The 57,500-nt window shown below is 42.8% G+C and overlaps 3 protein-coding genes across 4 annotated transcripts in view; all 3 read right to left on the bottom strand.

Moving 5' to 3' along the window:
• LOC139643303 (calpain-5-like) overlaps positions 1–12,105 on the bottom strand; it is a 47,785-nt gene extending 35,680 nt beyond the window's left edge. Inside the window, exon 1 of the mRNA XM_071518416.1 lies at positions 11,924–12,105. The gene's annotated coding sequence lies outside the window, so the exon portion shown is untranslated. The remainder of the gene's footprint in view (positions 1–11,923) is intronic.
• Positions 12,106–20,478: 8,373 nt separating this feature from the next.
• On the bottom strand, positions 20,479–29,411 carry LOC139643306 (DCN1-like protein 5). Of its 2 annotated transcripts, XM_071518419.1 has the most exons (10): positions 29,342–29,411; positions 27,588–27,643; positions 27,323–27,365; positions 27,084–27,192; positions 24,813–24,984; positions 23,906–23,997; positions 23,371–23,479; positions 22,436–22,540; positions 21,637–21,739; positions 20,489–21,158 (listed from the first exon to the last, which is right to left on the bottom strand). In XM_071518419.1, the coding sequence occupies exons 4-10, from the start codon at positions 27,152–27,154 to the stop codon at positions 21,103–21,105; spliced, it is 708 nt and encodes a 235-aa protein (XP_071374520.1). In that variant the 5' UTR covers positions 27,155–27,192; positions 27,323–27,365; positions 27,588–27,643; positions 29,342–29,411; the 3' UTR covers positions 20,489–21,102. The 2 variants fall into 2 exon arrangements, with proteins under 2 accessions (XP_071374521.1, XP_071374520.1); XM_071518420.1 differs by lacking the exons at positions 27,323–27,365; positions 27,588–27,643; positions 29,342–29,411 and having other exon boundaries at positions 20,479–21,158; positions 24,813–24,978; positions 27,084–27,169.
• A 9,300-nt stretch (positions 29,412–38,711) lies between these two features.
• LOC139643305 (cullin-5) lies at positions 38,712–57,362 on the bottom strand. Its single transcript, XM_071518418.1, has 19 exons — positions 57,339–57,362; positions 56,014–56,123; positions 52,190–52,289; positions 51,426–51,602; positions 50,380–50,521; positions 49,187–49,332; positions 48,229–48,309; positions 47,323–47,416; positions 46,070–46,200; positions 45,075–45,182; positions 44,074–44,138; positions 43,769–43,901; positions 43,010–43,141; positions 42,568–42,691; positions 41,661–41,836; positions 40,819–40,980; positions 40,010–40,128; positions 39,388–39,511; positions 38,712–38,906 (listed from the first exon to the last, which is right to left on the bottom strand). The coding sequence occupies exons 1-19, from the start codon at positions 57,360–57,362 to the stop codon at positions 38,712–38,714; spliced, it is 2,343 nt and encodes a 780-aa protein (XP_071374519.1).
• Between the last annotated feature and the right edge of the window lie 138 nt (positions 57,363–57,500).

Genomic DNA, 57,500 nt, shown 5'->3' with positions numbered 1-57,500 from the left:
TGACTGAATGGCAAACAATGGAAGGAATTCTTCAACTTTTTTCAATGACAAACTGACTCTATTTAGTCACTGCTTGGGGGCCAGTTTCATTAAAACACTGTTATATCTGTCAGTGTAGCAAACACTGTGCTAGCAGAAACAGACTACTTAGTGCTGCTCAATTATGGCTAAAATGAATATTATTTTGCTATAAATTGTGATCATAATTATTCATCACCATTATTTGTCTCAATGACTTTAGGAGCAAAATTAATTGACTGCACTTTTCATCTTACATCAACATTTTGACTATTTTCAATTGCAATGGACCTTCAAAATGAAATGACTATTGCCAATATTGAATATTAACACTAGAAAGGCCAATAGATTTTGGGGGTCCCAGAAAAGGCCAACAAGCTGTCAACCAAAGAGGGTAAATAAAGTTGTAAATACTATTTCCTTGCTCAATTTTGAAAATCAAACAACACTGGTTTGTACAGATAATGGGTCTAGAAAAAGTAATGGTAAAGTAAAAGTAAAAAGTAAAGTAAAATCCAAAACAACCATCATGGTGGCTTGGCCTTTCTAGTGTTAACTGTAGAAACTATTATCATGATGTGTGATTATACACGCTTGATTGTACTAGCCTTACTACTACACAAAGAGAGAGAGAGAGAGCACAAGACAGAACCATAGAAGAGAACAAGAGGGAGAGAGCGAGAAAGGGTGAATGAGTGAGAGAAACAGAGTGAGAGAGAGAGCGAGAGAGCGAGAAAGGGTGAATGAGTGAGAGAAACAGAGTGAGAGAGAGAACGAGAGAGAGAGAGGGGGAGAGAGAGAAGAGAGAGAGAGAGAGAGAGAGAGTATCTGAATACAAAGCGATGAGACAGTAAATTTGCACAGACATAAACCACTTGTCAAAAAATAACATGGCCGACCCTTAGGAGGATCTGAGAGCGCAGATTGGTTAGAATCAAAACTGAGCTGAACTTCATTTCCTGCAGACAACCAGTATGACTAGAGAATGACTCATCATCAGATGGGGTAATAGGCGGTGTGCCTGCGTGAGTGTGTGTATGTGTGTGTGTGTGTGTGTGTGCATTTGTCGCATTCCTTAACTCCTCATCTATTATATTAACTAGTGTATTTGTCAGTACATGTTCTTACTAGCCATTCTGCATGTGTCACATTCCCAAATAAACTTCATATGTTCCATATCCATTTTTTTTTTTTTAAATGACACCCACCCCCATATTGACTTCTGGCATTAAAGTTGAGCACATTATGGGTTAGTATGGAAGTTAGGAGTCAGCGCTCATATAAAATAGTTCATTTTTTGAGGACAGTATCATCTATGTTTTTAAAATATTGCCTGATGAATTTCAAGCAGCAAAATTGATACTGTTTTAGAATGAAGCCCTACATATCTTACTCTATCCTCCATCAGCTCTGCAGACTTGTAAGTTATAAGTTGTAATAAGTTAGGCAAGAACTTCACTTTTGGTGTGTGTGTTAGGGTAGGGGCATTAGGGCATTAGGGAGCATTTTTATAGCACTGTGAGGGAGAAGAATCTGCTCCCTCAACTGTCAGGTGAACGGCCCTCATACATTTACTGAGCACACTTTATGTTTGTACAGTATATGTAGTTTAATAATTATTATGGTTTGACTTGTTATTCTTTAAGTGTTTCTCTACTGGAAGGGGCCCATTTCAGTTGAGCCATCCACTTTATTTTGTCATATAGGTTCATGGACTGTTTTCTGTGTATGGTTGTGGTTTGTTTCTAACCCTATTCTCCTTTGAGGTACACTCCCTGGTTGAGGCCTAGATGAGTGGCAGTGTAATCACCCTAGCGCGCAATGTGGGAATGCTGCTGCTGATTAACCTCATTGGACTATATCAAGTGGACTGAATTGGGGAGGGGGGTTGGAATGGGTTTTCTTTATGTAGTTTCTTTCTTTTGTTCTTCCTATGTAGGCAGTAGTGTATTTACCGCCTGTGATTAGATGTTGGACACAATATTGATGATAATGTTTATTAGGCCACTACCTGTGAAATGACTGTTAAGATGTTAACTGAAAACTCCCCTGCAGCTAAAGGTAATGGAAAAGTCCGGAGAGTATTTAAGCCTAGCATTTGGATAAGGGCAGTCGCTTGGCTGGGGGTAGGGGAACCCCTAACATCTTGGTTTGTCCATTCTCTTCTTGTGTATTTTTCTCAATTGTCTGGATTATTCTTGTTGTATGGAACTGTTGCCTGTTCACTTAAAAAAATCTTCAGTAAATCAAAGCGCTTTGAAACCTGAACATTGCTCCATGCTGTTTTCTTCTGCACTTCATCACTTTGTGGAAAGCAGATGCCATCCTAGGCAGTGGGTTTCACCCAGCAACCCAACAACGTGGTGTCAGAAGTGGGATTCGGCGCCGGCATTCTGCGAGGGTGGAGTAGTTTGCAACGTGGAGGACAGCAGGCATGGGGCCGAAGGTACAGTCCAGACATGCCAGGATCGTAGAGGAGCCTCAGGGGGAGGAACAGGAAGACGGGGATGTAGGAGGGTTTCCTACGCCCGGGCCGCTCCATGAGGTATCCCAGGGGCCAGAGGACATGGCCTCCGTCACCACCATGCTACAACAGTGCCTGAAGTTCCAGATGGAGATGAGTGAACGATGGGACAAAGAGTCTGTTAAACAGGACATGCGCTGGCGTCAGATGCAAGTGCAGCTGAACAACATAAGAGAGGACTTTGAACAGCAACCAAGACAGGAACCCCACCCCGAGTCACCACCAGTACCTCCACCTCAGGAGAACTCTGCTCTCCAGTCCCCTGCCCGGAGTGAGCTCACCGGGAGGGGTTGGTCCCAGTCGGCAGTGCCCAGGCTGGAGGAAAATGACGATATTGAGCAGTACCTGACTACCTTTGAGCGGCTGGCGACGGCATACCAGTGGCCAGAGGAGGAGTGGGCAGTGAGGTTGGTGCCATATCTCACTGGTAAGGCCCGCAGTGCATATGTGTCCATGGCTGCTGGTGATGCCCTGATTTACAGGAGAGTGAAAGAAGCGATTCTTACCAAGTTTGAAATCAACGAGGAGGTCTATCGTCAGAGGTTTCGAGAACCAGACATCCGGCAGGGTGAAACACCCCGCGAGCTGTACAATAGACTGAGTGACCTGTATCAAAAATGGGTCCGACCAGGAGAGAAGACAAGAGAGCAGATTGGAGAAGTTCTCATCCTGGAGCAATTCTACCGGTGCCTGTCTACAGAGGTCCGAGTCTGGGTGAAAGAGCATGACCCAGGGACAGCCCAGCAAGCAGCCCAGCTGGTGGAGACTTTTCTCGCTGCTAGGCGAGGACCAAGGACTTTCCGCCATGAAGCCCAGCTAAAGTCTTCGGCATCAAGGGGTAAGCCTGGGGGCTCCAGCACGGGGGGTGGTCCTAGTCTGGGGGTCAGTGATGCTGGTTCAGCACAGGTCAAGGCAGTAGAGAAAGGGGCAACTCCCAGTCAGTCTAGGTCAAAGCCTACATGTTACTATTGCGGCCAGGAGGGCCACATTAAGCCCGTTTGTCCCGCCAGGAAGGCAAAGGCAGCCTATCTTTGTACCCTACCGAGGCCCAGTCATAGGCTAAAGAATGTAGTGGGCAAGCAGCAGGTTACCTCAGTGAGAGTCAATGGCATACCTGCGCAGGCTCTCTTAGACACTGGCAGCCATCAGACTTTGATTCATCCATCTGTTTTGCAGGGGGGTTTGCAGTTGGGAGGCCCCGGACTTAGCATTTCTTGTGTCCATGGTGACCAGCATGCCTATCCTAGAGCAGAAGTGTACATAGAGGTTGAAGGACATACCTTTCTGGTGTCAGTGGGGGTGGTAGGTAGCCTAGCACATCAGGTGATCTTAGGTCATGATATCCCCATTCTACTGGATTTGGTTCAGTCATGTGCGCCGGTCAATGTGGTCACCAGATCTAAGGGGATGGCTCAGGTGCAGGTTGAAGCAGAGGATGAAGCTAAGGGGCAGTGTGAGCCAGAAAACCCGGCAGTGAGGCAGATAGGCCAGTGTACAGAGTGGGTAATGCAGGAGGATATGTCAGCATTTCCTTTCTTTGGGGAAGAGTTGTCTTTTGATTGCCCAGCTAAGGTCCGGAAAAGCAGACGGAAGAGAAGGCAGGAGAAGATGACAGGGACAGTCAGAGTTATGCCAGAGGGGTCACCAGAACCAGAAAGGGGTCTGTCTATTGAACTACCAGGTGATTTAGCACAGCTGCAGATGCAGGATGACACTTTGCAGGGGGTGAGAGAGAAGGCACTGTCAGGGACAGAGGGGCCTTACTTCCTTAAAGATGGGTTAGTGTACCACAGATGTGAAGAGGGTGAGGCAGACCAGTTAGTGGTTCCCCAGGGTCTCAGGGAGCAGGTCTTGGAATTAGGCCACAGTGTTCCTTGGGCAGGACATCTAGGAGCCAAGAAAACCCATGACAGGATTGTGAGCAGGTTTTATTGGCCAGGATTGCTTACACAGGTGCAGGATTACTGCCAGGCATGCCCAGTTTGCCAGCTCTCAGGAAATAAAAACATCCCCAAGTTTCCCCTTCAGCCACTTCCCATCATAGATGTACCTTTCAGCCGCATCGCAATGGATATTGTGGGTCCTCTTGAGAGGACACAGGCAGGAAATAGGTTCATTTTGGTAATCTGTGACTATGCCACTCGCTACCCTGAGGCTTTTCCCTTGAAGGACATAAGTGCTAGGCAGGTAGCATATGCCCTTTTGCAACTGTTCTCCAGGGTGGGAATTCCCTCAGAAATATTGACAGATCAGGGTACTAATTTCATGTCGAACACCCTCAGGCAAGTGTACAGGTTACTGGGAATTAAGGGTATTCGGACCACCCCCTATCACCCACAGACAGATGGCCTTGTGGAGAGATATAATCGAACTCTCAAGAGCATGCTCAAAAAGTACATCTCGGCAAATGGCAAAGATTGGGACAGATGGCTCCCTTACCTCCTGTTTGCCTACCGTGAAGTCCCCCAGGCATCAACAGGATTTACACCCTTTGAGCTTCTCTATGGCAGGCAGGTGAGAGGACCACTGGATGTCCTCCGAGAGACCTGGGAAGGACCACAGGAGAAGAAGGCGACCAGTGTGCTCTCTTATGTGCTTCAGATGAGACAGAGGATGGAGCAGGCCACCAACCTAGTCCACAGACACATGGAGAAGGTCCAGAGGAGCCACAAAACCTGGTATGACCGGTCAGCCCGGGAGAGATCCTTTGAGCCAGGTCAAAAAGTGCTGTTGTTGCTACCATCTACCGAGAACAAGTTGCTGGCGAAATGGCAGGGCCCATATACAGTCCTCAAGAAGATGGGGTCCACCACCTACCTGATAGAGATGCCGGAGAGGAGGAATCCAAAGCAGGCATTTCATATCAACCTGCTCAAACCCTGGAAGACCAGAGAGCCCCTAATCAGTCAACAACTGTTTGTCCGAGCGGTGGAAGAAGAGGAGGATGTTGTGGGTGAGTTCATGCCTAATGACCAATCGAATGTCACTCTTGATCTTTCTCACCTTTCTCCAGTCCAGAAGGAACAGTTGGAGGCCATTATCCCACCGGACCTGTTCGTGGACAGACCTGGAGCCACCACTCTGGTACAGCATGACATTCGGCTGAAAGACCACACCCCTGTTCGGCAACGGATGTACAGGATCCCAGAACGGATGGTGCCGGTACTGCAGGAGGAGATCCAGGTGATGATCAACCTGGGAGTCATCGAACCCTCGACGAGCGAATGGAGCAGCCCTATTGTCCTTGTGATTAAGAAGGATGGTAGTATCCGCTTTTGTATTGACTTTCGCAAAGTGAATGGCCAGTCAGAATTCGATGCCTACCCTATGGCCCGTCTGGAAGACCTGATTGAGAGAGTAGGTCCAGCCCAGTACATCAGTACACTCGACTTGTGTAAAGGCTACTGGCAGGTGCCTTTGACAGAAGCTGCAAAGCCCCTCACCGCCTTCCGTACACCACAGGGACTTTGGCAGTTCACAAAGATGCCTTTTGGCCTGCAGGGAGCTCCAGCAACCTTCCAAAGGCTGATGAACCAAGTCCTGGAGGGCACGGATGGCTATGCTGCAGCTTATTTAGATGACATTGTTATCTACAGCGAATCATGGCAGGATCACCTAACTCATCTCAGGGAGGTTTTGCAGCGCATCAGGCAAGCCGGTCTCACAATCAACCCAAAGAAATGTGCCCTGGCAAAGAAGGAAGCCCAGTACCTTGGATATGTACTGGGAAATGGGGTCATTAGGCCACAGCAAAACAAAGTGCAGGCTATCAGAGCCTGGAAGCAGCCCACCACAAGAACACAGGTCAAGTCCTTTCTGGGGCTTGCCGGATGGTATCGACGGTTTGTCCGCAACTTTTCAGCCAGAGCAGCCCCTTTGTCTGACCTCACAAAGTCTCAGACAAAGTTTGTATGGGGTGAAGAACAGGAGAAGGCATTCCAGGATCTGAGGGATGCCCTTTGCCATGAGCCTGTCCTGAGAAGTCCCAACTTCAACTTGCCCTTCACTGTTCAGACTGATGCCTCTGGTCGGGGTATTGGTGGAGTCCTCTTGCAGGGAGAAGGGGAAGACCAGAAGCCGGTGGCTTACATCAGTCGAAAACTGTTCCCAAGGGAAACCCGCTACTCAGCAGTGGAGCTAGAGTGTCTCGCCATTAAGTGGTCCATTGACTGCTTCAAATACTACTTACTTGGACGAGATTTCATCTTGGAGACTGATCACCGGGGTCTTCAATGGTTTTCCACCATGAAAGACACCAACTCAAGAGTCACTCGCTGGTTCCTGTCCCTGCAGCCATATCGCTTCACCATAAAATACCTGCCAGGGAAAAAGAATGTGGTTGCTGACTTCCTGTCTCGCATCCCTGATGGCGAGCCATTCTAAGGGGGAAGGAAATGTGAGGGAGAAGAATCTGCTCCCTCAACTGTCAGGTGAACGGCCCTCATACATTTACTGAGCACACTTTATGTTTGTACAGTATATGTAGTTTAATAATTATTATGGTTTGACTTGTTATTCTTTAAGTGTTTCTCTACTGGAAGGGGCCCATTTCAGTTGAGCCATCCACTTTATTTTGTCATATAGGTTCATGGACTGTTTTCTGTGTATGGTTGTGGTTTGTTTCTAACCCTATTCTCCTTTGAGGTACACTCCCTGGTTGAGGCCTAGATGAGTGGCAGTGTAATCACCCTAGCGCGCAATGTGGGAATGCTGCTGCTGATTAACCTCATTGGACTATATCAAGTGGACTGAATTGGGGAGGGGGGTTGGAATGGGTTTTCTTTATGTAGTTTCTTTCTTTTGTTCTTCCTATGTAGGCAGTAGTGTATTTACCGCCTGTGATTAGATGTTGGACACAATATTGATGATAATGTTTATTAGGCCACTACCTGTGAAATGACTGTTAAGATGTTAACTGAAAACTCCCCTGCAGCTAAAGGTAATGGAAAAGTCCGGAGAGTATTTAAGCCTAGCATTTGGATAAGGGCAGTCGCTTGGCTGGGGGTAGGGGAACCCCTAACATCTTGGTTTGTCCATTCTCTTCTTGTGTATTTTTCTCAATTGTCTGGATTATTCTTGTTGTATGGAACTGTTGCCTGTTCACTTAAAAAAATCTTCAGTAAATCAAAGCGCTTTGAAACCTGAACATTGCTCCATGCTGTTTTCTTCTGCACTTCATCACTTTGTGGAAAGCAGATGCCATCCTAGGCAGTGGGTTTCACCCAGCAACCCAACAAGCACCCACTATGTTTTTCGTCCTCCTAATCTACAGTAGAGGGAGTTCCTCGTCGCTAACCTCAGATGACCTCTCAGTGTTATTCTGGTGCTGGGTCTGTGTGACAACAGGAGAGTCACAGCATAAACTCTGGGGGAAGGAAAAGTCCCAGGGAAATAAATAGAACATAACCAACCAGTAAATGACAGTTTTCTTCCTCAATATTCCTTGTGTTAGAGCCTGACAAAGCACTGTTGGTAAATGCAGGAAAGATGAAAAAAGCCAGTTTGCGGTGTTGTGAGTGTCAGCTGTAGGTTCATGGGACAAGGATCATACTGTATATCATGTGATGGTGAACTCAGAGGAAAGCAAAGGTCCCAGGAGGCTGGAGTGGGACACTGCCTACCGAAGCAAGCAGACCCTTGTGTACTGGCAATTTACTTCATTCACATTCCCAATGTTCAGTTCTAACTAATCACAGACAGTTGGTGGATGCAGGAAAGGACTTTCTCCTTGCGTCTGTAAGCTGAAGCTACATGATACTGCAAGGGTAAACTTCAAGGGGGAAGGAAGGGTCCCAGGAAAGTGGAATGGAACCAAGCCAAGTTCTGATTTAAGGTGCGACGTGTAGTATTTTTAAACATCAATATATCATTGTCTAATTAATTGTGTTACCTTGGTATAATTACTGTAAACAAATGAGACCATGGTGGAGACGATTGGTAGCCTCTATCTCATTGTTAATGCTAGAGTTTCTCAAAATTAAGACCACAATTGCCCATAAACCCCGTTGTTTCACCTCCCCCTCCCTGGCATTTTTGCATCTGCCTCTGACTCCTTCTGCCATTGAAAGAAACTCTGAAAGCTTCAGCTCCCGTTTGCTCTGGAAGGACAGCACCCTCTTCCTGTTTTGTGACATAAAGCAATCGGGCAGATTCCTCGCCAAACCCGACCCGGTGACACACAATGTAAAATGCAGTGTGGACGCCGTGAGAGGCTACCAGTCTTCTGGGTGATGGTCTCGTTTGCTTATGATAATTACACTAACTTCTCAAAATGTATGTGGTGATGATCCATTGATGTTCAAACGTTACATGTAGCGCATAATAACTGACGACAAACCAGCAGTTTACTCTCTCAAGATCCCCTGTGTTAAATTCTGAGAGAGCGCTGATGTCTGGATGCACGAAGCAGCAACTAATGCCCAAGAGAAGTGAGTTTGCAGTGAGGCGTGTGTAAGCTGTGGGTCTATGGGACCACGGGGTAGCGTGAGGGTAAACTCCAGGGGGAGGAGGAAAGGTCCCAAGAGACTAGAATGGAACACAGCCTACGGAGGCAGAAAGACCCTTGATATTGCATGAGAGTGTGGTGTGGACATAAGCATAAGTTAGACTCTAGGGGGCAAGGAAGGATCCCAAGAGGGTGGAATGAAATGGGTCCACTAGGCGGAAAGACCCTTGATTACTCAACATTCCCTGTGTTAAATTCGGACAAATTGAGCATGGGTAGCAGATGAAGGAAAAGAGCAATGTCTATGAAATAAAAAGTGGAGTTTGTCATAGGGTGTGTAAGGTAAGCTCTAAGGGGAAGGAGGAGTCCCAGTGGTGGAAAGGAACATTGCCTATACCGGACTGGCAGACCCTGAAGCCACCTGTTCAAGTCAGTCAACAACTGCAGCTTTAACTCCTCTTTCTCTGTCTGCAGCATGACCAAACTTACTGCCAAGCCTTAATTTGTACCAAGCTCTGTTACGGTTTTTTTCCCCACACAAACATACTGGCACTCCTTAAATGTCCCACACAATTCACTTCTCATGAATTTTATTTGCAAATGCACTGTCTCAGGATAACAATATAATCGCTTCAGTCTGTTTTTTTCAAATAAGCGGAGCTTCAGTACCCATGTCAATAGTCCAAGTCAATTCCAAGACCAGGTCCAGTCTAGTTCGAGTCAAGACCAGGTCCTAAGGGCGTCGAGACAAAGTCAAAAACCGAGACCAGAGCAAATCAAGTTCTATTCAAGACCAAGACTAGGCAATTAACAGAGTACATGTCTTTCCAAATATAAAAATAATGCTTAAGGAGTTTCTTAAGGATCAGTAGAGATGTAGATCTGTCTGCCGAGGGTCTGTGCTACATCCTTCTATCATCCAACTAAATAAGGCATAGGATTTTGACTCATCAATGCATATTACATGCTATACACATGTTTAACCGCTTACGTTGTCTGTAGTGCTGGGGGGAAAATAAACAAAGGTGCACCAGGTGGGGAAAAAGTATATTTGATCATTTTTAGATAGGCGAGGAAAAGTCAAGTCAAAATCCAATCACCCATTTTGAATTTATGTCACATCCAGGGTGGGAAACTCTACCCACTAGATTGGCATATAACCTCTATAAAACTAGCATTACTTCAACACATTAAGTGAGGACTTCAGATAGATCTAACAGTTATCAAATAAGCTAGCAATCTCAGCAACAACAACTACAACTGCTTGAAGTTAGCAGGGAGTTTCGCTAGTTTACAGCTTAAAATGTGAACCTCCAGATTCTTGAGATCCATTTGTTTCTAATATGATTTTCAGGGGGGAATCTGCAAAATGATAAATGGTTTTCTGATTCCCAACGTTAGTATAATGTGCATATTGGTACACAACAGTAGGAGTAGCTGGGCTGTACTTGCTCTTCTGCGTAGTATTTCCCACGTCCAACGTAAGTTCAAAATTCAAAGTACAAAGGGCTGAGACAAATTATGAGTCAAAATATGTACGAGACCGAGAAAAGTCCAAGATGTCTGGAAGTCTGGAGACCAGCCCTAAGCAGACACTTAAACCACTGGTTAAAACAACACCAGTAGACTTGTTCTACTGGAATCAACTGAAATCTAACCAGGGACTAAAATCAAATGTTGGAGGTGGAGTTCTACTTTGACACTTAAATCAATATGAGACTGATCAGTTCTACCTGACTATGAGGTACAGCAGGAAGAGTTATTTGATAAACATCACCAAGCATTGCATTTTTATCCCGCAGGGACGGAAAACAAATTCATGACAAATTAATTATGCAGGATCTTTAAAGACCATCAGTCGGCGTATTACACACAGAGGTTGACTATGGAGCAATACAGTAAGAACAGAAGGGATACCAGCCAAACATGGGTGTGGTTTCTTGTGGGTTTTCCCTGGGCAATAACAGACATGGCACCGCAAATATGAGACAACTGAACAACAGCCCCATTCAATTGTTTAAAAAAAAAATGTTGGCACTGTTACATGATATGTGAAGTGTAATCACTGTGGGCAATTTACTAAACATGTTTGATTTACCTGACTATAGCTTTGCCAAACTCTCTACTTGTCTCAGTTTGGTAAACTAGACGTGTAAACACATTTCATAGAAGCAATTTCAAGCGCTTTTCAGCTGCGTCAAGTCAGCCAGAGACAGTCAAAACAAAACCGGAAATTAGAGAACTCGCCTTCAAAATAAAAGCCAATTTGTCACTTTTGGGTAAAAGAATAAAAGTATTCCCAGAACAGTTGGAAGCGAAGGCGGTATGTGTTTATATAACACTGCAATGGTTTATATTCAGTTTTCAAAAATCATATTAAAGGATGCAGTAGAATCATTAAAAGACATATTTTCACTTTGGTACGTATTAGGCTACTCAAAAAAAGTTGTGGGTTTTACTTTGAAGGTTTTGACCGGAAATCCATTATGTAATTCTCGCTAACTTGACACTAGTACATTTTTCTTCTGTATGTGGGTGAAGACGGCCAAACTAGGAACAAGATGCGCGCAAGAAATTGCCGTTCTATTTCTATTCTATTCTATTAAATTATATTCTATTCCCGTTTGTTTTATTGTTATAGTAAGTAACGTTAATCAGAACTACTGTCGAACTATGTTGTATTCTGCACTACTGTGTTTTGTTTTTATCTCGTTTTTACGCACCGTGGCACCAAGAAAAAAGTTATTTTTATCGTTTCACTGTGCACGTCGGTTAAGTGGAATGACAATGAAGTTGAATTGAATTGTATTGCAATGAATTAATCTCTATTCTATTCTACTCAGCCGCTGACAGAAAACTCTCAGTGCGGTTTGGCAGAGAGATTTCCCAGCGGAGTTGATGAAACAGGAAACCGTTGAGCTTTAATGAGACTTTACCTGGACTGAAGTTTGGTTTAACGTTAGCTCCCACGGCTCTTCTTCTTCTCCCGGGAGGGTTTCTGTGTTTTCCTCTCTTCCTTCGCCCTCCGCTGCTGTCTGTCTGGGCGGTGATGCACGGAGCTGGTCGGCCCGGGTTTGGTTTTACGACACACACCAAGTTTATACCACATACACGCACACACACACACACACACGCACAGGGAGAAAGGAGGAGCTCGAGCTCTGTGGGGTTCTACCCGCTTTAACTGAAAAGGAGGCTCGAGCGAGTCTGAAACTTATGCTGCCTTCGCGTGCTGCGCGGAAATGTTGGAATTACGACCAGAGGGCACTCAACTTGTTTTTAATTAAATATTTTTTTCTTTTTACGTATATTTTATGTAGATTTATTTTTTGATAATGTTAATTTATCTCAAATTCAGAAGGAAGCTTTGTTTTCTTGTTTACTTTCTATTTATCTTTTTTTTTTATTTAAATATATAGCTATATCTAATTGATATGTTAAGCTGTGAAGATATTGATTGGTTTGTGGGTTGAATTTGCCTTATTTGATTGTAAATTGCTTGTGTTTCAATTTTTTTTAAAAATGAACGGCTCAAGAAAGTCGTTGGGAAAGTAGGATTTTCTGTGATACCCGAGTTGCCTTGATGTGATGTTCAGGGGTCATGGAAGTTGTACAAGTGATGTATTTTATTATGCTAGGTTATTGTTTGGCATTCTATGAAAATATTGTTGCATGAAGTGTCTTTTATCTCCTATGTGCTAGGTGTAGCATTTTACAATGTCAATATATCATCATCAAATTTATCATGATACCTTTCTATAATTATCATAAACAAATGAGACTATGGTCGAGCTGACTGGCGGTCTCTAGCTCACACAAATGGTATTGTTGGAGTTGGTGTTTCTCCAAATTAAAACTACTTTTGTTGCAGGGTCCATTTTGTTAGAATTTCTCACCAAAAGCACTTGAAAGTCCGATTTACAACTTTTGCCCTCGGAAGTAGGAGCTCAGGAGGAGCACCTGAAGGCAGCGTAAAACAACTGGCACGAGATCAGTCCTGGACAAACTGAGAGGAAGCGCATCATATAACATACACAACATCTGTGAAGAATTTAACAAACAGTACCACAGACTGGGTTTAATGTCAGTTTATTTTTCTTCAATAGTACAATATGATAGGAGAGTCTATTCATAATAAACTAATAGGACAAAAGGGCAAACTGTAGATAAGATACAGCAGAAGGCTATAACCATAACCATAAGCCCGATGATAAAGTAACATCCTGAACATTTTATGGCATTTGGAAGAATTTAATAAAATGAAAAATGTCCTTCAGGCCTTCTGTTATACAGTACTGACCTCTGGTGGAAGATTACATGCTGCTACTAACTTCTAATGCTTGTTGATACCAGCCCCAATGAAAAATCACTTTAATATTCCTAGGTAATAGTAGTAGTGAAGTTAAAACTCCCTGAACCACAGGACACACGGATAGATAGATAGATAGATAGATAGATAGATAGATAGATTGATAGATTGTCACTCAGCTTTTATTTATTACATCGTATCATGGTTGTATTGAATCATGAACCCCATATCACGTATCGAATCGTATTGTGAGATAAACATATTGTCCCATCTCTATTTATTATTACTAGAATTTATAACCTTCTCCTCTCCTCTCCTCTCTCCTCTCCTTGTCTCCTCTCCTCTCTTCCTTTCCTCTGCTCTCCTTTCCTCTCCTCTTCTCCTCTCCTCTCTCTTCTCCTTGTCTCCTCTCCTCCTCTCTTCTCCTCTTCTCCTTGTCTCCTCTCCTCTCCTCTCCTTGTCCCCTCTCCTCTCATCTCTCCTCTCCCCTCTCCTCTCCTTGTCTCCTCTCCTCTTCTCCTCTCCTCTACCCTCTCCTTTCCTCTGCTGTCCTTGTCTCCTCCTCTCCTCTCCTCTCCTCTCCTCTCCTCCATGGTGGGACACACAAACACACAATCCGCTCTCCAATTATAGTAGTGGGATTATAAGGGGACATTGCTAAATTCTAACAATGTTGTTGCAGTTCCTACTGGTCGCCAATAGAGGTCGATAAAGATCATAGATTACATATGCCCCTGTAACAGTGGAGGAGCTTCCTGGAAGACTTTTTATCACTCATCAGAGATTCTTCATCATCTCCTCCTTCAGTAGAGGTGAGCTGGTCATTAATAGGATCAAAGTGATTGCCAGTGAATTCTGTCTAACTTTGGGGGAATTACTCCAAAAATCCCCCCAAACTTCACCGTTTGGGGGGACTTTCACCTCAACAGCAGAGGGTTATGAGCGGGCCTCACTGGGTTCTGGAGGGTTTGTGATCAGAAAAAGGTTGAGAAGAACTGATGAGCAGAAACCAGGAGGCTTTATAAGACACAGTCACTGTCCCTGTGTCCCTCTGTCCCTCTGTGATGCTATTAATCTTTAACACCATCAGGGGACCAGACACCTACAGTGTCATGTGAGAAACTGCACTTTACACTTTAAACCAGAAGGGAACGCCGACACTTCCATCAGACAATGAGTCCTCTAACAAAAGAGGAAAATAAGACCGTGGTTTGAATAAATTAACCGAGCTGTCACAGGTAAATATAATTAAATACAGACAAAATCAAAATGTACAGGAATCCAAATCCTTTATATGTGAAATTCTTCATGATTGAGTTAATTGATACAGTTTGACTTTTTTGTTTGTTGCTTTATATGTAACTGACTGATTGGAAAGTTGAGTATTTGTCTGTGGATCATATATTCATGTGTCGAGTTGTACAGTTCAATTTAATGCATATTCTTTCTGAATAGCTATACAGTAGCTGGTTTTATAAGCTACCAGCAGCAGAGCAGAATGTTTAACCGAATGCAAAGCCAGGTTAAATGTTTACACTGTACCGGTGCTTATCTGGCAACCAAATATTACATCTTGTTCCCTCATATAACTTCCCAAATAAAAGAAAAGCCTGAGTGAAAGAGAGATTCACAGCACAGTGCTGAGAGCAGGCGGGATGCATGGCTGCGGTCCCTTTAACCCCTTAGAAATAGCCATCATTCTTGTTTTTTCCATGTTTTTTTTGGGGGGGCATTTCTGCATTAGGCAGTTGACAGTAGAGGGAGAGAAGAAAGATGGGAAAGAGAGAGAGAGAGAGAGAGAGGGATGACATGAGACAAAGGTCTTGGCAAATCAAGTGTCTCTGACTCTGTTTTCCTCTGCAGCGGCTGGTGAAAATGTTAACCAGGTGGTTACCGAGCCTCGCGCTGCTCACGGCCTTCCTGATTGGCTCGGCGCTTCCCGGGAGAGCAGCTATTGGCCGGGGCCCTCTGACCCTCGCCCCGACCAGCAGGGTCAAAGTTCACCCAGGGGCAGAGCTGACTTTACACTGCGGAGACAAAAGGCATGCAGGTCAGTGAGGAGAAACAACACAAACACACAGAGAGAGGACAGGGAAAGGTCAGACACTCGACTGACAGAACAGAGATGGAAACCCAGAGTCAGATGAGAGACGAGGTCAAAGGTCAAAAAGTTACAGGAAATGATAAAACTGACCCTTGATTTACATTTAGAATCAAAGATCATTTGCTTTCCATTCATTACTATATGTGTTTTGAATTATTTTATAAGAGTATTGTCAAAATATCTTTTGCTAATTTTTGTCTAATTGTCTCCATTTTGACTGTTGTCTTTTCTGCTTTTTGCTTTAATTCTTTGTGTGTGTGTGTGTGTGTGTGTGTGTGTGGCACAACATGTCTTGTGGCTGCATTGCATTCTGGTCTCTCTCCTGCTCCTGTGGGTGGAGGAATTGGTCTCTCTCCTCTTCTACAATGGATTTCTCCCTGTATGATCGTTGAACGTCTCTTGGTGCAAAATGGCGGCTCTAGAAAGAAGCCCTCGCTCTTTGATTCTGAGGGACTGACACCAAAACCTGACGTTTACCGCTGATGTTTTAGATCAATAGCCAATAGCTATAGTGTTTTAGTTAAAGTGTTTTAGGGTGGATTTTCCCTTTAACTCCATCTTACAGTTTGTTACATAACTCTCTCAGTCTCATTAGCTGTCACCTCTGTAACTCCTCAGCTGTAACTGACGCTCCTTCCATCTGTAGGCGTGGTCCAGCACTGGCACACCCCCTTCGGAGACCTCCAGAGCCCTGGTATCCATGGTAACCTGGATCCTGTTGCTATGCAGCAGGACGGCAGCCTGGTGATAGCCAACGCCAGCCATCTCCACCGCGGCCTGTACTACTGCCTCCTACAGGGCACAGAGGGAGCTGCACTGTGGCCACACCAGATCCTTATTGGTCAAAACAACCAAATAAACCAACAGGACAGCGGATATTTGAACTTTTTTCTCAAACGTACCAATCAAGCTGTCCAACGGGACGGCAGAGACAGCGTGCCCAGACTCAGGAGGGATGCTGGAGGTCCCGGGTCAGAGGAGGAGCGGCAGGCGGGCGTCTCAGACGGTCAGTTTGCAGGAGCGGTGGCAGCATCAGTGGTTCTGACCTTCCTGCTGGGCTTCAGCGCCGGAGCTGCAAGCAGGACTCACGTTCTCAGGTGGGTTCAGTGACCGATTTCTCTGCTCTCATTTATACTGGGAGGAGATTCCCGAACTCTGACAGCTGACTGTTTTGCTGAATGGACGGCTGATTATTTTTCAGGTCTTAGGAAGCGCTCATATTTTTTTTCTTTGGTTTAGGCTAGTGTCCAAAATCTGTAGATTGTTATCCCCCATGTCTGACATGAACTATTAAAGAGAAACTAAACCCCAAACCCAAATCTGTGTAAAGCCTGACATCTAATGGTAAAAAACTACTGAAATGGCCATCTGCTATTGGCTGATCTTTGGTGGCAGGTGATGATGTCGCCACTTTTTGTGCTCTACAGAAGGTGACAAGGCACCAAAGATCAGCCAATAGCAGATGGTAACTTCAGTAGCATGCATTTAACCATTAGATGTTTGTTTTTTTTACCATTAGAAACAGGCTGAATCTACAGCGTCTCAGTTAGTGGGGATGGGACGCTCTTTTCTTGTCAGTCTAAAGTCAGCCCCACTGACGTTAGACTGACAAGATGGCTGTAGTTTTAAATAAAAATCTTGTCTAGTGCAGCTTTAAATACTCATTTAGCTACTGTACATTCACTGCGAATAAAACTTTGTTAATGCCATGGAAATAAGCACGAATGTACTGAACTAGACTGATTCATTACCACAACAAAAAAGATGTTTGGTTCCACATTCCAGCTTTGCCTCATCTGAACCAATCCACATTTCTTTGAGGAAATGATCAAAACAGTATGTCAGACATCTTTGATGCACCATGATACAAGAGTGTGTCACTTCTCCTCCTTGTACAAAACTGTTGTTCTCAAACTGTTTCCTTTCAGGTGTTTAGGGGCGGTCACTCAGAGGGTCCCGTCGCTACGGCAACGAAGACCCCAAACCGACACCACGGTCACCATGACGACCGTGCCGCCCATGTACGACGACGAGGCCTTCCAGACGGAACGGGAGTTGGGCGGCTACACCGGCGACGACGACTCAGCGCTCGGTGTAACCATGGAGACGACAGTTTCATCAACAAGCTCCTTTGCCCCCGACAAGCCTCAGAGGAGCTTCCGGCACAAACCACAGGAGGAGCGGCAGCCGGAAACCGCCGCTTACCTGGAGGGATGTGACCCAGCAGGAGAGGGGGAGAGGGGGATGGAGGAGGAGAAAGGGATGAGGGAGGAGGAGAAAGAGATGAAGGAGGAGGAGAGAGGGAGAACATGGAAGGAGAAGAGAGGGAATGATGGGGAGGCGGAAAAGGAGAGAGAGTCCAGCAGCGGCAGCCTGTCGGGAGAAGAAACAGACGAGGAAGGGAGGAGTGAAGATGGAGAGGAGAAAGAGGGGAGGAGAGAGAGCAAGGAGGAGAAGGAGACAGCTGGAGGAGGTAGTGAGGAGAAGAGGACTGAGGAAGATGGAGAGGAGAGAGAGGGGAGGAGAGACAGCAAGGAGGAGAGGAGGAGAGAAGACGAAGAGGAGAAAGAGGGGAGGAGAGACAGCAGGGAGGAGAAGGAGGGATGGAGAGAGGACAACGAGGCAGCTGGGAGAGAGAGTGAGGAGAAGAGGAGCGAGGAGGAAGTAGAGAAAGGAGGAGGATCCAGTGTTGGCGCTTTAGAAGATGACAGTAGCGATTCTGACACAGAAGAGGAGGAGAGAGGGAGAGAAAAACAGGAAGAAGGGATGAAAACCAGCAGTGGAGGAGGAGGAGGAGGAGAAGGAGAAGAGGAGGTGCATTCACCGTCTCCCCGCCCTCGCCCGGCCCCACGGAGCCGCGTGATTCGCCTGTACCAGTACGACGAGGAGGGGCAGCGATACGGCCACCTCCCAAGCCCCGCCCCCGCCGAGTTAGGCCCCGCCCCCAGGCTCAAACAGCGCTCCCTGTCCCTGACCCGCCTCAATGCCATCATGGCCGCCGCCTCAGCAGGACCGATGGACTCCGCTAACAGAGAGGCAGGGAGGGAGGAGAGGGAGGAGAGAGAGGAGAGACCGCTATTCCACATGGAGATTTAACACATAGATATTACGAGGGAAAATAATGAAAATAATATAGGAAAAAGGAGTTTAAAGTCACAGTGAAGCCGCATTTTGAGAGCATGTTTCTTCCTTAATGTGATGTATTTCCTGCTGAAACAGGATGTTGGGGGCGGGACATAATGCAGGAAGGGATCATTCAAAAGTGTAAACCAATGGGAGATCAGTTAGGGAGAGAAAGGCAGTTTTATTTGATGGGAGGGGCGGGATTGTTAAAAAATCTGTGATGTTTCATTGGTTGGAATTTTTGTTTGCCTTCTGGTACACAATGAAGTCACCAGCAAAGATTTGTTTTCCACGAAGTAAAAGTAATGAGATTTTAATATAAAAATACTAAATAAATTAAAATTTGGTAATTTTTTTTAATATAAATAGTCAAATAGATATAGCCTAGTATGATAGAATGAGCTAAAAAGTAATTTGTTATTTCAGTGTGACAAGTTTATAGTAGCCAAATCACAATTACAAAGCCGCACACACACAGGCAAATCATATTGAGATGAATACCAATTTGCAGTGTCAGCTTTAAAAGATCTGACAGGCAACATGAGGCAGCATGAGGCAACTCTCAGAACTCAAAAGAGGTTAAATAGTTGGGGCCTGAATTGCAGAATACAGAAGACGCACAACCTGGTGTGAGGGGCGAAAAACCGGGGAGAAAAGTAATGCAGTCTGATGAGTCTTCTCTCAGTCTTTTTCCTCACATCTGGTCGGGTTTGCGTTCGGAAAAAGCCAAAGGAAGCCTTCGACCTGCAATGCCAACTGTTAAACCTGGTGGATCTGTGATGGTACGGCAGCCATCTAGTGGGAATCAATAGGTCTGATGATTGATCTGCATGGTTGTAAAGCGGGCAGGGAATCTGAGGCCGTTTCACTGGACCAATGTAGTTACATCCCAAGTTGATAACGCCCCAATACACACTGCTGAAGTCAAGAGGAGGTTCACGAACAGCAGGATGAAGTCAAACTCCTTCCATGGCCCCAGTCAGCAGATATAAACATCAGTGAACCTTTATGGGAAGTAGATTTCCACCTGCTTCACCTGGAGGAAAAGTGCAATATTGAACCGCACACAGTTGAGGAGTTGGATGGACAGAAGTACAAGGGGCTCCACAGGTATCTGCTCCACTCCCTGTGCACCAGCCTTAAAGGAATAATCCACCCCAAAACACTTCAGCTCTATCTAAAGCATCAATGGGTTATTGATAAGAGTTTGGTTATTGCACTACTACACTGTTAGCACTACAATCCTGCTCATTACTTAGTCACCCTATTCCAGCAGACTGTTGAAATTTTGGGCATATCTATAGGAGGGCACTGTTTTATTTTGCAAGCGACATTTCTTAGTTTTAAAGAAAGGGCAGCAACACGGTGCCTACAGTGCAACTAGGGCTGGGAAATGTATCGTATAGTATCGATATTGTGATATGAGACTAGATATAATTTTGATTATCGTAATATTGTGAAATAACTTAAGTGTCACTTCCTGGTCTTAATGTTCTGGCTGAGTAAAAAGAACAATGGTTGGCTTTACCTGCTCATCATATCCACATTACTGATTACACATTACTAATTACTAACGATCATTACCAATTTTTGTGTGTGTACATATCTTATAAAAGCACAAATACTCATCCCCAAAAATATCGTCACATTATCCATATCGAGATATTCGGTCTAAAATAATGTGAGATTTGATTTTGTCAATATCTCCTAGAGTTTGGTCAGGTTCCCAAGTGCAACCTGACCAAACTCTATCAAGGCCTCTGGTCACATCCATGAGGATAATACATGATATTATCAATGGTTTGATATCTACAAAAGACAATAAATATGGGGTACTTCATTATGCTTGATTATTGCACACATTACAAATGACCATCACAAAAAACTTTGACACTGTTGCAATAAATGTCCACAAGGTACACAAGTACTACAATGCACATGTGGTGTTGTAAATATCAACTGTTCATATAAAATAAAAGGCTTATTTAGTGAATAACACCCAGTAAGTTGGACCAATTACTGAGAAAGAAGCAAGTTGTCGCAATTTAATTTCCTTTATTATTATTCTTCTTCTGAAAACATACTATAAACAAGTTAAGACTCAAAATGGAAAAAAAAAGAATTATCGAGAAAACGTAAATTCCACAGCCGATCTTACAATACTTGCTATAAACTGTGGCCACAAATGAAATATGAAAAACAGTCCCTCCTCTCCCTTCAGTTCATTTTTTCCTTTGTTTTCTCATTTTACAAACTTTTTTTTTTTCCCCAAAATTAACACTGTAAAAAGTCTCTTCAGTGAGAGAGAAAGGGCTCTGACGATTGGCTGAGAATGCAAAGAGGCCGTTTCGGGTGGGAAGTGAGTGTGTGTATAGTCCGTAGGGATGGTTATGTAGTCCATCGGAGGTGTGTGTGTGTGTGTGTTTGTAGTCCCTCAGTGTGGGTGAGAACCGTTGTTTTGCTTTTTTTTTTTTTTTGTTTTTTTTTTTTAAGAACAGTAGAGAGAATCTGCATGTGTTTTTCTTTTATTTCCTCTCCCTCTTTCTCCTTTTTGGTAGTTTGGCGTTGTGACGGTTTTGCTACGACGCTGGCCGAGCTTTCTGCCACTCCACAAACTCATCTAGCAGCACTGGCCCTGCGGAGAGAAAACATATTTCAACCTTTCAGCTCAACACCCTGATCCAGAACACCTTATGGCACCTTATGATTTATTCTCTAACAAGCAGTGGCAGCTTTAAAATCCGGCCTGGGACCTTTGTTTCATGTCAACCCCTCTCTCTCTCTCATCCTTCCTGTCCGTGTTCAGTGTGACTATCCAATAAAGAAAAAATGCAATAAAATAATCTTTAGCAAAAAAAAATCTGATTAAAAATATCCTCGCTATGACCCCATTCTTTTCAATGAGCTTAACGCCCCAGATGGTGCTCTTTCCTGCGATTATGGTTATGACAACACTAAGGTTAAGTATCTGGTTAGCTTAAGAGTTAGCACAAGAACCACAATATGCTTTGACCAATCTCACTGCTTGGCAACTGTGTGAAAGTTAACTAGAGTTTGAGACAATGAACAATGGACACTGATTGAAAAAAAACAAAAAAACAAAAACTACTCACAAGCCCCGTCTTCGTCGTAGTTGCTGAGGTCTACGTTGATGGTCCTGCTGAACTCCAACACATTATACCACTGGTCCTTATTCATCCCCTTGTACTTTGATTGCTGTGGGAGAAAAGGAAGGAGGGAGGGAGAGAGGGAGGGAGGGAGAGAGGAGTGTCACACAGTCCAACACATCTGGAACTGGGTCCCACTCAACCTAAACTTCAGTGTTTCCTATACACAGGCTTTACCTGAGCCCAGGAAGATTTTTGGAGAAAACTAAACTCACACAGCGTGAGAGAAAAGCAAGACATTTTTATTTGGCGTCCTTTAATCCACATTCATCCTTTTTAGCCAACAACTTTTCGTTTTTCTGAGTCAACAATAAAAATGTAGATTTTAGATGTTTTTGTATTTTATCAACTACTTAATAGAAAGCCCCCTCATATTTAAATCACCGCAGCTTTAAAAAAAAATTAAAATAAAAATGAAAACCGCAAACAAGATTGCAAAAGTTGGCCAACCAAGTTGACAAACCTTTACGCCCGGCAACAGAGAAAGTTCCTGTTTATAGAGTTGTCAAAGATGGACACCGAGTGACATCAAAATCCCAGTGCAAACGTTGCTACAAAGCTGTCAAGTCAGTGTGGTAACAAGTAACTTGGCAAAGCACCCCGAGCTGTTCTGTGACCATGATCAATGTTTTTTCTTGTTCGCAGTGGTATGGTAGTAGTATCAAAGTCAAAATTGTGCTGCCGTGACAACACTAAAGCAAAATAATAAGAAACAATGGAGTGACAGAGCTAGAGAGAGATTTACCTCCAGGAACTGGTGGAAGACCGGGAAGAGAGGCCATGTTCTCCCCAGCAGCAAGGCCAGCATGGATTTAGCCGTGTCCATGTCCAAACTCCTCTGGTCCTTATCCTGAGGGGTTGGAGGGGGGTGTGGGGGGGTAACAGGGTCAGTGTTGTGAGGAGAACATGGGGAAGAAGCCTGCTTAATGCTCTGGTTTTTGGGCCGTCTGCTGCAGTGTTTGTCTCTATGATTACTGCTGACAGCGAGTTCTCCCAAGTCACGCTGGACCAGCATCTAGTCCAGCGTGACTTGGACTGATAGGTGTTGAGAAAAAGGCTGAATGTTTGGGATTGGCAAACTGTCTGACCCCATGGTCTTGCTAACAGCCATTCATTCAGAGAGGATCAGGTGCTCCAACTCCTTGCCAAAGCTGTATTCATGTTTATTTCACTTAATCTAAAAGTTGCATGTAATAAATCACAACTGCTTTGTATTGTTTTTAAGCAAGTAATTTACAAATTAGTTTGGTTTGAAAAATCACCAGAGACCCTTTACCTTGACAACTTGTACCAAGAGAGGCAGATCGTACGGGTGACTGTTGATGCTTTGATGGAAATTGAGGAACTCAAAACTTGACACATATATAAAGATTGATTGAACAGATGGACAATACATTTTTCCATGCCATGAAAGAGAACGTGTTTGTCACATCGAGTGTTGCAACACAGCAAGTTTATATTACAAATACATAAACATGGCAGCTTCTGATATGCAGACAACATACAGGAAGACTGAGTATGTTTACAGTAAGAAATGTGCTATTGAAAAAATAACAGGAGTTGATTTGTTTGTTTGTATGCAATAGGGCAGAGTACCAAATGTCCCAGTGATGAGTAAGGAAGGCCCAGAGAAACGAAGAGACCGACAACAAACTGATTCAGCTAAAACAACACACTCACCCTGGCAAAGTCAAAGGCGTATCTGTAGATGTTTTTAAAGAGTGCAGAGTCGTTGAGATCAGCGCGAAGGCAATCCAGTTTACTCCGTACCCTCTCTGTGCAGTCACACCTGCGGGCGGGGGGGGGGGGGGGAACACAATGAGTCACAATTCAACAACAGTGTTTTCTTACAAGTGTGGTGACAGTTGTGAGTGTGTATGACTGACAGCGAGGTCAAAGATGATTGGCTGTCATCTTGTGAGCGAGGTGTAGGCCTAAGTTTAGGTAGAGGGGATTATAGATTAATGCAGTTTTCAGCAATTTCAGAGTGTGTGTGTGTGTGTGTGTGTGTGTAGAGGGGGATTCTGACTAACAGTAATAAACCAGATGTGGATGAAGAGTTATTCTTGTGACTCTGTTTTTCCCCCACAACAAGAGAATCACACTGGATTTGTCAATGCCAGTAAGGAGCAGGAAACACTGAACATTGGGCCAGGAGGAGTGAACACGTTTTATGACCAAGAAGTATTTAGTATAACATAAAAAAGGTACTTACTGTAATAAGGTCATTCCCCTGAGCCACTCCTCTTTTGTGAAAAATCCCATATTTATTGCTTCTAGATGCCAGGCTAAAACTAACATGATAATCTACAAGAGAAAAAGAGAGAGAGAGACAAAGACAGAGAAAAACAATTAATTTTTTTATCCCAGCCAACATTTAAATCAACATCTGGTGTCTGTGTGTGTGTGTGTGTGTGTGTGTGTGTGTTCTCTATTCACTCTTGGAAAAAAAATATCACACTGCCTACTCTTTTTTTTTTTTTTAAAGACAATTTTTTGGCATTTTTTGCCTTTATTAGATAGTGGAAAGTAGAGAGAGACACTTTTGCCAAAAAAGGGGATAGTGAGTGGAAATGAAGACTTGAGAGGACAAAGCACTTCGAAACACAAATCGGAATACATTCAGCCGCTATTTGTAAGGAAAAGATAATTATAAAAATGATTTTAATATTAGAAGGCCCCCGCAAAGTCTAGAATTGCAAAATATTTTACATGATGTGTCTGGAGTTCATTATCTTTTAGGTGGTCAAGCCAAAAAACAATGGCCTGGCCAGCTTTAGTTTAGTAGGCGGGAATAAAAACAGTGTTTTCTCTGCTTTCATTCAGCAGTGGCGTACCACAACAGGAAAACGACCACCACAGCTGAGGAGGAAAATTGGCTAAATTACAGTGTTTTTGTTAATTTCACATTTCTCCTCACAAAAATGAAGCAATAGTCAAACAACTTTAGTTGAAGTGGCACCACCCGCACTACAAACAAAACAGGGACAGATGAGGAACAAACAAACAAAACCAATCCCCCAACCTCCACCACTACAGAACAACACGGCACAGAGCAGACATTTGTAACACTGAACAGACTAGGAAAAGGCAAAGGGATTGATTCGGCCAAAGGGACTCACGTTCTCCGGTTCCACGCCGATGTCTTCACAGAACTTCTCCATGCCCTCTGGGCCGACCACCTCGTCCGTGCCGGCATACTCGTGGAACCAGGCCAGGCACTTCTTACTGGAGAACGGCTTCTCTGTGCTGATCAGCCGGGGTCCGCGGATCTGAGGTCGAGTGTAACTAGAGCTGGGCGATAAATAGATTTTATGGTTTAGGACGATGTGTAAAAATGAAAATCGAGTTTGACTTTAACCTGGGTAATACGGCACGGAACCGCTCTCTGTCAATCAAGCCCCACCGCTTCCCTGAGCTTCCGCAGTCAATAACAACGCCCACCAAGTTTTCCCCTCAGACACAAACACAGTATCAATGAGGGGACGCTTCTACAAGCGAGGAGCTCCTATCCTACACAGGAAGTGTGTGGCACTGCGAGATGCACAAGCTAGCGGCAGCCGCCAAACCAGAAGAAAAAAACAAGAAGGGCCGCGGTGGAAAGACATTACAGATGTGGTGGCGTTTCATATCACCAAAGATATGGTGCTCATATACACAGTGGAAAATGAATAATGCCTTTGTCTTTTTTAGTTTGTTTTTAAGAAAAAAAAAATCGACTAAAATCGTAAATCGGGTGTAAGTGTGAAAAAATCAGAGATTTTATTTTTAGGCCATATCGCCCAGCCATACAACATCTCAGAAAGCATCCAGCTATTTCAAGATTTCATTACAAGAAAAGAGGACTGACCCAGCCAAACAAGCATGACAACATTTGCAGAAACTCCTCCAAAGCGTGCCAATTTAAGGAGTATGGGGCGCTCTTCTATGTTGCAGTATTTTTGCGTAAAAACGTTGCTTAGATTTTTAGCTGCTTAGTGCAGCTTTAACTAACCACTTTTAAAATGAATGTATGGCAGTTTTGGAATAAAAGCAATGCATTGACTCGTGATGTGGAGGACAGTGCAGCATCGGGACTGCTCCTGCTGCATGCAAAGCTAACAGAAGAGGCATCTCTGAGTTGTCAAATGTGATGTATAAATGCATTTTGATAATATAAATAGTTTGTATGTTTATATTGAATCAAAATAACACAATTTTTCCTCATGGCACCAGACGTGGGCATCAGGACCCAAATTCCAGTCAATCAGTGGATCAGTCAGTCAAACTGTCAGTCAGTCATCAGACACTTAGCCCCTAACACCAAACGGCTCTCTCTCACCTCGTCCAGTGTTACTGTCCGGATAATGTGTGTAAGCTTTGCAACTGCAGCGTCTTGGCAGTGAATAGTTTAGTTACAACTAGCTAGCAAAGCAGTTTTGGCTAACAGGTGTGGAATTCATTAAGTTTGGGCAATGCTAACGAAGCATTCTGGACTCGATGACAGGCCTCTGTGTTATGATACTGAAAGACAGCTAACCTATTGAAGTATGGCAATATAGTAGAGTGGATCTATTCTTCTTGACAATACATTGGGTTAATGTTATGGTCATGATTATTCCAGGACTGTAATAACTTCAACTACAGCAACAGTTGAGGCTGCACTCTCAGCTAGGAGTCGTGGGACTGGACAGCATCTGGACTAGTTAGTGGATAAAGTGAGAAATCCAAACACCTTAGAAGCCCTTTCCTAGGACAGACTGTAGAAATCAGTCTGTCCTCTCCTACAGTCCTCCTCCTTCCTGACGACTGAGGCCAGCGCTGATTAAGAGGACAAATATGTGCTGAGTGCTGCGTGTTCCCCAGTCGAGTAGAAGGGTGCACAACTCAGAACACACACACACACACACACACACACACCAAGATACATGTGCCGGGACTGCATTCTTCCCAACATTGCTTCACACTTCCCTTGAGACACACACACACACACACACACACACACACACACACACACACACACTAGAGGAAAATGAGAAGGTGAGGGGTTCGCTACGCCTGCTGCCAGGTGTAAGACAACCCTGCTATCCTAACCAGAGCTGACCATTTTCAGGCTGCCGCAGGGTTCAGCCAGTGACTGTCCTCTCCAACAACTAGTCTCTAACTCATTATAGCTAGGTGTTAAAGGTTGGACCAACATGTTGCACAACAGATCTAGAAAGCACAAATGCTCCATTAGGGATGAAGGAGAGTCAGTGTGTAGATTGAGACATGGGCAGACAAACGGACACAAGAGGGAGATGGATTCACAAACGGAGAGCAGAAGAGATTTCAGAAACTCCAGATAGATGATGGCCAGAAACACAGCATGGAATACAGAGAGAAACAGAGTTAGAATGTGTGTTTGTCTTCACCTGGCAATTTTAGACTTCCTGTGCTCTTGGTCATCTGGACCAGGGAACTTTCTCTTCTTCTTAACGGGCATTACTGAATCTTCACTGGGCTTCACTAGCTGGGCTGGACCTGGAGAAGAAACACGCATTTGGGTTGGCAGGGAACAGAGAAAAACATACCCACTCCTCATCTACCTCGACACACCTCTAGTGGACAATACAAGCCAAACAAAAAAAAGTGTGGAGGATGTAGGCCATACCTGTGTATTTCTGGCTGCCTTGTCCATTCAACTCTAACAGATTCTAGAATAAAAGGGAAAATCGAAACGTCACAGGTAAAGTTCACTGCACGACATTTTGATAAAACATCACCAGTCAACGAGCAGTGAACATTTACTGCTGAAACACTACTTGACAGACTAACTTCAATAGATCCAAGACATAGTAGTGCATTTACAGCAATAATGTTGCCTGTAAAAAATCTTTGGGGGTCAGCTACAATTAAAGATTTACAGAGCTACTTACGAGTTTGTCCAGCGTTTGTGATACTGTGTTGACGTCTGCAGTCCGCACGGTAGTCCCTACAGGTGAATGACTCATGATTAGCAGTCAGCCATCATTATCATTGAGAGGTTGTATGGAGAGAATGTCACGCCAAACTCCAATCAAAAATCTGTCAGTTTAATAATGCCTTGCTTATAGACAAATGTATAAACATGGTAGAACATGACTTACGACCTTTTATTAATTCTTAGGAGACAAATGAAAAATTCAGCATACAAGTGATTCACCAGGAAGCACTTTATTCCAATACAACGTAAACTTTTTAGACTGATTGACACTGCTTGCTAACGCCTTCCGGATGTGTTCTGGAGAAAGACTGAACCAAGACGAACCAAGTGTAAAAATTTAAATTTGATTCTAATACGCATGTCGGATGTGCGCCGAAATTAACAGTGGGTCTTAATAATCCGTTAAAAGGTCTTGAGTCATGTTGCACACGGTATGCAACTTTGCCGATAAGCGAAGCCACTTTTAACGGTCAGATTTATAAACGGAGTCTGGTGTGACGTCTCTAAAAACAAGAGAACGGAACGTATCGGAGCTGGTGGTAACGGGCCAGCAGCTGTCACGAGCCTGACTTGATTTCCTAAACGTCAACGTTTTCTCAACAGATTCATGTTGGTATGAATAAATCCTTGAAGTGGGCTCTGCAGTCAAACGGGTTCATGATGTACTCGGTGCTTAGCTGTCAAATAGCCGCCTGGCTAAAACGAGTAAACCAACAACTGCGTCATTAGTACCACATTATCCCACTGTGGCATGTCAATAGCTAACGTTGATTTACACAATATTTAGCTAGCGAGCCATGTCTATTGTCTAGTATAATGTAGCAAACTACACATTACTTACAGCAAAGTAACGTTAGCGTTAAATTAATTGAGATTTGTAGGGAGTTGGTAGCTAACGATACCTGGAAAAGGCAACATTGACCTTAATCTAGCGATTAGGATGTCTGTCAGTTATATGCAAGATTTTATGATATTTTATTGCATGTTACCAATTACGCAAATGAAATAAATGTGGAAATGAAAAGGCTGTGGTCATTTCAGGGTTTAAGCCAAGTCTGCGTGACTGGGCCAGTTTTCACTACACAACAGCGCACCGAGACCCAGTCCAATATTAAGGCAGGTCCAGAGACTTTAACAGATAATTTAACAGCCATTCGAGACTTTGAATGAATGGCCTTGAATTACTATACTCAATTTTTGGACAGTTGGGGACTTGTTCCCACTGCCCGGAGATAACTACCCCGGGCGTTAGATAACACGACCTGGTTCACCATTGATGCTAGCTAAACAAGGCAAACATGGTTGTATTGGCCTTCTTAAACGTGACTGGATCTCGCTTCTAGTTGTTAGTAAAACACCACAGCCACTTTCAATAGAACAAAAAAGACAGCTAGCTAGATGGCTTTATTATGAGACAATATTCTTCGAAGGCTCAGTCTTTGCTGCTTGTCAGTTTCCCAAAAGACGAGACTTCTTTTGTTTGCTAGCTAGCGGAGCGCCGCGGGTGTCAAGCCTAGTAATGTTACCAGGCTTTACTACTGTTGTCATAGCTTTGGCTAGCAGGCTAACGTTAGCTAATCTGTCAACACACAAGTCAAAGGCTCTTTGAATCAATCTTAACTCAATTAAAACAAAGGCTGAAATAGTTAACTCGTATTGCGTTAGTATTCTACACTGATAATGTTCTGGAAAAGCTCAAAAACTTACTTTTTTATCAGTTACAACCTCGCGAAGAAAACAGTTTCACCTGCTCTCACACACCGGGCAGAGTGACGCTGGTTCCGGGGCAACCGAGCGACTGGACGATACCACGGCTTTATGGGGGGTGTTGTGACTTAAACATTTCCATTCCGACGAAAATGTCTGTGTAAGTGTTTTTTTTAAACTGAATTTTATGAACCAATAGTTATATTCCAGTATTCACGAAACCCGTTTTATTTGAGCGTACATAAAACCAAGCAGGAAAATATCTAAATGTGATTTCCACCCCCATCGGGCCAACAAATGGGATGTACACATTTTTAAAGGAACATTTCATTATTTTTGGCACTCACATGGAGCACTCACACGTCCCTCGGTGGATTGAAAAACACTGCCATGAGCCACGCAGGGAGAAAATCATTGCCATTCAAGTGCACAAGCAATGCCACCCTTCCGTCTGACTGACTATATCAATGACATTGAATTATCTGACTGTTTTTCCTATGTTCTTTCTGACAAATCCAAGGGCCCAGCTCTCTGGGCAGGTTAGCTGAGGATAATGCAACAACTTTGGTTCCATGACATCTCACATCCTGACATGGGGCCCACTTTATCCTTAATTCCTTCATGTAGTAATTTGTAAGGGAAAATAAAATATCAATTGCAATCGAAACTTGGATAATACAAAGTTTTATACTGTTATGGGTTCAGTTTTAGGTTTTATGATTTGATATGCCACAGTCAATTGGAGCAAATCAGTGTAAGCCAATGTTTTATAAATCACAACTCTGGATTGTTTTTGTCATAAGGTGCAAAAAAAAACAAATGTGTGTGTGTGTGTGTGCTTTTTATATTAATAAGCTCCCTGGTTTGAACCTGTAGGATCAAAAGGACAAGTGAGTTTGAAATTTTTTGATCAGTTGCCTGTTAGGCAACAGAAGTGGGTGGAGAAGGCAGACTGTCAGCTCCCATCCAGAGACTCCAAGGCAGAACGAGTTCATACGTATCTGCAGTGAAACTTAGTGTCTATCATCCCTGACAAACACATCAACAACAAATGAATTAATTAATTATTTGCATTACAATGTAGGCATTTAGCAGACACTAATGCGTGGCTTCATATTCTGAATCAACAAACTAACCAATCAATTAGTCAGTCACTCAATCAAATATTGCTTGGTGTACTTGGGATGACATTTAAATGATATAGTGGGTAATAATGGAGGAAGTAATGCATTGTAACACAGCACTGCTAGTTACTGTTGTTTGGAAATTGCCCAACCACATTGCCTCAGTGTTTCCAATGTATTATAATATTCTAGGTCACACAGTCTGCTGGTGGAAACTGGTTTGTCTCAGTTTGAGGAAAGACAGCCGGCACTGTAAGGAGCAGTGTGATGTGGGAAGGGAAAGTGAAGGAGTTACTCTCTCTCTTCCCTCAACACCTAGTGCTGAGGTTCTCTTGAGCAATGCAGCATGCAGAAGACTGGCTGCATTGGGCAGCAAGGTGTTGCTGAAATAGAACAAATACAGTCGAGCAAACTTCCAAGAGTAGATGAAGGCTTAAATCAACACTGTGAATGCTATTTTTGCATTCAAGTCACAATGAAACTGCATTTTCTGAGCATCTTGTTTCCTTAATGTGATGCACTTTGTGTTGGAACAGGACCCCCCTATTCATTTTGCTTTTTATGTAGTTTCTTTTTCTTTTCTTTTAATCTATTTTCTTTCTCTTTTTTTTGCTGGTTTAATGTATAATATCCCTGATTAAACTACTGAATGTATGATTGTTCAAAAACCTCAATAAACTTTAAGACCAGCAGTGTGTGAGATATCACATTTGACAGACAGATGGATGGATGGACAGACACAGCCTCAGTTATACTCTCCCCCGATTTCATTGCATGGGGGCAAAAAAAATAAAAATAAATAACAGCCAAGAAAACAAAGATATCTCTCTTTACAGTTCAGTCTTTATTTTGCCAGGAAATAAATTATTCAACTTAAAAAATTCAAAACAAAACAAAAAAAAAAATAATGCAGCACATCAAAGTAGTTGAACCATTCTACTCCCATTCGAAACAACACACAGTATAACATCTTTACTTGATGTAGTGGCAAACATTCAACTGGTTTAAGGGTGTGATTGATACGTTTCTTTCAAGTTTTGTCATCATCACGCAAGGCTACAAGTCTGTTTCCCCCGCAGGCCGGCCGGGGCGGCGGCCCGGGCTCAGAGTTCAAACGAGGAAAGTTTCTGTCAGAGTTCACGCCACGCAACGCAGCCGTGAACCGCCGCTGCGTCACGGCCCGCTCCTCATGCTAAAAAACACACATTCAGCTTCTTTAACCTCGACTGAAGACGGTAAAGAAGTTAAATCCCACTTCTCTGACCAGGATAAAAATGATTTGTCATGACAAAAACAAACAAAACAAAAAAAAAAGCTACAGAGAGAATTCAGTTGCACCAGCTAATACTGCTCATTCATTTGACAAAATATAACAAGTCAAAACATTGTGTAACATGGCTTAAAAATACAGAGTATATCATAAAAAGGGCAGTGAAATAAGATCATTACTTGTAGTTGAAAACAAGGTTACCTTTAAGGACAGTGATATCATTGTGTAAATACTGCAAAAGTAAAAATATGTATTCTGTTATTGGACAAACACTGGGGCTTGTCTGAAAGCAATGTGGCTCTGACTCTTGCATATTCCTTATTATTGGTTGCTTGCAGTGTTGGTGATGTGGGAATTGAAGCTTATGCTGCTGTTGCACACATTGTAAGTTGCCATGGATACGAGCATCAGATGAATTACTAAATTGTAAAAAAATAAAAATAAAAATGGACAACCGATTAGGCATTTTGGGTATATCAGATTAGACTGTACCGGGATAAATGAACCCATAACTCACTATCCATAACTGTATCTGGGTATGTAGTTTGGGGCAACATATATATATGCTCAAATGTTATTTTTTGACAACATATGTTCAGTCAATATGTGTTGTTGTTAATATATGTAGTGTTGAAAAGTAACACAAACATTTCGTCTCTGTTGGGTGAAATCCAAGTATCTTCTAAAATGTCAACTTTTCAGGAACTAAGAAAATCAGCCTTGTTTTTAGCTTGACCACCATGTATTTTTCTGTTTATCCAAAGGGGTTTGAAAGGATTTCATAAGACCAAGGGTCATAGAATCTTTTCAATCTTTTCAGAGAGGAACATGTAATCCTTCAAGTCAAGTTAAAATATGAAAATCACCAACATTGGAGATACAGGGTTTTCAGGACAACAGCGATGTGTCGTTCCAAACTAGACACATGGGTGTGTTGAAAAAGCAGAGTGTGAAGTAAACGCTTTCAGAAACAGCCAAGAGTTCTTGAAGTTACTGAGTGTCAAAGCTAATGTCACAGCAGACTGTCAAGACCAGGATGCTCAAGGAAAACCTCAGAGGAAAAATCTATGGTATGAAAATTTGACCAAAATCTGCCTCCACGTGCCTCCACCCTAAGAGAAGAAGAAATTGTAGTTGCAAATCACTTCGCATTTGTTTTTCCCTTCTGGAAGTGCCAGGTGGGTGGAGTTCACAGTGTCAGGTAAGTGGACAATCGCACAAAAATACAAAATACACTAAACTGATCTGTTCAAATACTTTTCTATGATCGTCTAACCTTTCTGGTGCTCACTGCATTGTCTGTCGTGACAAAACCCCACCCATCTGGCACCTCAGCAGCCTAAAAGAAACCAGAAGAAGCATAAGAAGAAGTATAAGAAGCAAACACCCTAACCCTAAACCCAGGTCAGGTGTTTATATTGAATCATGAACGTCAGTGAAGTAAATAAGGACACAAAAGAGGAGAAAGTGCCAACTGTCCGTCTACAGTGCATCATTAAAGGAAAAATCCAGCTTCAGAGAACCTTTCACTGTTAAACATCAATCTGTGCTATTCAACGCATTTCATCAGATATTTTGTGATGAAGTTTTGTAATTTACTTTTTTGGTGAACCAACTTTCCCTCAACGTGCCTCGTCTACTTCTACTGCAGTTAGTGATTTCCTACATTTCCCAGAATGCCTTTCCAAATCCCCTAAAGAAGAGGGTGAACTTGTTGCTTTCGATCAAAGGTGGGCATATAAATACAGCTAGCCAGCCAATTGGTTTGTGAACATCGGGCCGTGTCTATGATCGCAGGCATGGCCCTTATTCAAAACAAAACATGTCTCTCTGCTGCATTGCATTCTGGTCTCTCTCCTGCTCCTGTGGGTGGAGAAATTGGTCTCTCTCCTCTTCTACGATGGATTTCTCCCTGTATGATTGTTAAACGTCTCTTGGTGCAAAATGGCGGCTCTAGAAAGAAGCCCTCGCTCTTTGATTCTGAGGGACTGACACCAAAACCTGACGTTTACCGCTGAGGTTTTACATCCTGAAATATTTTCTGATATCAAACTCCATTGTAGCTGCTGGAAATATCTGGACGTGAAGTTGTCTATGTTAGAAAAATACAGCACAAAACAACAAAATTGACCCAGAAATGCAAGGTACATCACCAATAGCTGTTTTTTGAACAGTGTTGAAGTGTTTTAGGGAGGATTGTTCCTTTAAAGCTGGACAGAACCTCAGCACCAGGCAGTGTGTATGTTGGCTGGATAGACAGACTTGGATGAGACAGTACTTGCAAATTATTATCAGCGTTTGTTTTAACACGCAGGGGAAAGCTTGCAGCAACAAGACAATTAAGTATTAGATAAGTTGTCGATCATACAAAGTATGTTCTATTGACATTCAAATAGTCTCAACTTACTGAGACTCATTTCTTTGTCCTCCAATGTACTCCAGGCAGTTTAAAACAATTATTTGCAAAATAATATCTGAGCCAAGTCTGTGCACAGGGAATATAACTGCATAATGAGACTGATGTAAAGTCAGAGGGGCTGTTTAGAGTTTGACTTATCTGGGGTACAAGAAGGCAGATATCCGAGAGTAGAGTTAATAGTAAATAATTCATTTGGCATTGTGTGTGTGTGTGTGTGTGTGTGCGTGTGTGTGTGTTCTCAGGAACTAAAATCAAGGACATCCTGGTCCTGTAGTGATTGAAATACAAGAGGAAGAGTTTTCTTTTAGCATTTTGACAAACCAAGTGCTTGATTTTTTTTTTTTAAACTAATCTTAACAATGGAAAAAAACATAACAAAAATATATATTGCTACAATTTCATCTCTGTGATAAAAAGTAAAACTGAAATAGAAGAGGGACAGGCGTTCAGTACGTCTCAATACTGTGCCAGCTCCCCAGACATGAAATCCCAACAGGGCTATCTATATACATTAACCAATAACAGCAGAAACCCTTTCCACAAACATGGAAAAGAAAAAAAAAAAAAAAAATGACAACTCAAACAGAAACTGACATTCTGATGTATAAATATAGAATAAATATGACAAATTAAATCCCACACATTCACAGTGCTCCTCTCCAAACCTCACTGCCCACTTTGCTGAAGAGTTTCATTCCAACATGATATCCAAAATCAGAGAAAAATGAGTCTTATTCCTACTCTTACAAAATGATCTCACAAAATTAAAACAAATGATGGTACAAATGAAGGACAGTGGGTAACTCAAGTCCTTAAGTGACTTTTTTTTTTTTACAGACGGCATCAACTCTATTCATTGACTGCTGAACCTCAGGATTATTTTTGTTTTCCAAAATGGATATGCAGTGTTTTAGAACTGAACTCTTCAACTGCACATGCACATCCACACTCCTTCTAAAAGAGTGCATGCCCCTTGGGATCTCAGTGCAACTAAAATGCAAATACACACTGCTTTTTTTTTAACTCGGCTGTCTCTTCTCTAATTCATTTCACAAAAGTTTCTGCAAAGTTTCTGTTTCTGGGTTTGTGGGGAAGCTGCTGCTGTTGCTATCCGATTATTAAAAAATCTGTTTGCAGTGTGGTTTTCTTTAACATTTTCAACCTCTACATGGCAAAATCATCCGTGTTAATTTAACTCAGAGAGTGTAAGAATCAACACCATGCCAGTGTTTGTGTAAGTCCACACCCATCAGAGTAAATTCAACTTTTGACAGTTTTGAACAGCCGCCTCAGAGCCAGATCAGCTGTGCGAGTGGACAAACAACTCTCCAGTCAACACTTGTCGATTCAACGTAACTGAAAAATCAACACTGGAAAATTTGCTATGTAACATCCTGTCAGGCTCTCAGTGCAAAAGATGGCAGCGTGACAGAGATGTTCCTGGTGCTCACAGGTCAGACAGCAACACAAACAGATTCAGTATACTTGGGATTTCTACAACCTGGAGATGTTTTGCAAAACAGAGGGAAGAATAGAAACAAAACAGTGAAATAAAGCAGGATTTGCCATTACAGAGTCCCAGGGAGTAAAGAAAAGACCTATCATTCACACCCACTGGCTGTCTTTTTTTTGTTTTGTTGTTTTTTTTTCCTTTTTTTTCCCTGGTGGAAAACCTGTTGCAAATTTGACCTACTTTGCAGTTGTCTTGGTCTATTCTAGCATACTGATCACAAATATAAAAAAACAACAAAAACATAGCCTTTTATGAAAAAACAAAAAACAAAACTGAAACTACACTGATGATTTCATATATTCCGCAGCAACGCATCAGTAACAATGATTTGTCTCAAGGTGTGTGTGTGTGTGTATGGGGGATATTTCTGAACAACAGTCAATTAACTTTGGCAACTTGCATCTTTTCTTTGTTGTCTGGATGTGGAGAAGCCGTCAGATCTGCATCAGATGGGTCAGGATACTGCACCATTTTTTATATTCCACAACACAACCTCAGATAAATCTCTCGGACAGCAGCAGCAGCCTAATCGATCAGAACAGCGATGACGCGGTAAAAAGGCCACGCCTACAAAGTGCCGTATAAGTGAGAAACCCTATTCAATTTCTATGAGCAAATCAATAAATCAACATTTTCTGTGGCTGTTTATGTGAAATGTATATGGTGTAAATCATTTGTTGTTACCTTTTCACAGCTGTCAAACAACAGCATGATGATTAAAATGTCTTTTTCTCTAAGTCCTCCTTCCTAGGCGTGGCCCATTTGAAATGTCACGCCATTCTTATCTGTGGTTAGAGAAGCGAGCCTGTGAACAAAAGGGTTGCCAGTTTGAATCCCGGTTGGCAGAATTGTGGCAGTGATTGGGCAATTCCACTGGTGTTGGTTTCAATGGAGAATTTTAGTGTCCTGTGGTCGAAATGACGAGTTAGATTCCAAAAAGCTGTATATCTACAGTATACTGGAATGAAAATACGTGGCCTGAAATTCATTGTTCAATAGGTAAAAAAAACCAACAGCTTACTTTATCCTTAAAAACAGTTATATATGAAAGCAGGCAAGGTCTGCTGAAGATGACTCATAACTTCAATAGTATCTCATATTGTGCTTTAGTTTCATGCCAGCTGTCGTTTTATAAGAGAAGAGAGCTTTCAGTTTTTGTCAGATCTCTTATTTTGGAATAAAACTCTGTAACTGCCGAGTCTGGGGCGCTTACACCCATCAGGAAACATATTTTGGGGGAAAAATAACAACCAGAGAATAGGCTCGCATAGCCATGTAACCACCACCTCAACTACCACTTCACCTAAAACCACAACTGATATGTTAGCAAACGCCTCGCACCAATTGGCCGTTCTGATTCAGAGAACACACTCTCAAAAAAAGAAGTGTAATTTTCAACATGCCCGAGCGTCTAGTTTGGGGGAAAAGACACATTTGTACTATCTTTCAATGCAAGATATGTATGTTAACATGTTGCGTCGGTGTGTTATTCATTCATGACACGTGTGGCGTCTGTTGGGGCAGTGAAGGCAGGGGACAGGGGCGACACACACACACACACACACACACACACACACACTCATCATAATGGCTATGTCAGATAGGTCATACTGTGCACTGCCCTCTAAATAATCTGCAGTAGGAAAACATCAAAAACCAACAGCTCATTAACTGTAATCCTTAATGAAATAAATATCTGTAGTCATGTGTGGTGTATTCTGCATTTGGTTCAGTTATATGGCATTCTACTGGTACTGAAACAGAACAAAGATTAATGCTTTCTAAAAACAAAACTCACTAAAAGGAGCCTCAACCCAGTGTGTGAGTATCTTTTTCCTATTTCATTTAAGTACCTGGTCATGATTGTGGACGTGCCAACACTCCTGCCTGGCTGCATTCAGCTGGTATTAATCCTCATTGTTCTGAGCTAGTGTTTTCTCTAGCTATTGAATAGTAGCAGTGGCCTAATTTCATAGAACAATTTCACTTATTTTACCAGCCAGCTAAACGTTTTAGAATAGACTCAGGTGTCCAAACAACAGTTGGTTACCTGTTGACAAACTGACCAGCCACAGCAAAAAAAACAAAAAAAACAAACAAAAAAAACAAAACAAAAGCAAAAAAACAAATAATTCCCAGCATCTGAGTGGCGGCTGGTCTTAATTTCTCACCCTGGTCTGACTTTTCAGACACAACCACTGACAAACATGACAGATCCTCCAACGAACGAAAACATCTCAGAGAGCAGCATGCTGTTGAAAGTACACACAAACACACACACACACACACACACACACACACACTTACAAGGCCAGACACTCTCCGTGCACGCAAACACACACACACATTTGGCAAAATACTCCTCGGTAGTATCGACTAGTCTCTCCGTGTCCACACTCCTCCTCCTCCTCCTCCTCCTTACGGGCCGCCTTCACTCGCGCCTGTTTTTTTTGCGTTCCCAGTTGAAATAAAACAAACGCTCAATGGGAGGGACGCAAAATGGCCGCCACAAAAAATGGCCACAGATGACCGCTGTGGCGTCAAGTGAAAGCAAAGGATTGATATCAGCTAGTTCCATGTGTCCCCCCCCCCCACCCCCCGCCCATCCCCGCTCCTCCACCGCAGTCCGTCGCTAACGAAAGTAAGGCAGGAAGTATTTAATTTAATTATGTCACTAATTATTTCTTCTGAGCTGCTGGCAGATGGCGCATGCTGCCGTCCCTCTCCTCCAGCCGACACTAGAGGGCGTTGGAGACGACAGCCAGTCCGACGAATCAACACTTCGCCTCGCGTTGACACTCCAATTACAACTGGCGGCCGTCTCACACACACACACAAAAAAAACCCCCACACTTCTTCCCCCTCTTCCTCTGGCAGAAACTCTCTCTTCCTCCTCCTTCGGCATAATCCCTGCTCGTCATCGTCCCTCTCCTCTTCCAAACGCATCGTCCCTCCCTCCCTCCTCCTCCAAGTGTTTAAAGCGTCGGTCGCGGGCCAGGTGTAAAAAAACTGAGCTAGAAAGCGCTCCCCTCCGTTTCCCCTCCCTAGGCCATGTAGATGAAGGTGTTGATGTCCGTCTCGTCTCGCTTGATGTATTTGTGCTCGATGAGCCACTCGATCTGCTCCTTGATCATCTTCTTCTGAGGCAGGAACATGTTCTTCAGGATCTCCACCAGCTCCGTCTGCAGCTGGGCGTTGCTGATCCTCTTCCTCATCTTCATGATCTGGATGATGGCCTCCTGGAGGGGGGGAAACGCAAAAGCAACACTTCTACAGGCTCTATGTATACACAATGTACACTGGTCAAATAGAAAGAAAGAATAGAATATATAGAATAGAATTTAACAGATTTTTTGAGTGCTGATCCAAAACAATCTCTCTGTTTTTCCACATTATTGGCAGAGGACCCCCTTTTTTTTTTATCCAAAGAGCATCCAACTGCACAATCTTTAACATTACAAGCTAAGAAGCATTGAAGCCTCCAATCTGTTTACCAATGGTTACAAAGTGCTTTACAAAGGAGAAAATAAACATTAAAAAGGTAAAAACAGTAAGCAAAAAGAAATGTAGAGAAAAATAAATACTACTCACTTAATGGTTGTGAATTTAACTCCTGAGAGCTACAATTCATCCCCTCCTTCGCCAATCTCTTTTGTTTCCCTTGACTGTCTACTATCTGACTAAGTTCTTTAAAATAATCCTAACGTCGTATTTCCATACCTGAGTTCTGAGTATTCTGAGTTGAACGATGCCTTCATTCTCCTCTTCTCTCATTCGCTCCGTGGTCAGCTGAAGGCGACCAATCAGGTTGATCTTTCCTCGCTTCTGGACCTTGGAGTTTTTGCTAAAAAAAAAAACACACAGAAAGACACAAAAGATCGATATCCCAAACTGGAAGGATTTATGCAGTTGTTTTTGGAGAGGTGTCAATTAAGACCAAGACTAGTTGTGATGCGTTAGCAGACCTGAAACTGCTGGTAAGTGGATTGTTGAAAATGAATTAACTTTAAATCTAACCACTCAAAGTTATCTGGTATCAGTCTCCCATTAAACATGCCTGAGCACACATACGTAGCCTACATAAATACAGCAAAATTTTATTTCCTATATTAAGACTCCATTAAATGACCAGAGCAATGGATTTTGGTAAAAATGTCGATCACAATCCTCTAATAAATTTCTTTAGGATACATCCAAACAAAAAAAAAAATGGATCAATGGGGACTTGAACAGCTCTCTATCCCTCAAGATCATAACTTTTGAGAGACAAATCATTAACTGGAGACACTGGAGCCTGGAACAAAATTTTTTTTTTTTTTTAATAAACAAGGCCATGGCGTACATGAGCGAGAACTCCTGGTTGACATAGAAGAGTGTGCTGTCAGTGAAGTCTTTGGGCGAGCTGACTGGAGGGTCGTAGGACAACACCTGTCTCTTCAGCTTAGGGAAGGCCACCAGGGACTGAAGACAGAGAGAGAGAGAGAGAGAGAGAGAGGGAGAGACAGAGAGAGAGAGAGAGAAAGAGAGAGAGAGAGGAGAGGAGAGGAGAGAGGGAGGAGAAGGTTAACTGACCGCTGACGGCATGTGTGGGCTTGTTGATGCAAGTGTTTTCTTTTGCTCATTTACTGTTGTCATCATAACCAAGATTTTTTTGCTACTATGATACTGCTGCGAAAGATTGAAATCAATATTGAATTTCATAAAAGTTCAATACTTTCACCGGGTAGGTTAGGTGGGTCTGTTATGTGTTTCCAACATGCTATTTTGTGTCTTGCACTTTGTTTTGTTTCCTTGTGCTTTGTTTTGTTGCGTACTGCACTACATTATTTTATTTTGTGACTGCATGTTGATGAGTTAGATCTAGGTAGCCTCGTTCTCTGTAAAGTCCTTTGACACATGCTTTGTGATGAAGGGCTATAGAAATAAACTTGACATATGGAACGATTTCACTTACAGAGCCACCCAACCAAAATATGAAACTGCTGTGTAAAAGGTGCTACAAAGCTGTCCAAGTCAAGTGTGGTTTGCTTGATGGCATTTTTGTTAGACGTGGCAAACGTAGTAGTATCATATTTTGAAAAAATAATCTGTGTGTGTGTGTGTGTGTGTGTGTGTGTGTGTGTGTGTGTGTGTGTGTGTCCATGGTCTGACCCAGAGTGTGCGGCGCAGCTCAGCATCAGGCAGCTCTGTGGCCAGTTTGAGGTTCTCAAAGCTGATTCTCTCCCTCGGTCTCTGGTTCCAGGCAAACAACACAGCCAGCTGGAAGGTCGTCACCTCCAGGTCGTACTGACCCACCTCGTTCTTAAAGGTGATCTGAGAAGAGAGGAGGGGAAGAAGAGGAGAGGAGGAGGAGAAACAAAGGAGGAGGAAGAGGAGAAGGTGAGAAGAACAGGAGGAAGAGAGGGACGAGACAAGAAGAGAAGAGACGAAGAGAGGAGATGAGAAGAAGAGATGAGAGGAGAAAAGAGACAAGTTGAGACAAGAAGAGACGAGAAGCAAAGAGAAGAAATGAGAAAAAGACGAGAAGAGAAGAGATGAGTCAAGAGAAGAGAAGAGATGAAAAGAGAAAATGGGAAGAAGAGATGAAAAGAGAGACGAGAAGAGCAGAGAAGACAGGAGACGAACAAAGACAAGAAGAAGAGACCAAAGGAGATTAAAAGAGATGAGAGGAAAAGTGGTTTGAGAGGGAGGAAGAGTAGGTGAGGAAGAACACGAGGAAGACGAGGTTGGGGGAGAATAGGAGGAGGAGAGGTTTTGGGAGGAAGAAGGATGGTAAAATGGGTAAACTGTAACTTAATGAGAAAAATAACAGAGAGAAACAAAGTCAAATAACATTTGTCCAGAACATTTCCAAAAAAATCAGAGCAAGTATCAGTTTCTGTATCCATTCCAAGCCTGAAAAACCATTTTTAACTCCATGAAGCTCCATATTTTTAGGCTCTCCACAGCTGCATGAGCCCTGGCTTCTCTATGTTTCCCCCGTATTCACTCACAATGCCGTTGGACATGAGGTGATGCCAGTGGAGTTTGCGACCGCTGTGGTTCCTCTTGTAGAAGTCCTCCACCTCGGGGATCAGGTCCTCCAGCTCCGTAGGCAGCGAGACAAAAACCTTCTCGCTGCTCCGCGACCACGCGCCGGCGTTCAGGATCTTAATGTTCACACTGTCCGCTGCAGGAAGGGAGGGAGAGAGGAACACCGCTGAATTACAGCTTTGAAATATATTCTTTTACCTGAGGAGATATTGGTGTTTGGGTGGCAAGATGGCTTTAGTTTGTTTTAATCTCCGCAACGATATGTGCACATTAACTGATGTGTCCTTGAGCAAGACACAAAACCCTACTTGATCACTCACTATAGACACTCACTGGCCAAAATAATTGGAACACCAGCATTCCATAATTATTGGCAAAATTTGATTCAAGCATTTGATTCATAAATTATTATTATTTGATAATATGATTACCAGTCAATTATGATTGTCATGCTCATCAAAGAACCGAGCCATAATCTAAAAGTTGCAGATGAATTGAAAGTCACAAAACAGCATAGATAATCAGATTAAGAACAGACTTCAGGTTTTGCTTAACAAACATGTGACAGCTCTTTCAAATTTTATGGAAAACTGGTGTTCCAATAATTTTGGCCAGTGAGTGTTGCCTAAAATGCAAATGTCAAACACTGATTTAACGGTATCATTGCCCTGATACCACTGTGTTCAGAAGGGAGGGAAGGAAAATACCTGAATGGGAAATTTCACAAAATAATGATGTGATAATATATTTATCCCTGTAGGGAAATTGTTTATTATTAGTTATGTTGTTTTCCATTTAGCGATTCTGTTGCTAAAAGTGAATCAGTGGTACCAGCTTGTTCTATGTGTGTGTGTGTGTGTGTCCTACCTGGCAGTGCCAGCTTGTTGTGTTTGTGCATCTCCTTGAAGACCTGGTTGAGATCTTCTGAGACCTTGATGTCCTGAAACATCCTGGCCAGCTTGTTCACGTAGTCGGCCGGCATTCCTACTTCCTACAGACGGACGAAAACAACACAGGAAACCAGGGAGAAACATGAACGAGGGAGGAAAGAGGAACAAAAAGAGATGGAGAGATTAATTCATTAATTAATGCATATTAAACTTATTTTTAATGTTGCAAAATACTCCAACTTCACTGTGTGTGACTGTGTGTGTGCGTGTCTGATACAGAATCAAGAAAGAGGGGAGTTGGAAATAGGTGTGTGAGCATGCATTAGTAAGTGTATTTATGTGTATGAAATGTTGCTGTAGATGTGTGTGTGTGTGTGTGTGTGTGTGCGTGTGTGTGTGTGTGTGTGTGTGAGACTCACCCTCAGCCACTCCACCATGTTCTCCTCGATCTCGCTGTCCGCTGAAATGTCCAGAATCAGACGCCTGGTCAGGTGAGCCTTGTGGTAACGCATGAACACATCCTTATTCTGGACATACTTCAACACCAAGAGCTGGGAGGAGAGAAGAGGAGAGGAGAGGAGTTATGAGAACAGAGGAGGGAGGGAAGGAGAGAGACAGAAGTGCCATGACAAAGCTTTGGGACCATACATTTTAAACTAAGTGGTGGAAAATTGAAAAGAGACACAGAAAGGCAAAAATAAGAGTGATACATGGACCAAACAAACCCAATAAATAGCCTTGTATATATAGCACTGTGGCCTTGTATATTAGGATTTGCATCCTAGATCCGATGTTTGGTGGACATTGACAGGGAGTTTTCCTTTTCCAAAGTGGATTTTAACAACAAAATCAAGCTATTTTTCACATCTATCTCTTTTGTATACCATCCCCAAGAAAGCCATCGCATCAGAATCTGTCCTTGACCAGTTGCTTCTTACAAACTTGACTCATTTAAAGGGATATTTTATTACATTTTGACAAGTTATTTGAATATGCAGCAGTCATTACATTATTACAACTTGAAATGTTCATAACATGAGATCAAAACCACATTTCAACTCCTTCTTTCAATCAACAAGAAAAAAACTGCGTGACTAAAGTGAACAGTGAGTAAGCCCTGGCTAAGCCCCATTTGGCCCTGTTTAGTGAAAGCCAGGCTAACCAGGCCCGTGACTCACCACTTCTTTGAGTTTGAGCTCTATTTCCTCTGAGGTGAGTTTCTTGCTGAGAGGAGTTTTCCTCAGCAGCATGTCACAGTAGTTAGCCAGCAGCTCAGGACACTTGGACTCCGGCTGAGTCTTCAGACCCACACTGGATGGATGGAAACACACACACGCACACGATTAGATACACACTACAAGACTAGATTTTTATCAAAATAGGAAGAAAGACAACCCAGCATCTCAGTTGTTCCCACAGACTTTCTGATGGTAACTTTGGGCCAGTCCCATTCACTAAGTAGAAAACAAAGCGCACCACTCACCCTTTCTGTTTCATAGGCAGCTCCAGTTTGAATATTGTGGCGTCATTGACAACGGCCTTGTAAGCCTGGGAGGAAGAGGAATAGAACAGAGACAAGTGGTCACCTTCATTGGCATCATGGATACCAGGAGACCAATTGGGACACTGCAGATCAGGGGCTCCTAAAAGTTTCTCAGCCATGGACCCAAACAATTAAATCAGTCTGTGGGTGACCAGGGAAGGGTCGGTAGTTCAGTATGTACAGTGGACTACATTTTCAAAATGGTTCGCTCCTTGGTCGAATCTAGGATCAAATCCAGAAGGCGATGCTGTTGAAGAATGGCTCTTAGTTGGATATTCATACCATGACATATGGACTACTGTACTGTAATTTTGTCATTTTTTGGTCTGGCTGAGCAATAAAGCCAGATGATGAATTTTCATGCCATTTCATTTTTCTAGCTGTGGGGTCAGTGTTCCAGCTGTGGGCGCCACCGTAACTAAATAAAACTAAAGAAAACAATGATTGCTAGTTGACTGTTCATGACCTTAAATAGGAGTATGATGAGTGTGATGAATAAGATGAGTGATGAGTGATTCTGCTGCTGAAAATCTGTTGGAGCTGCAAGAAGCTTGTTCTCTGCAAGGACCTGTAGTCCAGTACAACAGCAACCAGCTGAGGAACATGTTTATCTGGACTTAACTAGGTTTTTCCCTCTCTCTCTGTGTGGCTTTTTGAGAGGCTTAGGTACTAATGCCACCAGCAGTGTGGGGTTTACACCAAAACAGGGAGTTAGCAACTTTAAGAATACACAACAAACTTTAGGAAGTGGAAGCCACTCAGAAGCTCTAAGCAAGGAGAGTGCACTACTGGAACTAGAACTCAAATGCATTTTGCAATAAGGTGATATTAAATATTTAAGTGTGCTTCACGTTTTCCTTTAACTGGTTATCAAATCCATTCAGGTGTGATTCTTAACAGTTTAATGGTCCTGTCGAGCCTTGGATGTGAGGAACACAGACCTTGTCCCTGGCGGTGAGGAAGCGAGGGTCGTCCTGGAAGGCTTCCTTCACCAGCTTACTGAAGCGGTTAAACAAAGTCAACAACTGCTCCACGTACTTCTCAGAGTCCTGGACACACACACACACACACACACACAAAATTACTAACAAAAGCTGTAAAAAGCTAGCTTGGTCTACCAGTCAACTTTTTCACTATGCATGTCCTTATTATCAGTTCCAGAATGGTCAACCCACCAATATTGGCTGCCCCGATAATCAATACTGATGTCAATCAGTAACTTGTTTTCCCCTCTCGGAGTCTGAAACTCATCGAACACATGTACGCCAACTAAAGTGACTAACTGACTGAGTTCTGGGGTCACTTTTTCAAGAAGCAATTTTGCTTATTTATAAAAGGCCTGCACAATTATGGCTACAATGATAATCTGATCATTATGCAAGCTACTGCGATCAAGATTATTAATCACAATTATTAGTGATGCTGATTGATGATTTAAAGAACAAAATTATTGTACTGCACTTCTGGCATCTTGACTATTTTCAAATGCAACAGCGATTCTAAATGAAATGAAAAGTTTTAGTTTTGCTGATATGCCAACATACTATCATTGTTATTTGTGAAAACATTGAGCGGCCCGAATTAATAATGACTGATAAAAGTAATTCAGGAAAAAGCCTGAGTGCTGCTGGTGAAAACAAAGTCCAGGAGGCAGGTAATATCCAAGAATCACAGCCAATGCATGCACACTAAGCCTATGGAAAATATTATTCCAAACTGAAACACCGCTTTAAATTTATAAAAATATCTCTGTAACACCATGGATGGTGCCTTGTACATCTAGGCTTGCTGGGTAAATTAATGAAAAGTTGTGGGTTTGAGTCCCACTACAGTTGTAAACTGTATGCATTTGAGATTGAAGAAAATGCTGACTGAGATATTGAGAGTGAAGGTGCAGATTGATTGATTGTGTGTGTGTGTGTGTGTGTACACGTACAGTAGTGATAGTCTCGGCGGCAGCCACCATGTCTGCCAGTCCAGCGTTGATGATGTGGTCTTCCAGGTCTTTCAGCATGGGCTCAATCCCACTGGGAACCTTGTCCATCAGAGAAAACATCAGGTGCAGCTCTGCACCGGGGGGAAAGAAATCAGCGTTACACACAGGACAAGAACGGTACACAGAGGAAGTGAAATGCTTTGAGATGCACTTCAACAAAGAACTTCAAACAACTGTACGCTATTAACATGTGAGGGCTGCTGTAGTGTAAAGATCAGAAAAGCTTGTGACCAGAAGGCTGTCAGTTTGGATCCACAGAGACGGATTTGAAAAACCTTTTGAGGAAAAGTAAACCGGTAACACTCTCCCCTGCCTCAGAAACTACTGTTAAGATGCCCTTGAGCAAGGCACTTAATTCCCAACTGCTCCAGTAAAACTGTCTAGTGGCCAACAGCAGAAGACTGTGATTGTGCTGCAGCTCCCAGGTGTGAAAGATGGTGTGTGGAAAGATGTGAGTGTGAAGCAGGGCAGCACCTAACAGTAAATAAATGTCAAAAAACTGAATAGCATCAACGCTATTACATTCTTAATGCCGGTCTTTCATAAACATGAGGTTCTACTGTGTCACGCTATGTCCAGGTGGGTATATAGCTACACTTTATTTGCTTTGCATCACAGAAACAGAAGCAGCAAACTGGTGACCAGGGAGTCACTCGTTCGAATTTCCAGATTGGCTGAGAAAATATGAATGGATTAAGTGAATGAGAAATGCTCTTCCCTCCCTTGACAACAGTGGTGATGTGCATTCGAGCAGGAAACTCTCCAGCTGCTCCAGTAGAGCTGCTCAGTAGCAAACAGTAGAAGCGGTATCAATATACGTAACTGTGTGAATGTGAAGCAGGGCTGTGTGCTCAGTCAACATTTCCTGGATAAAAAAAAGATTACAAAACAAACTATAAGCTCATGGCCTAATATCCAACTTGGCTAAGGTCAGGTGGCATGGGAAAAGCACCACCAGCCACCAGACAAATGCTGGTCTGGTTGGTAAGTTAGTCGACTCTATTGGCTTGCTGGCAGTAACACAACCATCACAAGGAGGTTGTATTGTAGTCTAGCTGGCTGATGAACTGGCGAGTGTGGATGGTGGATTCTGAGATGCAGGTACCAAACACTGCGGCCTACAGACATAAAAGCTTACTTGATAATATGCTTCAAATAGAATATGACAATAATATGCAGAAGTGGGCACTCACTGTCTGTCTCGTTGCGTTTGATCATCCCTGGACATTCGGCGAGGATGGTCTCTTTGAACGAGGTCACCAGAGCATTCACACAACATTCCATAAGCTGGAAAGACACACACACACACACAGTCAGAAATTAGTTATTTTAAGGGTGTATTCACATCAAGCGTCTGTGGAGCGTTTTATTTTGAACTCCTTTATTATGGTTCGTTTGTCCAGGTGAAAACAATTGCATTTGAGTTCTGGTGGCATCAAATAAAGGCATCAGATGCCTGACAATGTAATTCTCAGTGTGGTTCATTAGGAGTGAGAACTTAATTCAACCGACTACAGAAAACGACCCCAAAACACAAGGGATTATGGATATAGGGAGACTGATGTTGACATGTGATAGCCAGTAGCTACTCATGCTGGGAAAGCCTAGCATGACAAAATGGCATAACCGAGGGCAAACCACAGTGTAGACTGAGGACTTGTGAGTCCATGTGACTTTTGCTTACAAGCCCTGGTTCACTTGTGTCAGTGTGAACCTAAATGAACCAAATACAAAAATGCAACGAAGTCAACTTTTCTACTCTGGTTCAGACCAAAGGAAACAGTAGGTGTGAAATTGTAGGTGTGATCACTCCCTCACTCTATTATATTCTGTTCTTTGTTCGTCTTCTAGGTTTGAATTACAAGAAGTGACCGAAAAGACATAACATCTTATTAGGAAATTCAACAATATTTAGGTACTGTGATGAAGCCGACACCACAAGACCAGAAAAGTCAGAGGATTTATGCTGGAAAACTGAAAAGAAAATCAATCTCTAGAGGGGTATGAGGAGAATTTTTAGCTAAAGAAACAGAAATGTTACGTAAATATGAAAAAAAAAAAAACATCCACAGTCTTTGAGATCCTGTCAAGACACTTACTGCTTGAACAGAGTTACATTCACGACGTGTCTCTAGATATCTAAGTGCTCTCTTCTCCTCTTCTCTCAGCTTGGCATCTGCCTGCAGGGGAAACAGGGTACAGTTACTAAACCACACAACACAGAGGGACACAAACACACACATGCATGCGCACACACATGTACACACGTGTGTAGTGTGTATCTATGCATGCACACAAACATGCACAGACAGTCAACAATGAAAGATAGGGATATTATTTTCTTGTTTTGCCCATGCAGAATTTAGATAAGAGAGACATTTCAAATATTTTCAGATACCAACGTCAAAATTTGACAACTATCACCTCTGATTAGCTCTCCAATCTGGCGGCTGGCTGTCATACTGAGGCATTTAGCGCCTGGATCAGTCAACAGACACTGGCAGCTAGTTACACGTTAGCTACTATGACAGACAGGTGTTGGTCTGCATTTACGACGACTACGAAGATGCTTGTAGTTGTTCACTTAGCGGTATTTTGAATTTAGCAGCTCTATCTGAAACGAAAGGCACTACCACATGCATAAGCGTCGCGTTACAAAATTTGAATGACACATTTTGCTATGCAAGAACCGCAGCTGCCCTTTGCACTGCTGCATATGTAGCTTGCATAAACTATCTAACAGGCCATAATCGCATGTCTGTAATGTGTGATCAAGTTGCACAAGTGTAGTTCACAACATAGCTTGTTTGATTAATGTCAGGGGCGCCTGGCTCGAAAAAACAATGCTTGTATTAAACACAAATCACATGTATTGTAAATTGGATTATTAGGGAAGGTGTCACTTTATAGACTCATGTAAATGACTTAATGACAGTATTGTTTTAAAAGACTACTGGCAATAGTCACATTATTGTGTGCATGTAAACATAGACATGATTGTCAGGTATAATTGTTCTTTATACTTATATTTGTTGTAGTCATTTTATTTTTGCGTACATATTTCATGTAGTTCTGGACGCCGTTCTGTTGCAGGTAGGACGGTGCCTGGGTTCGGTAAAACCTCTCTGTGGAGTCCAGGTAGGCCTTCTCAAAGTTATCCCTGTAGATCTGCAGCTTGTCCTCTGGGTTAGAACAGAGGTTGACTACAGAGAGAGAGTAGAGAGAGAGAGAGAGAGAGAGAGAGAGAGAGAGAGAGAGAGAGAGAGAGAGAGCGAGCAAAAGAGGAAAGAGAATGAGAGGAGAGGGAAGAGCAAAAGGGTAGGAGGCAAGAGAGAATGGGGAGCGGACAGAGAGAAAAAGGGAAATAGTGATAGGGAGAGGAAGGGATGGATGGAGAGATGTTTACTACCATTTTGACAAAATTAACTCTCATTCATCTATAGATTTGACTCTAGAAGGCTACAAGTGTGTGTGAAAGTGTGTGTATATGTGTGCATGTTTTTTGTGTGTCTATGGTTGCCACTGTGTTTCAGTCTTTCTGCTTTTTTGTTATGTCCTTACAGCAAATGTAAAAGCTTTCATTAACTGCTGATTATTACTTATTCAAGACGTTTTAAAGTGATGTTGAACTTTGGTAGTACCTCGGTACCTTGCTTCCTGGTCATGCATAAAAAAAAAACTAGTGAATTACTTTCATTGTTATTAAACCAAATCCGGTCATATGAATTTCAGTGTTACACTTGTTCAAACTGAAAGGTTTAATAACATAAAGAAAGTGATTCACTTAAAAAAAATTCAGCGAAATGACTAGTTTTTTTTTATATATTACCAGAATCTGCTTTGCTCGCATTAGTTTATGTGCTAGAAGTGTGATTTTCAGATCTGTTTCGCCATATAATGGCAGTGAATGTAGAGAGAAAAAAACGCAATTCTCCAATCTACCAGAGCAACAGATAACAGAATCACAGATTTTGGGGTTATATCACGGCCAGGAAGCTATACAACCCAAGATACTACCAAAGTTCAACATCACTTTAAGGACTTGAGTTTAGATTATATGACTTTTAAGACTTTTTCAGCACCTGCAAAAACCCTGATATACGTTTGTGTGTATCTAGGGTTGATGTTCTTGTGTATGTTTACTTGTGTTTCTTTGTGTCTGCACATCCCTGTGTGTATGCGTGTTTCTCTGTGTGCTTCTCTGTGTTTATTTCAGTCTCTGTGTGTGTGTGTCTGTCTGTCTCTCTTACCATAGGACTCTCGTACTCCTATGACTAGCTGGGAGTCGAAGGCCTCTCCCAACCTCTCGGCGTGGACCAGCTTCATGGCGCTGTCCTGCAGACGGCTCTTTATGTTGGAGAAGATCGACTCGTTCCACGTGTCCAACATCAGCTGGAGATAGGGAGGAAGAGGAGGGGAGGGAGGAGCGTCAAGTGTGTGACACCGCACTCTTAAGTCTTCATAAAATATCTTAAATAATAAAAGTCACCTTCCATTTCCTTCCATCCCCAGGAATAGTCTTGTCAGGTTCAATATATTTATGAAGTGCTTTTAATAAAACCTCTTCCCTCGCCCTACTAAATCATCTCCCCTCTCCTCTTCTCGCTCTAATTTGCTCTCATCTCAAACAAAAATATCTTAGCTCTTATATTTTAAAGATATTTTTCCTACAAGAATCACTAAAGTATCGCATAAATGACTTTTTCGAGCACTTCTCTCACTGGTGGGTTTTTAGGCCACGATGGCTCTGGCCCATGCATTCTTGACTATTAGTTGCCTGTAATTTTCAAGATCTTGGAATTGAAGCTTATTCTACTGTTGCACTAAGAATAAGTCTCTCAATAAGAGTGTTATCTATATGCTTAAAATGTAAAGTAGGTTCGTTATTAAGTGTTTTACAGAACAACAAATACAGATAAACTCCTCACATCTCACCTCCTCTCTCCTCCACCTCACCCATTTCCATTTCGCCTCCTGTTTCTTTCTCTTATGTTGTTCTCCATCTTGGTCTTTTTGTTGTTACCCTCCTTTCTCCTCACACTTCAGACCTCCCTTATCTCTTTCAATAACTCCTCCTTTTCTCCTCATCTTCTATCATGCCTCCTTTCACGTCTTATATCTGATCTCTTCACCTCTCCTCATTCCTCCTCTCTCTCTTCTTCCACTTCGGTTTTGTTACTCTGCTTTCTCCTCACATCTTGACCTCCTCTCTTTTTCAGCTTCCTCTCTCCTTGTCCTGACCCCTTTGGTTTCCCTCGCTTTTTCCTCTCTTCTCCTGTTCCTCCTCTTCTCTCACCTTGCGTACGATGCTGTCCTCCACGTTGGTCTTCTTGTTGCTGCCTTGTTTGCCCATCAGTGTGATTTCCAGCTGGCAGAAGGGCTTGGGCAGGATGTCGCACTGGGTGAAGAACTTCCTCCACTCGACGATGTAGGCCTTCAGCAGCGCCGTGTCGTCCTGGTGGCTCAGCACCCGCTGCCGTGGCAACAGACGCACGGGTCAAAGGTCACATTTTCCAAACAATTCCCCTCAGAGGTGCAGCAACATGCAGTAAAATGTGGGACTTCTACAATGGCTGCATCTGAACCTCTAGGAAGCACTGTTCATGGCTTTCTGCCCTTTGAAGTCGGGCACCCTTTTGCAAAAAAGCTTAAATGTTTTGAACTTCTAGCGCTCGGCACTGTGAACTTTAAAAACATGCTAAGCTCTCAGTGCTACTGGAAAAGCCAACAGCGTAACCTTTCCGCTGAAAATACCAAGAAAAGGAAGCCAGTGTTTTAAAGAAAGGCTCCCGGCGGACATGCAGCCTGAGGTTGTTGAAAATATTAGATCCAGTAATACTGATCCAAGAGCCATCACCCACGAGAATTCATCCATTGTGATAGGTTATTATTGATCTGTTGTGGTTTCATAGTCTCTGTAACTTAACCATGTTGTAAACACAGTCTGCTCTTGCTCTCGCTCACACACACAGGCACATCAAGACATCAAGGGTAAAAAAAATGAAACCAACACAAAAGGCGCACACACACACACACACACACACACACACACACACTTACAGCCTGCGCTTGTTTGATGAAATCTAGGATGTCCTCTTTGAGAGCCTGGTGGATCTTGGCTGGGCCTTTATCGTCCCACAGACACACAGCATGAACATCTCTGGAAGACAGACAGTAAGGAAATGGGATGTTATTATTAAATTTAGAAAAGTACATGTGATGCTATAATTAAATGTGAAAGGGAACATGTGATATTTCCGCTTACATACAGAACAGTATATGTGATGTGACCTTTAAATGGAATACTACGGTAAATGTTGGAGTTTGAGTAAGGCGAGCCTGTAGCCATCTATTCAGAGTTCTGCCATTGAAAACAGCAAGGCTTCAGGAGTTCAATTTTCAACAAGCTAATGTTGCCACACAACAAATATAATTCCAGCCAATATAAAGCTTTTGTGCAATATTTCTTAGCAACAAAATGTAATCAAAGGAAGAAAAAGCTGAATCTCTGGATGCTTACAATAGTTTCTAACATCACAATGTCACAACTTTTATAGCATGCCAGTAAAGGCAGGAAGAAATGGAAGATCCAGGTCAGGACGAGGTTTCTACTGCAGCACAGTGTCATGCTCACTCAGATTATGGCACAAACACTGGCAGGTTAAGGTGTTCTCTTTCCTGTGTAGCTCAGTCTGTAGAGCAAGGCAGTAACACTACCATGGTTGGGCAGTGATCATATTGGATGCTCTTTACTACGGGCCTCATGTTTTGGAACTCCCCTGGGCGCTCCAAGTTGAACCTGTCTCAGCTTTAGCCATACCGTACATTATATCCATTTAAAAATAGCCCTTGAAATGGGTACCATCTAGGCGGAGCTCTTGGACGAGATGATAAAACTCTCCATGCTCCTGTTCTCCTACATCCTCCATTTCAAAATGCACTCATCATCCATTTCTTGAAGCACAAGCAGAGCAATTACTAACTTTCTCTTGACCATTTATATTTTCAACAACGTTATCCCCTTTGTTACTTCAAGTTACCAAGCTAAAACTAATTAGATAGATTGCAAGTTTTTGTAAAACTTTGTGTTGCATAGCAACAAGAATGATGTAATGCTCCTTGTGTCCATTGAACTCAGGAGAAAAGCAGGAAAACAGGAGAAAAAAGCATCCAATGTGATCACAGCTTTAGTGGTTCCATTCCCTGTGTAGCTAAATGGGTGGAGCAAGGCACAAACACTGCCAGAGTTAGGGGTTCAATTCCCACTAGGGTCACTAATAATAAAAAAGTGTATGCCTTGGACAACAGAGTCCACCAAATGGCAGATGTTACGCCTCAACTACAAAATTGGGAGAGACAGCCATCAGAAAGCTCAGGCATCTACATGTTAAAATCAGTTGGATACCAGCCTTCTATTATGAGAGGGTACAACAAGTTGAGTCAGTTATGCTATGGAAACAAGATAGGCTTCCACCCCACTGTAAGAGCCAGACACACCTCGCAAAAGGCTTACCTACATATTTATTACATTGTGTAGGGGTTATGTAAAGCACAACACATGTTAGTCACATCTAAGCCTATTCCAAGTGTGTGTTTGCAATGCACTGAAATAGCATGCTGTGGTTTGTGAGTGGACTGTTCTCCCATTCTGTGTTCAAAGCAATGCAACTTTTTTTTTTTAGAATGACAGCAGGATCTGAAGCAGCTGTAGTAGTAGCTTTGGTAGTAGCAGTCGTATTGATCCTGCAGTGGGAAATTCCTTTCTCACTGAAACACCAGACTTGATACAATAAACCATGCGTACAATCATATATCACAGCCACGCTGTTCACACAGGCAGAACAGAATGCATCAATAACACATGGAAACACAAAGAGAGTAACAACCAGTGTTGATGCTGCTGGGGAGCCAAACTAAGTGAATGGTTTGCTGTTGTTTTCATTCCAAAGCCTCTCAAAACTCCTAAAATCTCTCTGTGGATATTCTGAGGAGTATAAAACTGAAACGACTGTTTTTCAGAAATGGATGTCAGAAGACAGACCCCCAAAAGACTCATTCAGAAAAAAAAGGTCTGTTTCTTTTGGGTAATGAGAGGGCCAGGCCATATTTGAGAGTGTGTGACACGGTTGCATAGAGGAGAATTCAGATCAATTTCCTGTAATCTGTCACAGCAGTGGCAGTCTGGAGGTTATGGAGAGAATGGGTTTATGACTGAACCCGTTTTGCCATCTTTACAACACAAGGACCACAATGGAAATAAGTCACTGACTTTGCTGTAATATCCTTGAAGGTTTCCTTTATACTCATCAAATCAATGTAACCTAATCAAATCCCTGGACTAGTTGGTAAAATCAGGACAGGTAAAGTCAGTGAGAACTGCTCTGCCTAAGCTCAACAGCTACTGTCAAACAGCCAAGGACACCAGGCCCAGGGAATAAGCCTTTTATAGTTTAGTGGATTACACACTACCAAAGCCCAAGATTTGTCCTGGGCAACCACTAGATGCAAATGCATGTGCAGTATAACCGGTGAATCAGTGTGTTTAAATAGTATTCCATTTGCATGTAAACATCGTATCACCTTTATGTGAATCCAGATAAGCTCTTCTTACAATTATGAAATACCTGACTGTGATATCTATCTGGGATCTGCAACGGTTCCTGGGATACTGAGGCATGAATACACCTCAACCCATTTACTGTTGGTTTTCACAGTCTGCATGAGGTCAGTTTATATTCACAAACAGAGATATTCAGGTTTGGGAAATAACGATGAATGTAAATAGCTTATCCTAAATAAAACCTTAACCAAGACATCCAAAACACTTTCTCCTTGTTAAGTCACTCATTGGCTTTCATCATCTGGATATGAAGATGCTGATATAAACGTCTTATCCCAAATACAATCACCCTAACCACCAGCTAAATGCTGGTAAGTCTACTGAGTCTGTCTACACTACCAGCTGGTAACCAGTCATCATTTAGAGTCATTAGAGAGTTTAGAGTTCCTTTTTTTTTCCTTATTTAATTCTAAACTTCTAGTTGGCAGATAAAATAGTAAAAGTCTGGTGAACTTTGGGATGTACCAGAAATTGTGATCGGTGGATTAAAAAAGTTTGTTTCCTGCCCTCAAACAGGCCTTAACTGGGGAATGAGGTACTGACTGGCTGTTACTGTCGTAGCCCTACCAAAATTTTGACTTTGATACCAGGTAGACGCCCATGTATCAAGACTTTGATTCAACTAAAGGGCCCAGCAAGCATCCGCCCTGCTGAAGTGTCTTTGAGGAAGATACTAAATCCCTACCAGCTCCAGTAAGAGAAAAAATGAATTATACATTATAACATTATCATTACAGCTGTTTATACTCAACTATACTTAATCATAATTAGATTTCTTTTAGATGTTTCCCCCATCAAATAGCCATTTACAGCTCATCTAAAAAGAGGGAACAGATACTACAAAAACTGGTTACCATGGATCATGTTTTGCTGATGCACAACTTCCTCTGCTCTCGCATGCTCGCAGCAAAACAACAGGGTCATGTGAAAGGCTGGACATAATTATCTTAAGTCCTCCTGAGCATGACGTTCTGGTAAAATGTAAGGATGAACATAAGCGGCATGAAGATAATCAAGTCTTTTACAAGCATTAACATCCGCGGGTGTGCGAATTTCATGCAAGTCGGCCACAGTAAATGTGACATGAAACACGGCAAACAAGAGTACTAGTTCTGGGAAAACTCTCAAGCTTTCTCAAATCAGACAGCATAGTACTTTTTAAATACTGGTACTCTGGTGCAACAGCGGTGGGTCGCAAAGGCCCTCGGCAAGAAATGAGGTGAGGCAGCAGGAAATAAGGGTTGAAGTGAAGAGCGGCTCTTACGAGAACAAGTCGAACCACTGTTGCTTAGTGACGGCCTCCTGTCTGAGCAGCTTGAGAACGATGGGCCGCATCAGATCCCACTTGTCCTCAAACTGCAGGGACCCCTTGTTCTGCAGAGAGAGAGAGAAAGAGGAGAGGAGAGGAGAGGGAGAGAGAGAGAAAGACAGAGAGAGAAAGAGGAGGAGAGGGGCAGAGAGAAAGACAGAGAGAAAGAGGAGGAGAGGAGAGGGACAGAGAGAGAGACAGACAGAGAGAAAGAGGTGGAGAGGATAGGAGAGGAGAGGAGAGAGACAGAGATAGGGAAGAGAGATGCAGATACCGAGAGATAGGGAGAGAGAAAAAGAGGCAGAGATGGGGAGAGTGACATGGGTATGGACAAAGACAGAGTTAGAAAGAAAGGGGGGTGACAGAGATGGAGAGAGAGAGGGATATAGAGACCGAAGGCAGTGAGAGGGGAGAGAGGAGAAGGAAAGTACAGAGAGAGAGAGAGAGAGAGAGAGAGAGGTGGAAGGCAACAAAGAGATTGGGGGGGGGGGGGGGGGGGGGGGTAGAGAGGGATAAACATGTTTATCTCATACAGTAAGTTACATAACATAGACAGTGTGTGTGTGTGTGTGTGTGTGCATGTGTGAAAGAGACCGAGACACACACACATAGACAGTGTGTGTGTGTGTGTGTGTGTGTGTGTGAAAGAGACCGAGACACACAGAGACAGTGTGACAAAGAGAGATATTGTGTAATTCACATGAAATCAAATCATATTGTTGCACATTCCTCTCAGCTATTTTGGAATAAATCTTATCTGTGCTGGAATGTGAAGCCAGATTTGCCTGAGACAGTCTGAGTTGTTGGAGCTGTCAAAGAGGGGGGCGGGCCGGCTGTCAAAGCTAACTCTACTGCTAGCCTGCAAGCTACCTGGCTAATTATTCTGCTAGCTAATCATTTTAGCACCTGTTTGGAAAAACCTGCATTCTCAACTTCACAGACAGCCGAGTCACAGGCGCTAACGCATACGCCGTTTACAAGGAAGACACACAACAAGGCCTTGCGAACACGGACGATTTATTTAGTGGGTTCATTTTGAAAGAGGGGAGCCGTTTGCCGGCTCTGTTAGCTAGCCAGCATACGACGCTAGCAGGTTAGCTTGCATTAGCAAAGAGAGAGACCTTTGCATTTGTGCTGCAGCTGAACCTCTGCGAACGACAGCGGTGACAAGTGTGATTTCAAACGCACCCACTTGCCAGGTTTCATGCAAATACGTGACAATAAAATGTCTGAATCCGCATACCAATATGGGAAATGCGATACATTTAAGTGCTTCTTACCTTTAACAAATTAGACGTCGCCATGTTTCCTCCAACTTATCACCTCGCAGAATCTCGCGAGATAGGTGCTACAGCTGTCTCATCTCCTGCAGAGAGGATTAGGTAATGCCCAAGTGCCTTCACACCAGAGTTACCTTTCCATGTCAAAACCCAACTAATAAA

The sequence above is a fragment of the Centroberyx affinis genome, unplaced genomic scaffold (assembly GCF_046629955.1).
Source record: "Centroberyx affinis isolate AG114_WGS23_722 - 3 ecotype Tasmania unplaced genomic scaffold, CSIRO-AGI_Caff_v1 ptg000581l_1, whole genome shotgun sequence".
In the NCBI taxonomy this organism is placed as follows: domain Eukaryota; kingdom Metazoa; phylum Chordata; class Actinopteri; order Beryciformes; family Berycidae; genus Centroberyx; species Centroberyx affinis.
This window is presented reverse-complemented; position numbering and strand designations above follow the sequence as displayed.

Excerpts from the sequence above, each read along its gene's own strand:
- LOC139643306 (XM_071518419.1), bottom strand. The coding sequence starts at position 27,154 with ATGCCCGTTAAGAAGAAGAGAAAGTTCCCTGGTCCAGATGACCAAGAG. Across the intron at positions 23,480-23,905 it reads AGGGGAATGACCTTATTACA|GTGTGACTGCACAGAGAGGG; the intron begins GTAAGTACCTTT and ends CCCCGCCCGCAG. Across the intron at positions 22,541-23,370 it reads ACGCCTTTGACTTTGCCAGG|GATAAGGACCAGAGGAGTTT; the intron begins GTGAGTGTGTTG and ends CCAACCCCTCAG.
- LOC139643305 (XM_071518418.1), bottom strand. The coding sequence starts at position 57,362 with ATGGCGACGTCTAATTTGTTAAAG. Across the intron at positions 48,310-49,186 it reads TCCAGAACTACATGAAATAT|GCAGATGCCAAGCTGAGAGA; the intron begins GTACGCAAAAAT and ends TTTCCCCTGCAG. Across the intron at positions 41,837-42,567 it reads CAACAAGCTGGCACTGCCAG|CGGACAGTGTGAACATTAAG; the intron begins GTAGGACACACA and ends CCCTTCCTGCAG.